Here is a 72089-nt window from a genome sequence, read left to right on the forward strand (position 1 = left end):
ACTTCCAAAAGAAGAGACTTGGAATAGAAGATCTGATCTGCTTTTGTTAAAACTGTATCTCCCCCATATGATTCAAGGAGTTGTTCACAGTGGGAAATGCTGTTTTCAGCTTAACTGACCATTTAGGAATAATCACTTAAAAAGTGATTATTCCTTGAATAATCATAATTATCATTATCACTTGAAAAGTGATTATGATAAGATCTTAAGGAAGGAAATGGAATCTGAAGTTTGGAGCCTGTAATTGCATAAAAATTGAAGTCACATTTAGCCACATATGACTTCTATATTTAAGGAAAAGACAAAAGAAAAATAACTTCAAAAAAAAAAACAACAATAAAAACCAAGCTAAAGCTTTAGAAATCTATAGTTATGGTATTTTCAGCCAACAGAATGTTCTCAAAGCAAGAAATCGCCTTAGGGTAAAGATCAAATCCAGGGCATTCTAGTAGAATGTGGCCTCAGGGCAAAACTTAGATCAAATATGTGTGCCAAAATTCTTTGATAAGGTATTGGAAAGATCATAAACATTTAAGTTGACACCTCTATCTCATGAAACTCTCACATATGAGGTAAAAAGAGGTCTAAAATGTTAAGTTCTGATTACAAACTAATGCATCAACAATTATTAAAAGAGAGAAAGTTACCTAAAAAAACTAAATGGGTATCAAGGAATTCCCTGGAATTCTTATTTTAAGCAACATAGAATATTATTAGTAGTAAGTATGTGGAGGAGATGGATAGTTCTTTGTTTTTGAACTTCCACAAATCCTTAAAAAGGCAGAGTGAAAGAGAAGCTATGGATAACATTTTCAACTAAATTAGGCAATAAGCACCCCAGTTGGGGATTATTTGAGGATCTGTCAACTAAAAAGCCAAGTTATCTACCTCCACGTTCACCCAAAATAGATGGGTGAAGCAGACAACAGGAAAGCAAAGAGTCACTGTTCCATAGAAATTCTTGAATCTGCCTAGGCACAGGCACATTTCACAAGTTCCTTGATAAGAATCACTTCTGCTCTTGAGAATTGATTTTCCTTTTATTTTAACTCTGATTAGCCATCTTCTTGATAAAAAATGGTTCATATTTACAGCTGATTAGCTTTCTTAATCTGCCTCTTGACACTTGAAGGTTGGGAGCCCTGGAGACTTTCATTTTGAACTGTCTCTGCATATTTTAGATCAAGCCAATGGTGCTTTTGCTGACCCAATTCTCTTAAAAGCTTTGTGATGGTCCTGTGAATCTTTTTTTTTTTTAGGATTTTTTTTATTAATTAGAGACAGAGAGAGAGAGCACAAAGCCCAAGAGAGAGGGGCAGAGGAAGAAGGAGAGAGAATCTCAAGCAGAATCCACGATGAACGCAAAGCCCATTGTGGGGCACAATCTCACAACCCCGAGATCATGATCTGAGCAGACACCAAGAGTCAGATGTCCAACTGACTGTGCCACCCAGGTATGCCGGTTCTATTAATCTTATTAGTGTTTTTACCATTCAACCAAACTCATACCCACAAATTACTTCAAGACACACTGTTCTCAGAGATGTGAGTCTGTCTCAATGAGACCTGGAAGCTGAGTACTTGTTTGAAATTGTTGTTACACGACAGCCTAATGATTCTTAGAAGCCATCTGGCTTAGCAGATAAAGTCTAGAAAGCATGCTCTTAAGATATTTATTTTGTCTATCTAAGAGATGTAACCTTATATCTCTCCAATGTCTTTAAAGAATTTTTGAGCAACATCCTTAATTTAAACTTCCTGGGAGGACACATTGTACTGGAAGTGCCCTGACCTTGATCTTTACCCTGAGACCATTTCCTATTTTGAGAACACTTTGGCTAGCAGGATATACAGGCTACCCTGTATTTCTTATAAATGCTGCTCAAAAATTGAATGTTCTCTTTTTAAAAAAAATTTTTTTTAGATTTTATTTATTTATTTGACAGAGAGAGAGAGAGCACAAAAAGGGGGAGTGGCCGGCAGAAGGAGAAACAGGCTCCCACTGAGTTAGAAGTCCCGCTTCGGGCTTCTATCATCCCAGGACCCTGGGATCACGACCTGAGCCAAAGGCAGACACTAAACCGACTGAGCCACCCCAGGCTTCCCAGTTCCTTCTTTAATTCATCTCTCTATATATGTTTCTTGTCAAATACAGCTAAAAAACATCAGTTGGAATTTTTAACATTCTTCCTGGAAGCATCTTTAGCCAAATTTACCAGTTCATTAAATACTTTCTATAAATGTTTTCTGTTTTCCAGTTATAACTTGTGACAGTTTTACTATACTTTCAAATGCTCCTTAACACAGGCTGCTTTACATCCAGACACTGGTAATAATCTCCTCGGTGTTTTTCTAGCTTCTTCATGAGTTTCCTCAAGGTCTTCCTGGCCACTTCCTGCTACCCAGTTCCAAAACCAATGCCACATGTTGTAGATTTCCGTTTGGCAACACCTTTGTTTCTAACAAGTTTCATTCTGCTATCTATGATACTGTTATAAACCACTAAAAAGCTTCTTGGCTTAGAAAAATATATATATTAGCCTGTGGTTCTGTAGCTTTACTGGGCTCAGTTTCATTGGATCTCACATGCAGTGGTAATCATATAGCAATGGACACTACAGTCAATTGAGGCTAGACTGGGCTAGGTATGCAAGATGATTCCTTCATTTACATGTCTAGCTCCTCTATACTTCCATGTCATCAGCCTCTCTCTCTCTCTCCCTCTCTTTCTCTTCACCCCACCTTCACAGGTCACAAGATCACCAGAGTAGGCTAGGCTTATTTGTTCTCCATGTCCAATTTGTCCTTTTCCATGATCAAGAAGACACAATTCCATGTTACCTAATTTTGGTCTCAGTTGTCTTTGAGCTACTGTACAACTCTGTAAGTTGTAGTAACTGATAGCAATGTAAGGTAATTCTTGTTTATAAAGACCCTTAGAGCTGACATCCTGACACGAGATCATTTTTGCCACTACTCTATCAGACAAAGCAGGCTCAGGGCAGGTCTACATACCAAGCAATGAAGAAATAAACTCCTTTTCTTGATGGGATGTTCCAGGTCACATTTCAAAAGAGCATATGAAATGGAAGATAACTTTGTAGTCACCTTTGAAAAATACAATCTGTACAATGTATTTAAACAATCCCTTGGCTCAGACACTATTTATTATTATTTCATTGGTCCTGTGGTACAAAATTTATTATATTTTTAAGGTAGTCATATAAATTAATTCATTTTCTGATGGTGACTTTCATGGAGTATTTAAAGCCTAGAATGGGGGAGGGGGATGCCTGGGTTGTTCAGTTGGTTAAACGTCTGCCTTTGGCTCAGGTCATGATCTCTGGGACCTGGGACTGAGCCCCATATCTGGCTCTGTGCTTAGCAGGAAGTCTGCTGTTTCCCTCTGCGCCTTCCTCGTGCTTGTGCTCGCTCTCTCTCTCTCTAATAAAATCTTTTAAAAATTAAAAAAAAATAAAGCCCAGAATATTTTTATTTTATTTAAACTGTGCATTGTAATCAGAAGCAGTATCCTACTATTTTAGTATGTTTCGGCTGCTATAATAAAATACCATAGAGTGGATGGTTTATAAACAATGTAATTATTTCTCACAGTTCTGGAGGCTCTAAAGTACTAGATCATGATGCCATTAGATTCAGTGTTCAGTAAGAACCCACTTCCTAAAAGGCTGTCTGTCTTTTCCCTGTAACTTCACATGGTAGAAGGGTCGAGGGGCCTCTTATCAAGGCACTAATCCCATTCATGAGGGCTCCAATAACCAGACCTAATTATCTCCCAAAGGGCTCACCTCTTTCAACCATCACCTTGCAGGTTAGGATTTCAATATATGAATTCTGAGGAAACAAACATATTCAATCTATGTATCCACTTCAAAGTCTCTGTATTTCTCATTCCAGTTATTATGGCAGGTAAATGCCCCACAAGTTCAACTTTAGAAAAATTTTGGCCTAATAGGTTAAGAATTGCTAGTATAATTTGATTTATGATGATTTGGGGTTCAGTCATCATTAATTTTAACCATCATCATGCCAGATAACCAATCCTAGATTAATTTATTTAAGGGACTCTTGTATAAAACACTCTATTAATCAGGGATGAGTACAAAGAATAAAGTACTCTAGGAAGCTTAATTAAAAATAATAAATATGTAAAAAAATAGGTATGAGCAAAATAAATGAAAATGTTATAAAAGATTCTCAACCAAAATTATTCATCTGGGTCCAAAATCATGAAGAATTGAAACAATGCGGAAGCAACTACTATTGAGACCAGAATTAAAATGATGCGAAATTGATTAACCCAGTGGTGTCCACATTGTTACTGTTGCTGAGACTGCTGCCATCCTTGCAACCAAACCCAAAGCTTTGTTTTAGAGATTAGGAAATCAAATCATGATACTGTGCTATTGGAGCTGCTACCACCATATATGGGAAATCTCAGGAGTGTCCTCAAAGCCCCCGTAGCTTTGGAGTTGTTGAAATAACATTTTTAGTACTTCAACCTCTCCAAAAAGAGCTGTATAGAATGTATCTAGAACGATTCATATTCAATATCTAATATAAGTATGTATATCTTCTACATTTTAATGCTCATATATTAGTAACACTGAGATGTACTGTAAAAAATAAAAGTTTAAAGATGGTAAATAAAAAAAATTAAACTGCCAATAATCACAAATGATAGTAAATGTAGATGTGGAAATTATTGTATGGGTGGAAAATCTAAAAATATATAAAATTATTAGAATCAGTAATTATTTTCACTGATGGATACTAGATAAAAACTTAATATAAAATATAATTTGTACATCCACATACTACTGAAACTCAGAAAGAGTTAAATATATAATAAAAGGAACAAATCTAACAAAAGATATATAAAACCTATATAATTAATGTTTTAAAATAATGGTTAATAGAAATTTGGAAAATATTTTTAAAATGAAGGTAAATTCTTATCCTTTCATTTTTTGGGATAAACAACATTGGAAAAATGCCAGTTCTCCTAACTTGATTAAAAGATTCAGTGCAGTCTCATTCAAAGTCCCAGGAGGACTCTGTGAAAACTGACAAGCTGATTTAAAACACTAACATGAAATCTGAAGGAATTAAAATAATCAAAATAATCTTAAAATAGAAAAAAAAACATGCTGGAAGACTTATAGTATCAGATATCAAGACTTTTTACAAAGCTCTGGTAATAAAGACAGTATGGTACTGGTGAAATGCTATACAAATAAACCCTTGGTACTGAATACAGAACCGATGAACTCACCATTACATGTATATGGTCACCCGATATATGACAAATATGTCATTGAAATTTAGTGGAAGAAAATGTTTTATTATTTATAAATCTTTCAAATTTATAAATTCATTCCTCCACTCATACTCTGGAATGTCAAAGCACTTTTGATATTTTTACCTGGTAATAGTTATTATATGATTAGTCCACATATAATCCCATGGAATATCAGAAACATTGTACATATGACTTAATTGTGAATCCATTTCTTTGATAACCATTTTAGTTTACACTTCACTTAATTCAAGTAGTTCATTTTTAAAATTTTATTCCATAAAATAATACTCCCAAATCTGAAGGCAAATTTAGCAAATGTTATGTATCAATTATTATCTCTCAAAGGAATAGTTTTTTGTTTTTTTATTTGTGTTTTATGTAAAAGTGGATTTTTTTTGCGAATTCTTTTGACATACGTGAAACATGACAGGACTGATACTAAAATTACCATGATTATTTTTTATGTGCACAGAGTTAAGAATTTTCATGGCAGCATTCCCTTTATATACATACTTCAGGAGTTTGGGACTGCTACCAAATATTTTAATTTGCTTGAATCTTAACCTTTCTATAGAATTTTAACTCAGAAAGGTGTACGAAGACATTTCTTACTGGAAAAAAAACTGACGAGATGAGGAAACGTAGATTTTAACTAAATTTGGATGGATTCCAGAGAAGGGACAGTTTAAAAGTACTTTCACACTCCTGTTCATTCATGTTGTCTATGCAGACTTGTATAAAAAGCAAATGTAGAGAGAAGACTGAAAGCTGAAGGACCACGTGGGACCAGGCCTATTACCAAAGCGGTGTGATCACCATAATCGATTTCAAAACATTTGGAAAACAGCACCGTAAATGGGGAAATCTAATAAAATTGTAAGGCCAGAACACCCCAGAAACATTCATGAGTTGCTTGATATTTCTGTTAATTTACATCTCTTATACTCTTGCTCCATATTGTATGCTTAGCAAATGGGGAACAGAGAAAGTGCGGGATAAATGAACAAGAGAATAGCAAAGGAAAACTATGCTGGTCTCCTGGATAATATGGAGTTACTTGGGATGACTGACCCCTCCAATGAAAACAAGTGAGGAAAACTAGATCATATGCAAATAACTTATGAATGAAAGCATTGGTGTGCCTCTATGAAAGCTAGGGCCTCAGGATTTAGCCTGTGGGTTAAGATCCCAGAGAAAAGGAAGTGTAAGAGACGGGAGCCATTGTTTTCCTGAAGGCATTAGTCTATTAGAGGTGTGGTGGCTAAGACTCAGAATCCAAGTAAGGACTCATGATTAAGAAGCAGACAGGCCAAGGCCAGCTTTAGATTGCTCTAGTCACAAAATGAAGTTCAGAGCTGCCAAAGCTCTGAAGAGAGGGTCCAATATTCCAGAGGTAGGAGGAGCAAACACTGAGAAATGAGAGAGTCTGGTTTCCCACTGAACGATGAACTCATTTCTTAAAACTGTTTGTTTCAATTGCACAATCAAATTATCATAAAGTCACTGAAAAGCAAAACAGCATTTTGGCAATCTTGCAGTGCTAAGTAGACAAAAATGGGAGTCTAGTAACCACGCTTAAAAAGAATGGACCCAGGGGCGCCTGGGTGGCTCAGTCGTTAGTAAGCGTCTGCCTTCGGCTCAGGTCATGATCCCAGGGTCCTGGGATCGAGCCCCGCATCGGGCTCCCTGCTCGGCGGGAAGCCTGCTTCTCCCTCTCCCACTCCCCCTGCTTGTGTTCCCTCTCTCGCTGTCTCTCTCTCTGTCAAATAAAAAAAAAAAAAAAAAAAAAAGAATGGACCCAAGTATAGCTCAAGTGATTTAACTGAAATCCACTGGCTCAAAGAGAGAACTTGAAGCTATCAAACATTGTACAGGTCTTATAGTCAGATAAGACGACTTACTGGACTGAGTGCCTAACTGATGCCCCTATGTAAGCATCATTTGTTCAATGTCAAGGAATTTGCATGAAATACTCAGCTTTTTATTTAAAAAAGAAGAATGTGAGGGTGTCAATATTTTGAAAAGAATTTGGTTGGTAGATTTACATGTCATTGGGGTTACAAAATATATATTTTCAGAAGATCAATTATTAACTAAAACCTAGTTTCAGTTCTTCATCAGAGGTAGAATTGAAAAATATATCCTAATCTAGTATTTTCTTTCAGTCAAATTAGGTGATCCTTTTGAAATCTGGTGAATCATTAGTGGTAGAATCAGAGTAAAGATCATATTTGGAAAACCCTAGGTTGTATAGACATTCAATTTGATTTTTACCTAGATTTAGGCACACTTTCAGTACAGGTGGTTAAAAATGCCATGTTGCTACTAATTTATCTTTTCAATTTATTCTTTTTATGACTATGTTCCTTACCTAGTACTACTGTTACTATTACTGTTATTTCTATTATCCTAAGATAATAAAACTTTAAAAACCAAAGCCAAGAAGGCTCACCAATTTATCTAAGTAACACAAGAAAAAAATGGAAAAACATGAATCCAATCTCAGAGTTACTCCAAGACAAGTGCTTTTGAAAACTCCAACACGTAAATATTAAATACTTAAGTGCTGACTAATATCTTTTATTTTTTATTTTTTATTTTTTTATTTGACAGAGACACAGCGAGAGAGGGAACACAAGCAGGGGGAGTGCGAGAGGGAGAAGCAGGCTTCCCGCTGAGCAGGGAGCCCGATGCAGGGCTCCATCCCAGGACCCTGGGATCATGACCTGAGCTGAAAGCAGACGCTTAACGACTGAGCCACCCAGGTGCCCCAGTGCTGACTAATATCTAAAAATCAGAGAACCATCACCTTTGACAGAAAAACAGTTGCTATAGCATCTGAAATCTCTGAGTTGGTAGATCATAAAAAATGATTAATTCAGGTTCCAGAGAACCAATGTAGAGTCAAAACATTGAGGCAGGGAAAAATCACTGTTCACATATGGGTTCAGGTTCAGAAATTAACTGAACAGTATGGAATTCGTGTCACCAGATCTTCAATTTAAAGAATCAAGTATATTAGGAATCACAGAGGTAGTTATGTGTACATATATCAGGTAGATTCACCTTCTGGAAGTCAAGATGTGTTATCACAACCAACACAATGAGGCATTCACTGATAAAGATACTCCAACTTGAACCTCCTAGATTTCTAGTAAGAAATATTCTACACATTCTAAGAGATACTTCTAAATAAGACCAACCTCAGGAAATGGGTCAAATTTTTCTATATCTATGAGTCAAGAAGGGCACACCAGAAGTGAAGGCATATGCACCTCTTACTGAGAATTCTGAACTTAATAGAAAGTATGGTTCTTGTTTACATGGACCAAGACAGACCTGATCTTAAAGCCAATCACAAGTAATATGGTAAGTCTTCTATGTGGAAGAAGCAAAAATTAAACTGGCAAAGAGGGTCTAAGAAAGGAGTGATGTTAACAAAAAGTACACTCATTTTTTTTCCTTAGACTGTCTTTGATTTGCACTAAGCTATAGGAAAAAATTTTCAACTGAAATGCACAGAATCTAATTTAACATGTTAAATATATAAGCTGTGGTGTGCTGGGAGAACATGGGTGTTTTTTTCCAGCACATCCCTGATCATAGGACCCTTAACTGAACACCTTGAGCAAAGTTAGTAACTCTTATTTGACTTAGAATTTCAGAATTATTCTGCATTTATTTGAGGATATTAGTTTTATTCTGAAGCTAATCTTGCAAAGCAGACATGCACGCACACTCACGCACACACACACCAGTACAGACTCTGGATCCACAAAATGAGTTTAATTTTCACTTCGAGTTAATCATTATATATCTCTGGTCCTTACCTTTTTCATGAGGTCTAAATCCAACCAGGATCTTACACAAGATTAAAAATTTATTTTTTTAAGGTTAATTTATTTATTTAAGAGAGAGAGCATGAGTGAGCATGGCGGGGAGAGGCAGAGGGAGAGAATTTCAAGCAGACTCCCCACTGAGCACAGACGCCAGCATGGGGCTCAGTCTTGCTACCCTGAGATCATGACCTGAGCTGAAACCAAGAGTCACAATCTCAACCAACTGAGCCACCCAGGCACCCCGTGAGATTAAAAATTTCAAAATCAATTTAGATTCCATCTTGTATAGGAATTTATTGTTTCCTCTTTTTCTAAATTTGTTAAAGAATAATTTTTCCTAAATAAGTAAATAGCACTATAAGCCCAATTGTTCAAACCAGAAAACTGCAAATATTATCACCTGTATTTTGACTAACCTCTTATTAAATATATCTCTAATTTTAATTTTTAAAATACTCTTTAATATGTCCCCTTTCTTCCTTCCTAGCCATCATCCCATTAGATCGGCTATTATCAACTCCCATCTGGACTATTACAACTGTTTCCTAAATGGTTCCACACCACTCACCATCCATATGTTTCTATATGATATAAACATATACAACTCCATATGTTTGTATCAAATACAAACCTATAAAATGATACTTTAACTAATGATACATTAGTTGTCATTTTGCCTAGAACATGTCAACATCTTTCCATTACTCTTAAAACTAAAACACAATTCCTGTGCTTTACAAGTCCCTGAATGATTTTAACACAACTATGATTCCTTCTTTCATCTTGCATCAACCATGACTCCTTACACCACCAAATCTGAATTAGGGTGATGGGAATATAATTAAAGAAAAGTACATTGGGGCACCTGGGTAGTTCAGTTGGTTAAGTGTCTAACTTTGGCTCAGGTCATGATCCCAGGAAACTTGGGATCGAGCCCCATGTCTGGCTCTTTGTTCAATGGGGAGCCTGCTTCTGCCTGCTGCTCTGCCTGCCTGCACTTTGCTCTCTCTCTCTCTGTTAAATAAAATCTTGAAAGAAAGAAAGAAAGAAAGAAAGAAAGAAAGAAAGAAAGAAAGAAAGAAAAGAAGAAAGAAAGAAAGAAAAGGAAGAACAGAAAGAAAAGGAAGAAAAGAAAAAAAAGAAAAGAAAGAAAAGAAAGGAAGGAAGGAAGGAAGGAACAGAACCAGTGAGAGTATATGGGTAAGATATCCAGGATCCACCAGCTGAATGATAACTGTGTATGTGGTTAAAATGCAATAGCATAAATACCACTACATGTTCATGCTCTAGTGAGCTCAATAAAAGTTAGCGAATATTGTCAATGGTACTGATGACTATGATGTTGACAAGAACAGATTTGAAAAATGTTCAATATGATAGTTTGCTAAGATCTATTTTTAAAAGATTGACTTCTAAGAGACCAAATGGATTGGGAACATCGACAAGATAATAATATCCTTGAGGACAGGACCCATGTCTTAAGAATCCTTATATCCACTAAAATTTAGCCCTGACTGTAACTCATAAAATATAGAAGTCGATGTAATTTTGTAAGTATGAGCTTCAACTAGTCTTAAAATACTCTCTGAAAATGCTGCTTTAGCTAATAAGAAAAAATACCTGTTTAAATAGCATTTAACATACAAAATCAGTAAAACATAGCAGGAAGTTGTTCATTCATTCCTTAATGAATAGAGGGACGTTAAGTGACAGGGACAACTGCTGAGAAGGTATTCATCAGCAACAAGAAAAAATGGATTAAACAAGATTTTTAAACACAGGCTAGCTGATTAAATTAAAAAAAAATAAATTCAGCAGTGGCCTGTCTACAAGTCATATAATTTAATTCCAAGAACATAGAAATATTGAAGACAAAATCATTGGAAAACATTTTTTAAAAACGTAATTGGTATACCTATATTAATGGCTATATAATGATAAACTTAAGTTCACCTGAAAGATAAATATCATAAACACTAAAAATTATAATCACAACAAGTAAAATTGGGAAAAACAAGAGAAAGTACCATATCTACCAAAATAGTAGTGGAGGATTTTCACAGTATCTCTGAATTATGGAGGAGAAGCCGCAGAAAAAGACAGAAGCAGAAAGGGAGAGCAGGGGAAGGACAAGTAAAAAGAAAAACCAAGGTGAAAATTTGAACAGAGTTCATAAGCTTAACATGGCAATTTAGAGCACACATGGAAATTTTATATAAATTGATTGTATTTTCTTAGCAAATCTGAAATTCAAATGAGTAGCATTATACAGACCATATCCTCCAGGGACCATAAAATTAAATTAGGAGTTTATGACAAAATTTAACATAAAATGTATTTTTGGAAATAAAAATACCTTATTTATAATGGGATTTAAAATTATCTGTTAATGACTTATAAAAGCATTATATAAAAATTTGTGTAATAATGAAAGATGATTTAAATTATAGCCCTTAATGTTTACACTATGAAAGTCTAGTGGGTGAAAAACAACACACTGGGTTTCCAACTTAAAAAATTAACAATAGAATAAATTGAAAAAAACAAAGGAAATGAAAAAATAAAGGAAGGATCGGCAATCAAAAGAAAATAAAGATTAATGAAACCAAAATTATTTATGAAAAGGAGAGATATACCTTTAACAAAATTCACAAAGACAAATAAGAGAAGACCCAGACAGTTTGACTCAAAAATCAGCACAACTACAAAATCAGGGAATGAAAAGAAAGTACTGAGTACCTTAAAACCAGAAACATATGAAAAATTTTGTTGAATATAGGTGAATAGTTGCAAAATATCAAGTTCCAGAAGACTATTTCCAATATTTTTATATTGGAAATCCATTATCTTTATAAATTTTATATCTATATCTACATATCTTTAGAAATTCAAAACAAAAGAAGCTACAACATGTTTGTAGTTCTATATAAAACATTTACATGCATTTATATATGGCATATATATCATAAATGTTTATGATATATACAAATATATGCACATATGATAAAGCACCTGATATACACAAATATATGTGCATATGATAAAGGACATTTATACCAATTTATACATCAATAACATGCTATATCATACCTATTTTCATTATATATTTATATGTGATATATGAATCATATATAATATACCTTAGTATATATTATACATGACAAAACACATATTTATACATCATATATAGTAAACACACATTTACTTGTATATTTTATATTATATATTTTATATAATTTATTCAAAGTAGGGAATGATAATCAGAAAATTCAACATAGTGCTTTTAGAGGAGTTACTCGGTAAAAGTTGAGGAGAAGCCAATAGACGGTAGTTTTGGGTACAAATTTTAATTAATAGCTCAGATGACAGGTAAAATAACTGTGGACATGCACCTTATATTCTTCAGTATCTTTTAATAATTCAGTAAAATAAGAAAAACATTACATATGCACTAAATATACTAGAAAGTTGTTTACAAAAGATTATGACCAAACTACTTCTGAGCTCTTAAAGTCAACAGAAATAACACTATTAATGCATTCCATTTGGCAAAGGTCTTTCAAACACATTATTTGTGCCTGTGTGAGCTGCCGTTCAGAAATGGCCTGTAAATAGACTTAAGATCTTAAAAGTGAATGTGAATTACTGGGTGAATCTGTGACTGGCAAAGCTCATTAGTTTGTCTATAATTTATGAGAAGTATGAGAGTGCATTAAGCAATTCTTAATATTTCAAATAGCTGTAACACTTGAGTCCTTACATACTACAGTCTTCTTTACTGGTAAAATCCTTTGAGAGCATTGTGGGTCCTTAGTAAAGTGAGGCTTAGTGTGTATTCAGGTCCATTTTAAGAAATGTAGCCTTTCGCTGTAGAGATGTATTTTACCTAAGTTTTAAACAACAAAGGCATATTCTTTACTCAAATAAGCCAACTTATTTTGTTGTTGTTTTTTTTTTTTAAAGATTTTATTTATTTATTTGAGAGAGAGAGAATGAGAGACAGAGAGCACGAGAGGGAAGAGGCTCAGAGGGAGAAACAGACTCCCTGCTGAGCAGGGAGCCCGATGTGGGACTCGATCCCGGGATTCCAGGATCATGACCCGAGCCGAAGGCAGTCGCTTAACCAACTGAGCCACCCAGGCGCCCTTTTGTTGTTGTTGTTAAAATCAAAGTTAATGCTGTAGCGAGGTTATCTAAAAGAAAAATGCTTATAATTTGCATCTAAAGATCTGAATGGATCTAGTACCAATGTCCAGTATGGGGAAAAATTTTAAAAAGAAACATGATGAGTTATGTATAATTTTAATTTTAGACACACAAGACATTTTGAAAGCTTGGGCCAATAATTACCTGTTTTCACATATTGATCTTCTGTTTTATTAAATACTATACTACGGAGTCATTCATTTAATAAACAGTTTACTTAGCTAAGGATCTATCAGTGTTCACAAAAGGTTTATTCATTTTGACTGAAGTAACTATTTTTGTTTGTAAAGCAGTGGTTACTCATGTTTTATATAAAAGAGTGTAAGTTTAAGAAACTCAGTTTTTCTGCCTACTTCTATAGCACAATTATTTTTTTGCCCTGTTCTTCTTGAGGTACCGTGATCATTAGTCTTACTATTGTCTTCTACTAAAGGACTATTGGTGGAAAATATCCACTACTGGGAAGAATCAGATACTGTGGTGACAAGCTGTATAAATTGTTTTTGTTAGATGCACTTGGGTGGTTCAATGGGTTTAGTTCGGACCCTTGATTTCAGCTCAGGTAATGTGAGATCGAGCCCGGTGTTGGGTTCTGTGTTCAGCAGGGAGTCTGCATGGGACTCTCTTCCCCTCTGCCTCTCCCACTCACTCATTCTCTCTCACATATTTTAAAAATTGCTTATATTACAGCAAGTTTTTTTTAATTTATTACAAAAACTATATTACAGAAATGAACACTAGAGATAAAGAAATGATTTAAGCACTTAAAGGATTCAATTACTTAGTGAACACTCCAGTTGCCAGCTCACATATTTCCCTAAAAGGGGTAGTTACATAGCTGTTCATCGCCATTATAGGGTTGAGGTTCCTCGGACATCTCAGCTAGCAAGGATCAAAATGCGAGCGGGATACATTCTCTGTCTTCAAAATCTGAGTAGTATTTTGTTTTGTAAGCCCCAAGTCAGAACACAAAGCAAACCAACCTGTGTCAACAAGCCAAATAGTGAAGAAGTCTTTCCATGATGGGAACTGTCACCCTAAGACCTATCTATACTGGAATGAGGAACCCTGAGGAGTTCTGCAACTGCTGATTTATACTGTCAAAATCTCATAAGGGGATTCTTAGGGTTCAGATTCCCGTTTTAACATTATCCAAAAAAGTGTGTTTGCCTTTTGCAAAAGTCCTTTTGCCTAAATACTAAACATGATCCATTTAGTCTCTCAAGTCGAGTATGCACCTTTTCAACCTCACACACATTTCTCTCTATATTCATTCATTTTATTCGGTTTTCTAAAAGGGAAGAGGGATCCATCTGCCACTGTGTTCTCCTGTCACACTGCCTGGTTCTTGCTAACAAATGTTGAAGAGTGTTGATTTGTTAAAAGCAAACTGTCAATATATTTACCCACTTACTTACATTACCCTATGCCATTCTGCTATTTACAGGGAAATGTGCTGCTTTTCATGTTTAATGATTATTGCTGCCTTTTTTTTTCTGTGTCTAGGGGCAAGTTTAGAGATGACAAAATGAATTGTTTGACAAGTTCTAAGTCAAAAGTGCAATGTTAATTGAGGCTAAGTCATCTTTGACAGCATTAGAGGTAAGAAAGGATTGATATGAGCAGTGTTATTTTTTAAGCAAAACCTCTTAATTTTTTTCAAGTACAGTCATGTAAAATATTCAAATGCATTTGGATGCTTTTTTACTTTTTAAGTCATTTTAAAGAGAAACGTAGTAAAGAATATGAGAAACATTTTTTTAAATCTAATTACTATGGAAGCTCTATAATTTGTTAAACATGTATTTCTCTTAATATCTTATAAATTTAATTGCAAGGCAAAAAAATGAAGAATAATTTATTTTTCCTCTACAGGGTATGACAGACACTATCATTTACAAATGACTAAATCTCGTTTCTACTGAAATGCCTGGAATTGATATTGAAAATGTATATAGTCATTCAACAAATACTTTTTATTTATAAGATATGAAGTATATCCCAGAGGAGGCAAATGACACATAGACTTGCAAAAGATTTTAAAAATACACACACATGTGTGTGTGAAATGGTAGGATAAATTTAAATGTTTGCATTTAAACCTAAATATGTATTGAGATCCTGGTATTCACAGCAGATAGACCAATTATCTGCTATGTAATATGCCAGATTCAATCAAAAGGTAGCTCAAAACAGAATGCAAAATCATTTTTTAAGTTTGTACTGTGGGATAGGAAAGAAGGAATCCTTTCTAGAAATCTGGCCTCAAGAGTATATATTTGCTATTCTGTCAAAAATACTTTTTTTTAACAGAAAAACTTGCTCATCACTTATTTTAATAAAAAATAATACAACAAAAATCCACATTCCATTGTGTGCTTTGCTTTGTGATGTCTGCCCAGGACAATAGCTTATTTATTAGAATACTTGTATTTGTGTTTAAATTTTGAAGAAATTTTGGCACCTAATGAATTAACTATATAAAAATCCTTGGCCTTTATGTTCAGTCTCAAAAAGAAACACAAATACCTCTTTCTCTAAATAGGATAAAGGAAGTATGAATGAAGCCAGTTATCGAGTTTGTTAGTTTGAATTACTGAAGAGGGACGGTTATGCTAAGGTCAAGGTGAAACATTTTCCAAGAGGAACAGGGGGAGAAGGGAAAGCAGATTAAGTCATTGAGAATGGAAAGGGTATGAATTGGCTTTTATGGATTAAGGCACATGAAATCAAGGAAGAAAAAGATAAAGATGTTTTAGCTTATTCCTATTCTATTTTCTTCCAAACTGTATTCTCAACAACCACCCCCATGCCCCACCCCACCTTTAATTTGACAGCTAAGACAGATATTTGGTTCCCACTGTTCATATCTCAGAGAAGTTTGTGTGCCGTGTAAACAAATGTTCCTGGCACATGGGGCCATAGACCAAAAGAAGATTCATGCTTTAGAGAGCACCTGAGCTCAAATAGCTTTCAGAAAGGAGATGGATTAAAAAAAAAAAAAAAAAAAAGGCAAACTTCATACCAAACAAAGTGGTCACTGTACAAGGCAAAGTAAGTGATGAAATGCTGGGGATGCTTCCTCTTATCAGAATTTGCAAAAGCAGCATCTAATCTCATTGTTTTAGGATTTCAACATACGGTTCTAAATTGGATAGTTCACAAACACTAACTTTACCAAATAATTTATACTCTCTTCCTTCCATTAGCAGGCTATACATCTGGCTGTAATACTAGAAGCCAATGGAGACTCCCATGTCCCCAGATTACTGATAGCCTTGCCCTGCTTACAGTTAAATAAAATATATCAACAACCAGTTGATCATGTAAAGGTAAATTTTAACGTATCCTGTTGTTCCTTTTAATCACATGTAATTTAGAAAACATATATAGATTATCATTCTGATGACTAAATCAATCCACTGAAAAATAAGTACTATTTAATCGTAGTGGGTTTTTCTCCACTTTCACTATGATTCTGTAAGATTTTATGAATTCTAAGCTTTTATGAATTCTAATGAAGATTTTATGAATCCTGTAAGATTTTATGAATTCCAATTCTAATGAATTCCAGTGGGTTTTTTTCTCCACTTTTATTATGATCCTGTAAGATTTTATGAATTCTAATGTCTTTTTTTTAAATATCTGCCTAACTTTCATAGTCAAGCAACATTTTGCTTATAAGCTAGTCTATTTTCCTAGATGGAAATCAAATTCACACCACACAATGATCAAATAAATGACTTATTATACACAAAAACTTATTTAAACATGGGAGAACACAGCCACGTACAGGTGTAAGAAGGGTCCTAGAAAAGCTTGATTTTTATTCACACTTCATGGAAGTTTGTACTTGTCAGACTGAGCCCCTATAAGAGCTAAATATATAGGAAGCTACAAATTATAGGTTAAGGAATGGTTTAGAGTTAGATTTATAGACTGAAATCCCCTTGAAAATGTTCTTGCTGCAACAAGAGCTCTTCCACTGTGTGTGTTTAAATACAAAGAAGTAGCACTTTATATTTAAAATCTGATATTCTTCAGGAGACTATCAAAGGAAAAAGTTATGACTTTTCACTACATGTAAACATTTCAGATAAATATGGGGACTTCTGAAAGAGCACCTAAGGAAGAAATTCCTGTATACAAAGGGAAAATGAGGTTCTTATAGTAATATATTTTACATTTGGATAAAATATTAAAAAATAATTAAGATAAGTTAAAAAATCTTCATGAAACTATAAATGTCTCCTTACAAGGTTTCAAGGGCATTATTTTTCAAAAGTGAAAAAAAGCAAAGGATTTCATATTCATTTACAAAGCCTCCTTATTTAATAGATACGATTCCATTATCCTGTTTTGGTTAAAATAATTCTAATTGTCCTAAGGACAGAAATTTCTATAAAATACAAAGGAGAAGGAAGAGGGATAGAAAAGATAGAAAAAAAGAAAAAACAAGAAATACACACGTAAACTTAGCAAAAAGGCGTAAAACCTACCTAGAAACACTATACAATGCTCCTAAGAGACGAAGATAGAGTTGATTAAATGGAAATAAATCCAATACTCATGGATGGGAAAAGTCAACAACTTAAAGATGTCAATTCTTACTAAGATAGTAATCTCAATAAAAAGGCCACTATTTGTGTGTTTGCCCTTTCTCTGTAGTTGGTCAAAATGATGAAGTATTGTATTTGAAAAAGAAAAAAAAAACAAAAAATAAACAAAAATAGCTAGGAAAAAACAAAAGAGAGAAGTTGGCAGGAGGTATGAAGAGAGCTCTTGCATTCATAGAAGTCTGGCATTATCTAAATAGTCAGATAAATTATTGTAAAAGAATATCAAAACTGAAATTGGAAAAATATGGATATTTAATACATGAAAAGTGTATCTCAAGTAAGTTGGAAAATATGTTGACTTTTTAATAAAATTTTGGAAGGACCAGTGATGGAAAAAAATCGAGAAAATTGTCCTATGAAACACTGTTTAGTAAACAATTAAGAGTCCAAATGTATGAGAAATTTAAATGTTAAAAAAATGTACATACATAAGTACCAGTAAAACATATGGATAAGTAACTCCATAACTAGAACTGACAAAAACTTTAAGAATCCAGAAACAACAAAGGAAAAATTGACAAATTACTTAAAAACATGAAAAAAAACAAAATATTTTAAATAAACAACACAATTTAAAAAAACGACTAATGGGAAAATATTTAATTAGTATTTAAATGTGTTCTAAAATTTGAAAATAAATGGGCCAATAACTATTAGAAAATTAGCTAGAAAGTTCAAGAAAATGGCTAACAGGAAAAACTGCAAATAGCTCTTAATCACATAAAATATTATCAATTTTCTTAGACAGTAAGATGAAAAATTATCAATGTTAAAATATCAAATTGTTGGGCGCCTGGGTGGCTCAGATGGTTAAGCGTCTGCCTTCGGCTCAGGTCATGATCCCAGGGTCCTGGGATCAAGTCCCGCATCGGGCTCCTTGCTCCTTGGGAGCCTGCTTCTCCCTCTGCCTGCCTCTCTCTCTCTCTCTCTCTCTCTCTCTCTGTCTTTCATGAATAAATAAATAAAATCTTTAAAAAAAAAAATCAAATTGTTCCTATTAAAATGGTAGAATCCAAAATTTTGATAACATACTCTGTTGTCACAGTTGTGGAATGTCAGACAATACAGTCCTTTAGAGAGAAATTTACCAGTATTTAGCAGAGGTGCTTATGCATTTACCACTTCCAACCAGTAATAATATGTCCAGTAATTTTTACTAACTGAAAAATACCAAAAAAAAATATATATATATGCATAAGACTATTCACTAAACATTTTTTAATGACAATATATCAGAAACATGAAATGTCTCTTCACGGGACTGGTTAAATTAAAGTATCTCTTATCCACATAATGGAAGTTATTCAGCCATAAAAAATAGTAAGGACCACTTCTATGTATTATTATGAGTAGATCACAAGGATATTCATTAAATCAGGAAGATGGAAAAAAGGTATATATTATGCTATTTTTCATATTATAGTATATATTATAAAATATATTTTATTTTTATATTACACATGTCAACCATAAAGTTGACAGGGATACTATACAGGTTTATACACATTGAATTTCATTAGATTAACAGTGGAAAACAAAAGCACAATTTAAAAATTATTATAAGGCTTAGTAGGAAATAGATGAAAGTGACATATAAAAAAAGCTAAAATTTTATGTTACCTTTGAGGATGACTTTATTTTCATGTAAATATTTTATATAATTATAAAACAAATTAAATTTAAAAAGCAATCTGTAAAAACCAATAGTTAAATAAAACAAACAAACCTGACTGTATTTCAGTGGTGGGTTTACCATACAGAAAATAACTATTCCAAGTGGATATAAACACAGACATCTGTCTATACCCCTATTGGCATATACAACAATAAACAGTAACAATAGCAAAAGTTTTCTCTGAAACTGTTTTCAGTCACCATATTATTGATGGCCTGCTTTCTTTTCTTGTAAATGAAAGTTGGGTTTGTTAAAGACTACTGCTTCTGGCTCATTCTGTCAAGTGGCACACAGGTTGCATTTCTAGCCAAAACAAAGTTATGCAAAAAGGGAAGGGAAGTTCATGCTCACAGCTGACAAAAAGCAAACAGAGCAGGATGCTAAAATGCAAAGAACAATGGTATAGTTGTCAGGAGTTCTAAGTTATTTGCCTAGTTCAGCCACTTACTAATAAATAGTAAGACCTTAAGCTTCATACCTAAGTGTTCCTGAAGCCTCTTTCTACTCATTTTAATGTGGTGAAAGCTAAGACTAGTCAACCTACGTAGGTTGTTGTGAAAAACAGTATGAGAAAATGTTCTTTGAAAATGGTCTTGCTTTTAGCAAATTTATCTTTACCAATGATATGGATAACAAAACCTAAAGTGGATTAAAAAAACTTATGCATATATATATAATTATATATATATATATATGAATTACTTGGGGCAATTATTTTTTTTCTCAGATGGGGAAGCACATGTGGCATTTTTTTCCTGGAAATTTTTTTTTGGAGTTGAATCACAAAATTTAGCTCCCATATAAATTGGAATATGAAACAGTATTGTAGAATACTGTTAATACAATAGCAAATTTGCAGTGCCTTAAGACTCTTCCTGATAAACCAGGGGTTCTATGGTACATATAAAATTTTGATAGTGACAGCCATTTTAAGGAGGTCTCTATAGTTCCCATCTCTAGTAAAGTGCCTTATTTTGGCATGTGTTTTGCATATGAAATGGTTCACATAAAGTACTGGCTTGTTTCAATGCATATATAAAGACTTACATGTGTCTATCTCATCATATTACATGAGATTACATTTGAGTTGTCATGTTCTGAAGAGGTTCTTTTCTTCTTTTTTCGTTTGCAAGGTTTTCAACAACTGACTAAGCTTTGAAGCTTTTTGTTGTGCTCTTAAAGAAGGCATATGTGTTTCTCCACCAATTACTTCTCCATTGATTTCCGTTTAAGTATCACAGCTCCTATATCGGCTTGCTCTAAGCATAGTGAAATATTCATTTAAATGATTTTCCTTTACAATTTATTTTTATTCTAAGTGATTCTAACAAGGCAGCCAAGAATTTAAATCCTGTAGTTAGAGTACTGATTTTGAACCCTACGAAAGCATACAGTTTTGCCCTAACTCTGAAGAACTTTTATCCTTTATATATATGGGCTACCAGCATCATTTACCTATAAAGTTGAGTCATCTGCTTTCCATAGAGTTCAGACTTTATTTCTGACAGTTTTAATTCCTTCTCAGAAATTTATCAATACCTCACTACAGTTTTTATATTTTTTAAAAGATTTATTTATTTTTAAGAGAGGGAGAGAGAAAAAGAGAGAGCACATGAGTTGGAAGAAGGGCAGAGGGAGAGAGAGAGAGAATCCTCAGGCAGACTCCCTGCTGAGTGTGGAGCCCTATGTGGGGCTCCATCCCAGGACCCTGAGATTATGACTTGAGCTGAAATCAAGAGTCAGATGCTCAAGTGGCTGAGCCACCCAGGTGCCACTCACTGTAGTTTTGAAATTGCATTTAAAAAAAGTTTTATTTCCTTAATATTTGTCACTTGTTGGTGTCCAAAAGTGACTTCTCTACATCTGACTATGTTCTTTTTTTTTTTAAAGATTTTATTTATTTATTCATGAGAGACAGAGAGAGAGAGAGAGAGGCAGACGGAGAAGTAGGCTCCCAAGGAGCAGGGAGCCCGATGCAGGACTCGATCCCAGGACCCTGGGATCATGACCTGAGCCGAAGGCAGACACTTAACCATCTGAGCCACCCAGGTGCCCTACATCTGACTATGTTCTTATTGTAAACTAAATATGCCCAAAGTATCACTTTTCTGTTCAAAATTTGCATCACATGTTTTGACAGATCAAATATTCTCAGTGTTGGGAGACTCATATAAAGTGAAGATTGTATTTTGATAAAGAATGTTTTTAGTTTACAACCATGGGAATTATCTTAGATATATGCATATAATGGACCATCTCTATAACATCTGTGCTTAGATGACCTTCCCAGAGGAGCTGATAATTTTACAATCAGCATCAACACTCTCACTATAAATAGTACACATATTCAATAAATCATAAGTGCATAGCTATTTTCTTAGTTTATCTAAATTTACGTAACTGTCACCTTAATTATTCTCAACAGAAAACATTCAATTTTGAAAGATTCAGCATTGTTCTTACATACAGTATGAAACGCTTTATGTCTAGCTGAAGATAAATGGAAAATTATCTGATGAGATAATGAATTTATTTGCCCACGTACATCAAACATACATAAATTAGGATGAAGATTAATTTTTTAAATTTAAGTTTGGATTTATAAGTGAGTTATAAATGTAATTAGGTTCCTCTAATGTTATCATCTTATATAAGCATGGTAGATTTATCAATGCTAATAAATTAACATTAGTGTCATACTGTTAACTAAATTACAGATTCTATTCAGATTTCCCCAGTGTTCCCATTCCTTTCTTCTGTTCTAGTATTCAGTACAGGATACCATATCACATTCAGCCAGTATAAATTTGACATGAATTTTAAGGAAAAGGAATATGACTCTCTGTATCAATTTATTTGTATAGATGCTGTTTTTTTTTTTATTTTAACTTTGTTTTCATTGTTTAATTTTCACCTTTGGATAGTGATTTTTCTATATGGTAAATGGAAGATAAACTATGTGCATTTTGATCCATCTCACTTAGATTAATAATTTTTAAGTCACATTATAGGAAAAATACTTCAGCATTGAAATTTTATGTAAACAGGTATTACTATTTTTTTTCAGTTATTGTATCTCATTAGAATGATCTCTTTTTATTTAATGTATCTCACTGTTTGCTCAAGCAGGCTAACTGGTAGGGATAAATTCTGTCAGCATAATTTCCCAAAATATATGACAATATAAGCTCTTGAAACTGACAGGAAATTCAAAACACCTTTTTCATATAGAATAATAAATTATTTTCTGTTGCATCACATCTTAGATTTTCATTTGAAATCTAAAAAATATTGAATCAGGAATAACTATCCATATGCACAATGAAAATATAAAATTGTCTTATATTAGCCTACAATGTGGTAATACATTGCGATTATTATTAACATTTAAGCCATTCTCTTCCTATCAACTCTGGTATCACACAGAGAAATGCACTTAGAGCCAGAAGACAAGGGCTACAAGGTATTCTTCCATTTAGTAGTTAACTTTAGATATGAGACTCAAGTCTCTGAGGTGGGAAGTCCTGATACATGAAAAAGGGACCACAGAAAAATTATGAAATTAACCATTCTATACAAACCTTATATAAAATAATAGAAAACTTAAATTGGTTGATACACTTATTTATGTACATACCTGAGCAATCACTGGGCCTCAGCAATATGCACCTATTAAAAAATTTGTTTCATAACATATAAGGCAAAGGACTCATTCAAATTGGATTTATTGGTATTAATATCACCCAAAGCAGCTGGTCTGATAGAATGATGGAATGATCTCTTGAGGATTTAATAACTGTGCCAGTGGGGAGACAACACTTTACAAAGGTGGCTGCTCTCCTGCATAATGTTTTATATACTTTGATCCAGTGGTTGATACAAAATTTTTTCATTTATAGCTGGAATGTAAGTCCAGATGATACCTGAGTGGTAGAAAAAAATCTAAAGTCCTAAGTGCAGTATTTTGACTTCTATATTCTTTACTTAAAGGCTCTGCTTATTCAGAAAAACACTTCCTCCCGCAAATATAACAATGGTTAGATTGAAGTGAAAATCAACACTACCACTTCACTACCCCAGTGGTATAAGATCAAAGAAATCCACAGGAACCCATTAGATGAAAAATACTAAAAGCTGAGACCCCAAATAATCTTTATTTCATGGATAAAGGCTACAGATGGAATTAAGGTTACTAATCAGCTGACTTTAAGATGGGGACAATACCCTAGATTATCCAAGTGGGCTCAACATAATCACAAGCGTTCTTGAAAGTGGAAAGATGAGTATAAAGAAAGTCAAGAGAGATCTAAAGATGCTATGCTGTTACCTTTGAAGATGGAGGAAGTGGTCATGAGTCAAAGAATGCAGATGGCCTTTGAAAGCTGGAAAAGGCAAGGAAATGGATTCCTCTCTAGAACTTCTAGAAGGAAAGCAGCCCTGTTGACATTTTGCTTTTAGCCAATGAGACCCATTTCAGATTTCTGACCTCAAAAACCATAATAAATTTGTTTTAAACCATTAAAATTTGTGATAATTTGTTTACAGCAATAATGAAAAACTAATACATGCATAAAATTGTTGCTTTTCAGGGCGCCTGGGTGGTTCAGTCAGTTAAACATCCAACTCTTGATTTTGGCTCAGGTCATGATCTCATGGGTTGTGGGATTGAGCCCCACAGCAGACTCTGCTCAATGTGAAGTCGGCTTGAAGATTCTCTCCCTCTGCCCCTCCCCCAACTCTCGCTCTCACTCTGTCTAAAATAATCTCTAAAAAATTTGTTTTCAGCCAAAAATCATTGATATAAGCAGTTCATATGGTTCAAACTATATATATGACAACTGTTTTTTTTTTTAAAGATTTTAAGTAATCTCTACACCCAACATGGAGCTCTAACTCACAACCCCAAGATCAAGAGTTGCATTCGCTACTGACTGAGCCAGCCAGGCATCCCAACAACTGACTTTTTAATCCATTAACAGATTCCCCCATTGTTACTTGTGCATTTGTTGCCATTTTGCCTTTGTATATTTAATTTGCCTTTCTTATTTGTAATGTAAATTAGATGGTAATTCAGGGCAACTGTATGATTTCTTGATGCTTGATATTTGGGAGGGAGTCTGGATCAAAAACCCAGAGTTAATTAACAAATATTGCTAAGGAAGATATATGATACAGGGGCAGGTTAATTTTCTCAAATATATTTGCCCCGATTATTTTAAATGATAAGAGGTTTATGGTATTGGGTAGAAGATCAAAATATAATTGCAATATGAATGAAATCTTGCCTTTTTTCCTCCTGAAAGCCCAGTTCATTATGTCCACTAGGGAGCTACGATTGGGGATATACATTGCCTTAACTCTCATTAGACATCATGATATCAAAGGAATTTTATAAATGCCTGAATACTCTTCTAAATTTTCTAAATGCCAAGAGAATCTTCTAAAATCTCCCTGCCAGATGTTTTCTGACTTCTTTCAAGGTACTCCCATAATCTCCAAGGGCCACAGATTCTGAAATGTATGTCCAGAAGCACAGAGCTAAATTTTAATAAGGCTTTTGATGTGTTTATATGCAGTTAGTAATTTATGTTATTTGAGCCAAACTCTACTCACTCATAAAAAGTCGTAAGGATTTTGGAAGAACAGTTATAATATTTCTGTATTACTATTTTAATTAACCAACTTATACCATGACAAAGGAAATCTCCAAATATTTTTTAAAGTTACATGGGCATATGACTTTTGCATTTTTCTAAATTTTCAGAGAGATTCATCTAATGATAAACAGACTTCTAAGACATACATATGGAAAGAAAAACAGCAGAAGGGAAGAATATTTTAAGTATTCTTAGAATAATTCTGGCCATTCTGCTAGGAAATTTTAATTTTCTAAGTATGTAAAAACAATTTTTCTGTCAGCTCTTGAAGATGGTACGGTATGACACATATGGGAATAATACTTCACCAAAAAAATTTTAGATAATCACAACACATGATTCAAGATGTATTTATTTGCATGCTCTCTCCAAGAAAAAAGGCTCTGTGTGAGTTAAAATAACTTGTTTATAAGTGTATTACTGTTTAGTATTTTAAATGTTTTAGGCCATGAAAATTTGTCTTTATGAATGAGAAAGTTGATTAACTTATTTTCTTAAAGAAATAAGTTCCACTGAAAGAGAAGCTATGTAATGTTTATTCTTGATTAGAAATAGCTCCTTGATATATTTGACCTCATGTGATAATCATGGCAGCAAAGCTTGAATTTCCATCTGTTTTCCACAACATTGGTCAAAAAATATACTGTAAATAAATGAAATATATTTATCATGTATATGCTTTATTACCCCAGGATATCCTAGCACTTTCTGAGTTTCCACAACTACATATGGATTCTATGGATGTCCTGGTAAACAGAAGCACAGAATAATCAGTGAGATATCCCTTTGATGAAATAATGTCCTAAAACACTCTCCTATTTCCCTTGTTTCTCTACTTTTCCTTACCCTGTGAACCATCTCTTTCCAAATTGGAAGTTTAATTTAGTAATTGCTAATACTCAAAATCAATTTCACAATCAAATATTTTCTCTCAAGTCAGTAACATCTGTGATCCTGAGATTTTATATGTAAATGAGCAATTTATATTTAAGTTTAGAACATTACAAGTTAAAACCCAATTGCAAATTGCAATTGAAATATGACACAGTGTAGAATGAAATGCTTACCTGCACTTTTTCTTAGGTTTGTAGTAACATGTAAAAATCACCACTACATCCTTTTAAAAGTCTCTCATCAGTATCAAGCACAAGAATTTATTCTTCAAATGCTTTATTTTTAACAGGTTTCCAGGGATTAAGAGGCTCAAGGAAAATTTTATTACAGTAAAGCAAAATTTTTTGAAGTTATACAACTATTTTGTATCTTGATTACAGCATTTGTCCAAAATCATAAAATTGTATGTGAAAAAATAAATTTGTTGTGTATAAATTTTAAAATGTTTTAAAAAGTGGATGACAACTGTAATATTTCTTTAAAAACTAAGATCTCTGGATGACAATGGGATATTGCACACAGTTATCTCTCTGAAGTCCTGTTCTCAGAAAAATTATAACCTGCATATAGGTTATATATAAATATGTATAGGGCATATGTATAAAATATGAATAACACATTTGCTCTTAATACCCTTATGTTCTTCCTAGCCTACAGAAAAATAAAACAGTTAAGACATTTGGTGATGAATACATTATTATCAAATATTGGAATTGTTGAGGAGATTCATGACATTTAGAAGACTAAAAAATTATGAAAGCAATTATGAATAACTAGATATTTTACATTAGTCAATATCATCTTTCATACACTTTATATGATACTTTTTTCTCCTATCCATTCTTGTATCAACACATATATCTTTAAATATGGAAGGAAGAATAAAAAAAAGCAGAGAAGATTTTTAGACAAATTATGTGAAATTGAGAAACAATCAACAAAACTAAAAGGCAACCTACTGAATGGGAGAAGATATTTGCCAATGACTTATCTTATGAAGGGTTAGTATCAAAATACATAAAGAATTTACACAACTCAACACCAAAAAACAAATAATCCAATTAAGAAATGAGCAGAAGACATGAAGAAACATTACTCCAAAGAAGACACAGAGATGGCCAAGAGACACATGTAAAGATGCTCAATATCACTCATCATGAGGAAATGCAAATCAAAACCACAATGAGATATCACCTCATACCTATCAGAACGGTTAAAATCAAAAACACAAGAAACAGCAGGTATTGGCGAGACTATGAAGAAAAAGGAACACTCATGAACTGTTGGTAGAAATGCAAACTGGTGCAGCCACTCTGGAAAACAGTATGGAGGTTCTTCAAAAAGTTAAAAATAGAACTACCCTAGGTTCTAGCAATGGCGCTACTGGGTGCTTACTCCAAAAATAGAAAAACACTAGTTCAAAGGGATACATGCACCCCTATGTTTATAGGAGCATTATTTACAATAGCCAAATTGTGGAAGCAGCCCAACAGTCCATTGACAGATGAATGGTAAAGATGAGTGGTGTGTGTGTGTGTGTGTGTGTGTGTGTGTGTGTGTGTGTATACTATGAACATTACTCAACCATAAAAATGAAAGATATCTTGCCATTCACAATGACATCAAGGGAGCTAGAAAGCTAAGGGAAAGGAGTCATTTAGAAAAAGACAAATGCCTTATGATTTGGTCATATGTGGAATTTAAGAAATAAACAAGCAAAGAAAAAAACAATGAGACAAATCAAGAAACAGACTCTTAATTATTGAGAACAAACTGATGGTTACCAGATGGGAGGATGGTGGAGGGATGGGTGAAATAGGGGTTGGAGATTAAGGGATGAAATTCTGGTGGTGAGCACTGGGTGATGCATGGAATTGTTGAATCACTATATTGTACACCTGAAACTAATATAACACTGTATGTTAACTATACTGGAATTAAAATTAAATTTAAAAAATTAGATGGTATTAACAAGTATGAATAGCAAACAAAAATAAAGGCAATGACCACATTTCTTATCCTAATAATGATTATCCTAATAAAAGACTTAGTGAAAGGGCTATTGATTAATCTCTTTAAAACTTAGCATTTAGAAGTTCTAACTTACCTTGTGTCTTTTTTACTTACCTATTTTTTTCCCCAGAGATAAATTTAATAAACCATTTTTGATGTCTGTCCTAAAACGAAGACTGAGTTTGGTGTGATTTAGTCCCAACTTGCTTGAAAACTCCAAGCAAGAAAAGAGATGGAAACCATTAGAAGGGTTCATTGTTGGGTCACAAAATCCATAGAAAAATGTCTAATAAATTTCTCTACCTCCGCTTATTTGACTCCTTCTAGATCCCTCACAATAATAATTTTCCTAAACATAAGTTTTTTAGAGCACCAAAATGAGTTATTTGGAAAGGAAAAAAACAGACGGGAAGGATATGGGATGTTGACTCAGACGCCATGACTGCCAGTCATGGATGTGCTCTTAATTATCTGTCTGATAAAGGGAGCAAGTATTTACAACTTCAGTCTCTTCATTTAAAACATAAGCAAATTGGAGTGAATCCTCCGAAGAGTTCATTACACTTTGGAATTTCATATTAGACTATAATGAATTTTGAAATAAGTTAAAGATTATTTTTCAAATAGTACAAGACTTCCATTTCAGATTTCCTTTCCTAGAATTTCCTTTTCTGAATTTTTTTAGTCACATGAACTTAAGTTTTCTTAAGTAAAAAAATATATTTTTCTTAAGTAAAAAAAAATATTTAGAACTTGATCATTTTTAGTATATTAAAAGTAAATATATATAATAGTCTCATGTTTCAGAACAAAAGTATTGCTCTCACACACACTTGTAGATATTAACTTTTATCTCTCTTTAAGTTTTATTTCCCCCTTTTTCTTGAATGTACTAGGTTTGATAAGTTGATTACTGTGTTATGATAATACCTTCGGTATTTTCAAACATTTTAAAAACTGTTTAAATTCACATAAATACAGTTGTTCTTTCTTTGTTAGAATCATACTCAACTTCAGCAGTTTCTTTTCCATGGGGAAAAATTTTATCAAAGCAGAAAATTATCTTATCAAAGCAGAAAATCTTATCAAAGCAGAAAATTATCCTTCTTATAATAATTTTGGGTTCAACATCTGTGGCAAGTTCCATACAAGCAAATACAAATGAAATGCTCAAAATATAATTCTCATTATGACCGCTGTTTTAGGAGGTGTTCTTCAATATAAAATATTTTTTAAAGGTGACCTAACCTTAGCTTAGTATTAAATCCTTCAATCCACAAACTTCTAAGTATCTAGTGCATCACAGAAGTGAATACGTTATGTTCTCTAATGGCTAATACTATGTGTCAATTTGACAGTGCTAAGGGATGCTCAAACTATATAGAAGTCAATTATATAGCAAACAGATTCAGTATACATTTACACTGTAAATCATTCTGAATGAAGAGGACCCCATGAACCCACATTCCTTTTATGTCCAATCATTTTTTGCCCCAAAGTATTTGAGTTTGCAGTTTCACTTATTTTTGTTAAGAAAACTTAAGTTGCCCAAAAATCCCTTTCTTTCCATATTGCTTAGTATTTCATATACTCCTGGCTTAGAGCAAAACTCAGGGTATTTTCTTCAAACTCAGTGTAGGATAAAGAATGGATTAATGCTAGAGGTGCTATTAATTATCTTACTGGCCACTGGATATCCCCCACTTCAAAAGTTATCCAGTCCTGAATGACAATATTGTGCAGAGTGAGAAAACTTGACCTAAATGCAACCCTTTATTCAGAAGTTAGCCTGCATTTTATTTTTATTATTTTGTTTCCCATCTAGAATTGTCCCATTTCGAACTTAAATTATTTATATGTGCTTTTAATTTTATACTAATTGGTGTATTTAAGAACATCATTATTCTATTTAATGATTAATGTTAAAACCTAAACAATTTGGAGATTTTGTATACCCCACATAATCACCAAGTATCAAATCAACACTGTAGCAGTATTGGTGCCCCTGCCCAGATTCCCATCCACACTCACATTTTACAATGAAGACTGTCTCTACAGAACATATCAACTTTCTATCTGAGGGTTGTTTTACAATTTTTTTTTTTCTTGCTGGAGGAGCACATTTATTTTCAATCAGGACAAGCCAAAAGTGTCAGACTTACTGACTCAAGTAAGACTTGACTAATGACTAACGGGAGAGAGTGTATAAGCCTCTGAGTTTCCTGTGCCTTAACTGATATAACTCTAAGATGCTTTTACTACATCCCAGAGTTCCCCAGCTGGATGAACTTCAATTGCCCCTCTGTGTTGGCTTTTTTCTTGCTTGCTATTATTCCCCACTACCTTACTGATGTTTTTCTAGAATCACTTCTCAAAAAAAAAAAAAAAAAAAGTTGTCTTAAGTCAAACTCTACCTCAAGGCCTGCATCTGGGTAGCCTGAACTATTATTCATTGAAAGAATAAAGAGGAATAAATGAATAACAAACTGAAATGAAGCACTGTACTACAGAGAGATACCGAAAACCTCAGGACACAGAGTAGTCTTCGGGAGACCAATGGGATAGGGTACAAGGGTCTAAGTGGAAAAGGAACATAAAAGAACAATGAAAACCTTCATGATAGCTATTTCCTCACCATCTCTTTCACAGACGTAGTACTGGGATAGATTAAAAATAGAGCCAGATTATCTTACTATGATAAAGGCATTGCTATAGACTTTCAAAATATGGTCAGTGGATGAATAATCAAACTCATTCTATTGATCAAGAAGTCCTATGTAATTCTAAACTTAGTATGAAGTGACCTGGCCATTCACTTGCACATTAGCGAACACATGCAGAAAACCAGCTGTGCTTGATGCCCAGTAACTATGCTACGCCATGTTACACCATACCTCTTGCCAAGCACCACGGGCTTTGTAGTTTTCAGAGGACAGGGAGCATAGACAGCATATTTTTATTGTCCCACTTTGACTGGAACAGAGGGAGGACTGACTGCACATCCCCTTAAATCCCTTCTAAGAAATATCTTTTGCATTTGATGACAAACTATGACTATAACTCAAATTATTGCTCTTAAGGTATGAAAGCATCCTATAATGTAGGAGATAAATGGTTTTCTAATAAGCAATAAAAGCCTTTCCACTTAGTATCTAATAGGGGTATATACTTCTAAGTATTAAAATAATGCAATTACTTGACTACACTTTGAACACACTTTGTTGCTGATACACAATCTTTAATATCAAGATAGAAATATTTTAAACAATAATTACTGTATTAAGATACAAAGCAAAACAAATTACATGTTTAAAAGCCATGCTGCAAGAAGGTCTGACTTTGCTGATAGGCATTTTAAGGTACTAAAATTGATTCATGGAAGAAACATGAACTTGGAAACAGAGATAGATTTAATTGAATGGTAAAGACATACCAGGCAAATTGTGCAGGATAAACAAAGGCTTTGTAATGGAAAATCTTGAACAGATTGAATCGACTGAGGCTTACAAAGAAGAGGAACGGATGGCCTCTTTCCTCATTACTAGTAGAATGAGGCAGGATTTTCACAGTATGAACAAACCATAGAGTGAAGTCTGGGAAGAGGGAGAACTAGTTAACTCTAATTGAGAACTGTGACATTCAAATTATCCCCTGGGATCCTAAGATACACTGACTCCACCTACCTAATCTTTTGAAATGAATTTCATATTCTGAATTTTGGGTATCTAAGGTAACTAAGGTTCCTATAAGTAAGCTCACTTGTTCTGGGTAACTCTCTTAGCCCACAGCAGAATCAGGATTCTAAATTAGAATTATACAATGACACAAGCACCTTCATTAACTTAAACTTCCATTTAATAGAAAAGCGTCCAATAATAGAGACAAAGGAATTAATTCCAAATACTAGCCAGTGAAAATTTCTATGGAGAAGTGCAAGGAAATGGAAAAGACACTGTCCACAGAAGTCGTACATTTAATAATAATCTGATACATAATCCAAACTTTCAGAATCAGCAAAATTGATCAGTTTACTCTTAAGACTTTTCTATTTTCTTACAGAGTAACTATCAGCCCAGAAATGATCCCTCCTTGTCCTAGAGTCTATGTGATTTTTTTTTTTAAGATTTTAATTATTTATTTGAGAGAAAGAGGGAGAGAGATTGCACAAGCAGGGAGAGAGTCAGGCAGAGGGAGAAGCAGGTTCCCAGATGAGCAAGAAGCCCACCGGATGCAGACTGGATCCCAGGACCCTAGGATCATGACCCGAGGCCAAGGCAGAAGCTTAAAATACTGAGCCACCCAGGCGCTACTATGTGATTCTTAAGAATTCTTTTTTTGCACTTTTATTCATTGGATTTTGAAATCTGCATGAATTGATTTTAAAAAGTGCGGAGGAAAAAAATCACAAAAAAAGGTTATAATAAGAACACATGATGAAAGGAAATCCCATCACACATAAAAAAATTAAAATGGAAAGCTGGTGAAAAATGGTATTTGCCATGTAAAGCCTAATGATATTGTTCAAATATTTTCACAGGTGTTGGAAATACCATATGGAAGATATGGAGGCCTTTGCTTCATCTTACTCTGTTTAATTACTGTCTACCTCAGTAAAATTGATTCACCTCCTTAGCTACGGTGCACACACACTGTGCAAGTGGTGATGAAAAGGGAATGATGGTTGTGAATTATCTACATAAATGTCTTTAAGAAACTAGCACACAGCAACAGTTTTCGTTAAAAAAGTAACGGGATAAATTATCATTGCAAAACAGTTAATAATTAAAACTACAAAATACACCTACCGCCAAAAACCCTAAAGAATCACAAAAAAATGAATTAAAATGAAAAAAACATTTTACTACTACTGAGTCTACAAGAAACATTTATTAAAATAAGGCATTTTGACACATATAACCCACATAATTATATACCGGATATACTTTCATGAGTCACAAAATTATTATATACAAAGAAAGCTATGAACTTTTCATTGATTTTGTAAAACTAAATATTTTTCACTTATTTCGAATCTGAAGTCATAAAAGCAAATTCAAAGGGCCAAGTAAAATTTTCACTTAGATATGGTATAAAATTTTTTCTCAGTTACTATTAAAATAGATCCAAACATACAGCTGATATTATTTAGTAACGGCATTTAGAGATTATATATATATATATATATATATATATATATATATATAAACTCAAGCATATTAGCAGTGGTGTTAAATAAATTTCTTCCCAATAATTTCATGTGGTCTTCATTAAATTTCCAAAGATGCTACAAATCTACTTTTATATTTTCCTTTATCTTCCTGGAAATTTAATTAGAAGGATTAGGAGACAAGTACATAACAAATATTGCTGTTTTCCTACCCATGAATGGATTAACCCCTATCTTCTTTATTGGCCATAAAGTACTTGTGCTATCATTGCATTTTTAAAACAGTACTTAGTTCTTCTATTGTTTTCATTATTCTGAATAAAATTGACATCCTTTAAAACATGTATTCAATTAAAAGGAATAAATTGGCATACTGCAAAGGTTAATACACTTCAGCAGCTCATTAAATCAAAAGGTAAATACCTTTATCTTGGGTTAATATGATAACACTATAGAAAGGGTGTGTTGCTCTAAATTATTTACAGTGAGTACTAATTAAGCACTATGAGTGACTTACTGGTACAACTCACTCTTCCTGAATTTCTACTAGCTCTAGAGAAACTTTTATTTAAGAGAGCAAGAGGATGGACTTAGCGCATGTTAGATACTCTGTTTCCAAGAAAGTAAGACTCACTCATCTTCTTTATCCATTATGCTTTCTCTTTCTCTAACAGTATTTTTTTCTTTACATACAAATATTGACACAACTATTACAGTCTTCTGATTTCAGTTAGAAATTTGTGCAAAGATGAAAAGAGGGTCTTTCCCACTGAGAAAATGTCAAGATAATACCTCCCTTTAAAGAAGCAATCTGATGTCACAGGGCAACCAAATAAACTGAAATCTGGGAAAGAGACAAGACACTGCTCAGAGCAACCATCTAAATGCAAAGCATTGGATTACTGGAGGCAAATGATACCAGATAGCATATAAGGTAATGATGTACAGAGACCAGATATACTCTCCTTTCTGAAACAGCCAAAAAATAGACAAAATACATGATGCAACATTAAGCAAGATACTGTACATCAGGCAACAAAAGGGATCCATTAGAGATGGGAGCAAATCGAATGAACACTACAATCTTGACTCAGTATATGGAGTTTCCAGGTACGGTGCAGAGAGCAGGAGCCCAGCTGGAACCTAGTGGGCCAGAAGGACGGAGCTGAACATCCGGGGACACTACGGGGGCCAGAGCTCTTGGACAGAGAGTGTTGGAGACAAAAGTGCCATGCAGGGAATGAACCACAGACATTTGCAGAGTCTCATTTGAGAATTTGCAGTGACCACTGCATTCCTGTGAGGAAACCACCACAAGCCAGGGAAAGAAGCATCCAAAAGGACAAGAGGTAACAGTACCCAATGCTCACCCGGGGCCAGAAAGAGTGCCTTTTGCACCAGCCAGACTGAAAAAATCTCAAAATATATAGAGCACTGAGTAAAGTAAAATATTTACATCATAATTCCCTTGGTAATGGGGAATAATTAGTCATAGACTTGTCCCATGTGGCCAATCTCAAAAGCAAGACCTGAAAGATTTAACTATTTTCAAGTAAAAGGCTTCCCAGAACATAGCTTCAGTGTATGTGTAGGAATACAAACACATTCAGTAGTCAGCAAGATAAAAATCAGGAAGCAGGACAATCTGACCTTTCTGGGAAGAATCTCTCTCTCTGTTATTTTGTCCCATAAATTCTAAATGCCTTAGATTTCTCAAACGCCAAGTTATTTCCTAAATACATTTGCACTGTATCCTGGAAGTAAATTGGGGCAATCACAGGAATCAGCTAATTTATCTCTTTTTTCCCCCTCAGATGCCACTGCCCTGTGCTATTTCCAATGTGTGAAAACTGCTCATTTGTATATTGTGTCCAATTCTCCCTGGTTAGCAAATGAAAATAAACCTGCTCCCTGTTCCTTCATTTTCAACATAATTTTGACTTTTAAACCAATACCTGAAAACTAGAGAAGAAAGCAAAAAAAATCATAAATTTGAATATAATAGAGACAAACAGGATTCTAGAGGGGAGGGGGTTGAGGGGATGAGTTAGCCTGGTGATGGGTATTAAGGAGGGTATGTACGGAATGGAGCACTGGGTGTTATACGCAAACAATGAATCATGTAACACTACATCAAAAACTAATGTATGGTGATTAACACAATAAAAAAAGTTAAAAAAACAATTAAATTTTATTTAAAAAAATTAACATAAACACATTGAAAGGAAGAAAGAAAGTGATCCAACTAACATTTGAATGAAAAGTTTTAGATGTAAATCCTTAAAAGAAATCTGTAAGCAAATACTGAGTTCTATTTTGGAAAGTTTATTTGCAGTGGTTTTTGTTTGTTTTAATGTATTCTGAATATAATGAAGTTTCTCACAGTCAAAGAAAGTTACATATGTGAAAAAGTGGAAAGCCAGAATGAACCCTGTGATGTTGAATTGGATTTGGAGGTATCTTTGTGAATTCCCAATTTATTAGATAGGCAGGTAGATGGATATGTACATAGAGATATACACACATATGAGGACAGACATATACATTCACACGTTTATGTGTCTATATATTTGCTTATGTTTTTCCCTTCGCTATGTCTGCTGAGGTTTAGGAACAATGAAACCTTAGTGGCTATGAGTACACCTAAGGCCAGTATCTTGGTTTCTACTCAGTACACCATGGAAAGAAAACCGGGCTCCTTTAGGAAGACTATTTCCCAGGAATGGGACAGAGAAAAGGAAGAGATGAGGCTGCATGAGCTTCTGCCAAAAATAAAGTAATAGTCATATATTAAACTAAAGAGGAAATGCTCAAATGATGAGATGGGTATGTCAGAAGGACACATGAGAGTCGGAGGAGCTTTCACTGACCAAATCCGATATGATTTTAGTATTGAATAACATAACCTATTGAATACAATAGGAATCCTTGATTCTGTAGTAATATTAATTAATAAGAGAAAGGAAAAACTCTTTTTTTACAATAGAATACTGAGTAGAGAAGATAGGAGATGTTTTTCAATCACTATATTGCAAACTTACTAGTAATGCTTAGTTCAAGCAGGTATCATCAAGAAATACTAAAATGAATGGGTAAAAGTTTGACAAGAAACAGTTTATCTATGCAGTCTCAAAATATCTCCCTCTGATACAAAGGGAAACAATAGTAAACTATAGTTCAAACAACCTGGCACACAAACTTTAGCTGAATTAACCTCACCGTATTGGCAATATTCAAAACTGTGAGTCGCTAAATGTAATTTGCCAAGAGAAACACAGAAATGCTTTTGTGGTATCCTTGTGAAATGTATCACATAAATCAGATAATGAGGAAACATCAGAGAAACCCTAGTTAAGGGACATTCTTCTAAATAGCTGCCCTGGTCTCAAGACAACTGACTGCTGTGTATCATTGATCACTGTCGTGTTTATGCATAAAATGTCCTTTTAATAGGAAGTATGCACTGAAGTATTAAAGGGTAAAAGGCATTATGTCTGCCACTTACTCCCAAATGGGTCATAATGTTATACACACATGCACAAACACACACACACACACAGAATATATACAGTAATAGGTTAACATTCAGGCAAGCTGGGTCAAGAGTAAATGGATTTTTTTGGTACTATTCTTGTAACTCTTCTGTAATTTTGAGATTATTCCTAAAAAGTAAAGATCCAAATATATAATTAAAAGTAAAAATAAGAAATAAAACCTTAACAGAGTTTTCAAATATTTATTTCCTTTAATAATGCTATCACAGAACAAATTTTATCCTTTTCACACACAAAAAAATTCTTACAAGTATGTTTGTGGTGTAAAGAAGTTTAAAAACAGCATAATCTGTTCTAAATCAGATCAAAGATAGCTTGTTAAAGAATGACCAAAGTATTTTGATTGAAGTCAGCTACCTCATAAATAAAGGTTACAGGAAGAATAAAAGGATATTGGATATTTTTTTAATGTGGAAACAGATTAAAAATCTCATCTAGACTTCTAGATATTTTTTCAGTGGTATACATTCAATTCAGAGATTTATGTATAATTTTTATAAGGAAACATATCCTAACATTCCAAGTTAGATTTTTTTCAGAACTTATTTTCTGCATGTGTTTAGAGCTTTAAACTTAAATTGAGATAATGGTACTAGCAAGAAATATTTGTTAAGAATATTTGTTACGCATTAATGGTCCACTTTTAACCAAATCTTGTACTATTCTCCTCAAGCCACCTTCAGCACTAACAACCTACTGAGTGGTTTTGTATTTTACCAAGTGTATCATAGTTCTGGGTCCCTGAACTTGCTCTCGTCTTTCTGGGAATCTTTCCTTCCCAACATTTAAAAGACTTTCTTCTGGCTTCCTGTTTCATCAACTCTCTGCCCAAATGCCATGTTTTTAGTCAAGTATTCACAGACTACTCTCTGTAAAATATGGTCCTTTTTGCATCATTCTCCATAAATCAGCCTTATTGCCCTTGGTATCATATGAAGCCCATTATATATTTACCATTATCCTTTCAAGGACACATGGTGTGCAGGAGAGTTAGAAACAAGTGAACCAAATGTTCAAAATTAATCCCAAATCCAGTAGCGTTGCTATGGACTTCACCAAGATACCTTTTAAAAATCATTCCCCTGGGAGCACCTGAGTGGCTCAGTCGGTTAAGCATCTACCTTTGGCTCAGGTCATGATCCCAGGATCCTGGGATCGAGCCCCACGTCGGGTTCCCTGCTCCCCGGGAAGCCTGCTTCTCCCTCTGCCCCTCCCCCTGCTTATACTCTCTTTGCGACAAATAAATAAAAAAATCTCTTTAAAAAAAATCATTCTCCTGAATGTTGTGCTAACAATTATTCAGGCATTGGTTTTATGTTTTATTATTTCCCAGGATGCCAATAATGAAATACAACAAAGCTAATAATACTTTTTCTGATTCTATGTCAATGTTTGTTTTTTATAAAATGCTCTTCTGAACCATGAGACAATGGTCAACCTTCAAATTTTTGGCAACAAGGCAAGGAAGTGAGTGATAAAGAAATCAATGTATAGGCCACCAACCAGAACCAGTGCTCTGGGCCACTCAAATTTAGTTTGAAGATTCTCTTGTGCTACGTACGTCAGGTGATAGGGGTTGCATTAAATCTGTAGGTTGCTTTGGGAAGTACAGACATTTTAACAGTATTTGTTCTTCTAATCCTTGAGCATGGAATGCCTTTCCATTTCTTTGTGTCATCTTCAATTTCTTTCATTAATGTTTTATGGTTTTCTGAGCACAGGTCTTTCACCTCCTTGGTTAGGTTTATTCCTAGGTATCTTATTATTTTGGGTGCAATTGTAAATGGGATTGATTCCCTAATTTCCCATTCTGCTGCTTCATTGTTAGTGTATAAAAATGCAACAAATTTCTTCATATTAATTTTGTATCCTACGACTTTACTGAATTCATTTATCAGTTCTAGTTTTTTTTTTTTTTTTGGTGGAGTCTTTAGTGTTTTCCATAAAAAGCCCTGAACTGCCAAAGCAATTTTGGAAAAGAAAAGCAAAGCTGGAGATATCCCAATTCCAGCCTTCAAGTTATATTACAAAGGAATCAAAACAATATAGTAGTGGCACAAAAGTAGACACATAGATCACTGGAACAGAATACAAAACCCAGAAATAAACTCATAATCATATGGTCAATTAATCTTCGATAAAGCAGGAAAGAATATTCAGTAGGAAAAAGGCTCTTCAACAAATGGTGTCTGGACAACTGGATGGCAACATGCAAAAGAATGAAACTGGACTAATTTCTTACACCATACACAGAAATAAATTCAAAATGGATTAAAATCATAAAAATCCTAGAAGAGAACATAGACAGTAATGTCTCTGTCATCAGCTGTATCAACATTTTTCTAGCTATATCTCCTGAGACAAGGGAAGTAAAAGAAAATAAACTATTAGAACATTAAAATAAAAAGCTTCTGCACTGCAAAGGAAACAGGTTTCCTTTTTTAGGTTTTAGGTTGCCTAAAAGGCAACCTCCTTAATAGGAGAAAATATTTGCAAATGATGTGTCTGATAAAATGTTAATATCCGAAATATATAAAGAACTTATAAAACTCAACACCCAAAAAACATATATTCTTTAAAAAAATGGGCAGAAGACATACAGAAACATTTCTCTTAAGAAGACATTGAGAGGCACCTGGGTGGCTAAGTGGTTAGGCATCTGCCTTTGGCTCAGTTCATGATCCCAGGGTCCTGGAATCCAGTTCCGTAGCAGGTTGCCTGCTCATAGGGTATCTGTTCCCTCTGACCCTCTCCCTCCCCTGCTTATGCTTCTGTGTTGTCTCCTCTTTCTCTCTGAAATAAATAAAATTAAATAAAAAGACATCCAAATGGCCAACAGACACATATAAAGATGCTCAGTACCCCTCATCATCAGGGAAATGCAAATCAAAACTACAATGAGGTATCATCTCATACTTGTCACATGCCTAAAATCAAAAATGTAAGAAACAAGAAGTATTGTCAAGTTTGTGGAGAAAAAGAACCCTCTTGCACTGTTGGTGGGAATGCAAGCTGGTGCAGCCACTGTGGAAAGCAGTATGGAGGTTCCTCAACAAGTTAAAAATGGAATTACCCTATGATCCACTAATGGAGCCACTGGGTATTTATCCCCAAAATACAAAAACACTAATTCAAATGATACATGTACCTCTATGTTTATAGGGGTATTATTTAAAAATTAAGGAAATAGCTTGTGTCCATTCATAGATGAATGGCTCAAGAAGAGTGGTGTATATATATACAATGGAGTATTATTCAGCCATAAACAAGAATGGAGTCTTGCCATTTGCCATGACACAGTGCTGGAAAGTAAAATGAATTGAAATTTTATAAAAAATTTAAAAAATACATCCAACCTTTTTTTTTTTTTAAGGTTTTATTTATTTGAGAGAGAGAGAGAGAGAGAATGTGCATGAGTTGGCGGCGGGGAGGAGGGCAAAGGGAAAGGGAGAAGCAAACTCCCCACTGAGTGGGGAGCCCGATACAGGGCTTGATCCCAGGACCCAAAGATCGTGACCTGAGCCAAAAGGCAGACGCTTAACCCACTGAGCCACCCAGGCGTCCCTATCTAACCTTTTTTATTTAAATGATAGAAAAAATCAGGATTGTAATTGTGTTCAAATACCAACTTTTAAAGATGTATACACATGCTAAGGTTAACTTTGGAAAAAAAAAGTTTTATTATGCCTACAGAGAGAAACCCTGAAAAAGTTACAAAAACTCACGCACACATACACACACTGATTCGCAAAGGAACTTAAGTCTTTCAACAAATATTCTATAATAATTATTTGTGAAGTAAAAGAGAATTTGGGAAATGAAGTACTTGTTACACATGGTTTAGAACTGTTATTAGAAGCTAGAATTTTGACAACCTAAGTGATTTTATAAAATTGTCCCTGGCTGGCTTTAATTTGAACTTCTGCCTTGCATGCTTTTGCCGAATTTCAAATTGATCTTAGAATGTCTAATTTATTTGTCTTGGATACTTTGAAATGTATTTTAACCAAATAGGGAATTAAAATAAAATTTAAAATGATTTGGCCCTCTTGCTTTCTACCACCTTCTCTCAAAGATTCAGCTCAGCTCTACCTAATTTGCTGATGGTATTGGAATCGTGTTTTGTTCTGTTTTTATTGAATTAAAATAGGAAGAAATAATGCACTCTATTCACCAGCTCTGGGCTTTGCTTAAAATAGGACCACCTCAGTGGGAGCTCTGTCATATCGGGCTGCTTTTTCTCACTTATGCTTGTCTACGAATTGGCTCTGTAACGTATTTCTGCTTATCCATCTTGTTTTGCTTGGTTGTTCAATGAATAAGCATCTGACTCTCTTTATTTTATTGAAAAATCCTGCAACACTTCTTTGGTTTTGCCAGCCAGGGGAGTAAAAGAACATATTCTAAGCAAAATCTGGGAGCACATTTGATAGTTTTAGTGAATAACTAGTGAGGTTTTATTTTAAATGATTCATGCAAGCTTTGAAAAAACTCCTAATAGTCAATGTGTATTTAGTCAGACTGTATGGTTATGAGTTTCCCTACATTTAAATATGTGGGAAATGTACATATTGGTCTAATCAAATCATTACTTTCAAGATAAGAAGATGAGTTACAATAGTATAAACCCATTACCTAATGTCTTGATTATTTTGCCCAATTTTAAGGGTAGTCTACTGTAACTAAAGATTTTTGAATGACATGATGGCCATTGATCATATGACAATGGTTGGAAGAGATTTCTTTTAAAAGTAGTAGTACTGGTGCATCTTAAAAGTAGTACTGGTGCATCTCCTTCCTTTTATGACAACTGAGGCTAGAACATGGAGCTGTCTTGTTTTTAACTTCATGTGTGAGATGCTCAACCAGTAATTGAGGACCTACATCAGATAAATATAAATTTTTCTCAAGTTTTTTTTGTTCCCTTCAGCTATACTCTTCTAGGTCCTTTTATGTATTTTCTAAGTACCTCTAGGCCCTTCTCTTTTCTAACTCTGTACTCAATACATGAAGGCTCTGGGTCCTTTTAAGTCTTTTCCAAGGCCCTTGTGTCTCCAGCGTTAGAAAAGGATATCCTCAGCTTAAAGGCACAGAAGTTATTTTAGTATAAAGAAACTATTACCCGAAAGTTTATGAAAATATTTTGGTATCAGTGTCAGGATTCCCCTTTTTTTCAGTGAGTGGGTTTCTGACATCCTAAGGAATCTTAAAGAAAAACAAATATCAATCGGGTTTGTAGCACCTTAGGAAGTTTTGACCACGTTAGGCCACCAAGTGGTCACATATAGGAGATGGAAATATGTTCCACCACAAGCTATGTTCAAAAGTATATACTGTTGTCGCTGGTTTTTATCTCTTTCAAGAAGAACCTTGGGTGCCTGGGTGGCTCAGTTGGTTAAGCGACTGCCTTTGGCTCAGGTCATGATCCTGGAGTCCTGGGATTGAGTCCCACATCGGGATCCCCGCTTAGCAGGGAGTCTGCTTCTCCCTCTGACCCTCCCCCCTCTTGTGCTCTCTCTCAAATAAATAAAATCTTTAAAAAGAAGAAGAAGAAGAAGAAGAAGAAGAACCTTACTTCCATGCAGCTTTTAAAAATCTCATTGCATTTCTGGCTTCTTCCTAAACAATAATGGAAGTGGCCAATCAGGAGACTGGATAAATCAATTTGAAAATAAACAAATCTTGTTTTGGGAAATCCCTTCTTAATCTCTTTGTGGATATTCGACACTTGATGTGTCATCCATAATCCCGGGCAGAACCGACCTTCTTGAAATGTCATGGAACTGTGTCACTCTGACATCCAGATGCATGTAGTCTATATTCACCAAGTGGAAATGGTGAAAAGCACATGATAATACAAGTTATTATGCAGTGAGCCTTTTCAAAGACATATAAAGGGAAAAATCTGTAATATTACCTTAAAATGGCAAAAGCAAATGAAACTGTGGTAGCCAGAGTATTTAAATGATCCTACTGACCCTTGCCCTTCTATAATCTCCTCCCCTTAGCATGGGTGAAATCTGTAATTATGATAAGGTATTACATACTAAGTGGCAAAAAATTTTATAGAAGTAATTATGGATACTAATTGGTTGACTTTAGGTTAATCAAAAGAGATTATCTAGGTAGGCTGACCTAATCACAGGAGCCCTTTAAATCTAGGACTAGAGGTAAGAGACAAGGAAAGTCTCAACTCTACAACAATCTGTAACCTTACAAAATCTGTGCTGGGAAAGGCAGTCTTGTGCACACAGTCTTTCAACCTCCCCATCATAGCCTAACAGATCTCTCATCATAAGCCAATCCTTTCTCCTATTTGGAATAGCTACATTTTCTTCCCTAAGACCAAGTATCTTATAGTCCAATGTTTTAAGAAACTAGCTTTGTAACTATTGCTATTGAAAGTGTTAGAGTGTTTTTTCAACTTCTTTCTTCTCCTTGAGGACTTTTTACAACTGCTCTTCACTAGACAAAGAAAGTTGAAATGATCCAAGCACACAGTATGGAATTTTACTAAAGGGACTGGTCAGTAATCAGATTGTTCCTTGATCTTCACCCTTGAGTTGAATCCAATAGTACAAATGATACATAATGTGATTAGACTTGGTGAATAAGTAGTAGAAACAGGAGTAAGACAAATATATATCAGATAAATCCTGTGAAATTTCAAGTGCCTATCCCATCAGTGACTTTCCCACACACCTGTGTTCTGGGTATTGTCAGAATTCCTCCTTTAAATTGAAGATTAGATTTTTGCATTGATTGTTGGATCTCTTGGGATTTATACATTTTGTTCTGGTCCATATGCCAGGGAACCAACCCATAATATTTTTAGTTATGAGAGGGACCCAGAAAAAGGGGAGGCTATTACTTCAAGGTAATTCTAAGCTTTTATACAAATTTCAAAACAATTTTTAGGAACCTGTGTATCTAATGATGCTTAAAATGGCTGTGGTCAATGTATGTATTTGCAAATTCCAAGAGAGAATTATTTCAAAGATCTCTAGGGCTTCAAGGTAAAGCATGTCTTCAGCTGTTAACCAGCACTTTATAGCCCTAGTAGAAAATTAATGCTTGACCAAGATATACCCAATGTGAACTGAACCTTTCATGAGAATAATTTGCTGCTATATGACATATCAAGACATAATACTGTGTTTATAAAAAATCTTGAATATAATAGAAGCATTTCATAAAATATCAGACTCAAGCCAGTTTAGAAGGTATAAAGAAATTGCAGAAGCCTGAGACCTGGCACACAGCTGAGACACTCAGTTTCCTAGGCTCCCAGCTCAGCTGGCTTCAAGCTTTGCTGGCAATTGGAAACACTGGCAAGATACTGGAAGATAGAATTAAGGAGAAGGTACAGTGTCTGTCCCCTCTCTCAATTATGGCTTTTTCTCTAGCCAGACAGGCTGTTGCATTTTCAGCTTCCACGGATTCAGTAAATGCTGCCTCCCTTTGTTCCTGCAGCAACTTATTATTTCTTGGGGTGGTGTAGGGTCCATTGTTTGGCTTCTTAACAACCTTATTATCTGTGCAATTAATGCCCAGATCTATACTATCTATACCATATTCCTACACTACCGTCCTTTGATTTAAATCCTTATTGTCATTTCTATTTTCTTGGTTAGATTCTGAATAATATGTAGATGAAATTTGCTTACAAATTGTAGGAGACTTTAACCAACGAAGTTATATAAATATTCATAATGAGATAATGATATTACCAATAAAGTGGGTGATAACAATATCAGCTAGCTGAATGGATCAAAGATTTCATCTGTTTGAAAGAATCCAATATAGAGCAGAATGACACTTGGGAAGCCAAAAAGTGACTGTCAATATAAACACTTTTAGTATTTTAGTCTGAATAATATCTATGCATCTCTATTTTCTTTTGTCATTCCATATGTCTTTATCTATCAATTATTGTAATTTATCATCCTTAGAACAGTGTTTTATCTCAGTTATTTTCGACTAAAACATTAATAACTAGGTTCAATGCTTATATTTTAAGAGACTGGATACATCTTTAATACTGATAACAATAAATTACAATAAGTGACTCCAGGCAAAATTTATTTTAATTGTAATAAAAGCAATAGGCTTTCTATCTGGCTATGAATGAAACTCGTATAAATCCCAGGAGTTACACATGGAATAAAGTAGACTATTTTGATAATTCTCTATTTTCATGTACACCATTTCTTTGATGACTTAAATGTTAGGTCATTTCCTTTCTCTTCATTTATATGAATTAAAAAAATAAAGAGCATATTGCAAAATATCCACATGTAAAAATATCCAGTAATCCAGTATCACTGTTTGAACTTTTCTCTCTCTCAGGGAAACAAATTCGTCTAGACCAGAATTTTGCCATTATTGCTGTCAGAAATTTGCAGAGTGGTTTTTGCATCAGAACAGATGGTGGTTAGTGGTAGAAGTTTCCATGCTTCCATTTTACTGAGGCTTTATAACAAGAACACTTACGCAAAAACGTTTAATTCTATTAAAAAATGTTTAGACATTTTGAATGAAACTAAACCAGAACATTTGAAAATATAATAAGTCAGGATTCTAAGAGCTTGGTCTAAGCAATCGAAGGATGCAATTTGATAAGCATTTTGTAAGCATTTTTATCCTTACTTTCCTTTATTCAAAATGTCACCCTTTCCAGTTCAGTTGACATTTGGGATGAAAAGAAATCACTTTTTTTTTCCCCAAGTGTGCACAAGGTTGATTATTTCTTTCAATGAACTATCAATTTATCTAAGCAACAGTAACATCGTAAAATACCCTTTTTTTCCCATTGACCTACATCTCTGTTCCAGATTATTAAGTGTAAAAACAGCAATTCAATCATTTTTTAATCCTTGATAACATGGTCTTATCTAATATTTGCCTTGTGGATATAATTTGAAAGAGAATTTCATTAACATTTAAGCTCAGCGAATACATAAGGAAATGCAATTTGTTTTTGATAAATATTCTAATTTCAGTAAATGCCCTATCTTATTTTCTCTGTAGATTTCTATCTATGGAAACATATATTACTGCTTATGTTACAAAATAAAACCACTGTGATACAAATAGTTTTAGGTAGTCCAAATGCAACATTCCTTTTTAGTATTTGCTAATGCAGTTAATCAAGTTTAAATTCCACTGATATCTTATGGCTAGACAGAGATATAAAATATTCTAGCATTTCCTAAAATTTTTGAGATGCAGGGATAGTTTTTTAAACAAGGCAAAAATGTCTAACCTATATTCAAAAGTCAGAGTCAGAGAGAGACTAGAGCAAGCATCCAAATATTTTTTTAATTTAATGAAAATATTTAACTTGAAGTACCTTTAAAATGGTTTCACCTCTAAAGGTGTAGCATAGCTATGTGTCCTTACTATAGAAGCAACCATGTCCATGTCAATGATTTTCAAATTACATGCAGCGTCCATCTCACTTATTTTGCCAAAATGAGCAAAAAAAAAAAAAAAAAAAAAAAATTAAAAGACGATACTTGAATAACATTAGGAAATGACCCTTCATTTAAAAAGCTGAATTATTGGGCGCCTGGGTGGCTCAGTTGGTTAAGCGACTGCCTTCGGCTCAGGTCATGATCCTGGAGTCCCGGGATCGAGTCCCGCATCGGGCTCCCTGCTCAGCAGGGGGTCTGCTTCTCCCTCTGACCCTCTTCCCTCTCATGCTCTCTCTATCTCATTCTCTCTCTCAAATAAATAAATAAAATCTTTAAAAAAATAAAAAAAAATAAAAAGCTGAATTATTTGCGTATAACACCCAGTGCTCCATTCAGTGAATCATGGAACACTACATCAAAAACTAATGATGTAATGTATGGTAATTAACATAACATAATAAAATAAAAAAAATAAATAAAATAAAAAGCTGAATTACTAAAACCAAAAAAGGAATAAACACTCATAAAGAACAATGGAGAAGCAAAAGACAAAAGGGAATGAAAGGGGTCACGTAATATGTGAAAAGATGTGAAACTCAATAGTAATCACTGAAACACAAATTAAAATAATAAAACATGATTATTCTCTTTTGGATATCCTATTACAATCCTTGGTTCTGGTCACATATTTATAACTTGTCCATTAATGGCATATTCTTAGTTACTAAATATATTTGACAATGAAAATTCATAATACAAAATCAAAGCTACATCTGAAAATAACTCATATCTACTGTCTGGCCATTGGGTACCCTGTGCCACCATCCCATCACATAACCTGACCATTTCTCTACAAAAAGAAATCTGTTCAGAAATCCTGTATTCAGCTAGCTCTTACTAATATTAAAATGCATTCCATTAGTATATCTGTGTTACTGCTTTTTAAGTTTATAAAAAGGGCAGGATGCTTCATGTAATAGTGTTTTGGTTTGTTTCATACTGCCATGATTCACCTATATGGTCACATTTGTGTAAGTCCACCTTGTGCATTTGAGACAGAATACTCGTACACTGTGTCAAATATCATAGTTCATTCTTTTACTCCCCAGTGTTATGTTTGGGCTATTTTGAAAGAGAAAAAAAAAGCTTCATCTCACAAAACAGCAGTCTAAGTGGGCTAACAATACCCAAGTAGGAGACACAAATTTACTCATACTATTTTGGCACAAGTGTAAATTAATAAAGGGAAAAAAGCCTGGTGATAGATATTTTAAAATAAATACACATTAAACTATTGAAAATATACAAAACTATTGTATTGAAAATTCCAGGCATCTTTTAGTGTATCATTTTTAAAATGAAGCTGGGTTTTGTTTTGTTTTTTCATTTTCCCATACATTTATTCCACTGATTTGTTTTTTTTGTTTGTTTTCCTTTTGTTTCTCTAAGTCTGCAAATTATAAGTGTGTTTTTGTGTGTGATTTTATAAATACAAAATACTTGTTTCATTTCATAAATACCTTCTGCAAGAAAAGAACCCCTGAAGCCCTGTCACCCAGAGGAGATAACGTACATTCGGGTGATCATTTTTCCCACATTTCTCTTCAAAATACAAGTGCACACTCAAACACCAACAATTCTATATATACTTTATCATATGTAATATTCTGAATTGTGACTATCTTTCTGTTACTCTATCAAAATTATCTGCAATGCCTATTTAAACAAATGCAAGGAACAATTTGCCTGATCAATGGGAATGTCTTTATTTTAAGAAAACGACAAGTGTGCAAGATATGCACCACAGGTATCAACCTCACTTCAAGGCTCCTAATGTGGGAAGGCTGAAATCAGCCTCCGTACACAAAAATAGGCATGTGTTTAATGTGTTCACTTAAAATACTGTGCATCAAATAAACGGAAATGATATGTAGCTATTAGAGATGACTTTGCTATTCTATACATTTTAAGAGTTTTGGCCATGATTCATCATGAACTGGTTAAAGCAGTGTAATCACACACCAATGTGGATTTTTATCCTAATGCTCCATTTTGTATCATATTATGTTTAAGAAAAGGTCTGGAAATATATATATATATATATATATATATACACATATATAGAGATATATACACGTGTATATAGATAAATAGATATCTACACACATATACATGCATAAATAAAATTAAAATTTATATATAACTTCATTATATTTAACTCATATTTAACTTAACTCTTAACTTATATTTAACTCTTCATTATATTTAACTCTTCATTATATTTAACTCTTCATTATATTTAACTCTCTTATATTTAACTCTCATATTTAACTCTCTTATATTTAACTCATATCAATTCTTCATAATACTTAAAAATTATTAGGAATTGGATGTACATAGATTTTATGTGCTTTTTTCTATATCCTTTATATTTATATCCTTCATATTTATGTATTATCTGGACTTCTACAAGTATTTATATTATTTATAAATTTATAATCAGAATACTGGTTCAATTTTCCTTTTTGTAACATGTATAAAACAGTCTCTGCTATTTCAATGCTTGGGGCATTTCTTCCTGCTGTTGAATGTGCTTATCACCTTTAAATTTATTAACTTTCAATGAACTAAGTACATAGTGATGTTTTTCTTTTTAAAAACAGTGCAATTTTCAGATTTGCCCATTTTACCTTTTATTTTTATAGGTTTAGTTTTGAATTCTATTTTGTTATTTTAAACTCCTGAATTATCTTGCAAATACAAGATGAACAAATTTGTGGAGGGCTGTCCAAAGGCTTGTATGTAAATATAACAGAAATTGAAATGTCTTTCAACTCTGATTAGAAGAGGTTCTTAAACATTCTGAAAAAGATATCCTCTATATTTAACAGAACTGTGCAAGAAGTTTAAACCTATGGATTTGAAGTTATCTTTCATTGAACTGCAGCAGAATTCCATGCAAAAACTATTCTTAAGCATTTGGGCTAGTTTGAAATCTAGGAGCAGGAACCTCATCTATGATATACCAGGTATGTAAGAACATAAGCAGATCTAGTGCTCAAATATTTTTTATATTTTTATTTTTTTATGATTATTTTTTTGAGAGTGAAAAAGAGAGAGAGAGAGAGAGAACACAGGCTCTAGGGGAAGAGGGAGAAGGAGAAAGATTTGGGCTCAAGCTCACAACCCTGAGATCATGACCTGAACAGAAATCAAGAGTCTGACGCTTAACTACCTGAGCCACCCAGGCATGCTTCTAAATAATTTTTAATACAATTATTGTGATTTCCATATCTGACATATTAAATTTTATATTTTAAGAGGTTAAATAATTGTTCCATAGTCACATTGCAAGCATTAGAGCTGGGATTTTTAGAAAGTATTTGTGTGTTTGTGCGAGATAATGGATTCCTTCAGGTGAAGTATCAGAATAGAGCTGGGTGAATATTTTTAAAACAAACCATTTTCTATATTTCAAAATATATGCTCTAGTAGTTGCATAAATCAACCATTGATTCATATGGAATAAACTGTAGATAAGCAATACTTATATATACTACACAGAAGACACTTCTATGTAATCATTTTCCATGTTATTCCAGAAAATAATCAGATGGCCTGAACTTTTATCTAAGTTTCTTTAAACAAAAGCCCATCAAAGAAACTTAAACTACAGAAACACTCTTATGATAACCAATATGTAGAAAAACCAACTGAATCCCATATCTTTCACCATATCTAGCTTTGGGGGAGTTTCCCATTGCTAACATATTCTACATCTTTGTATTGGATAGGCCAGATTGTGCTCACCTGAAACTTTAATGGAGTGCATTTCTTCAATGACTTTTATAAAGAACACATGTGTGCTGGGTCTCAGCGCAGATTTCCTGCCGATTCTGATTTAGTAACCCTCAGATAGAACCCAGATATCTAAATTTCAACAAGCAAACCAGTATTTTTGATCATTAGGAAATTTGGGGAAACGCTATATTAATGTAAGACAGTGAAGGAAATAAAATATGTACTAAGTACTAGGCACTTTTTAAATTATATTTTAACCTTCAAGAAAATACTGCAATTTAGGTCACTCCATACCACTCCAAACCACATAAAATGTGGTTTAGAATAATTGAATATCTTGTTCATGTTTACATACAAAATAAATAGGGGATCATTTTGCCTATAAAGCACACACACATTTTTTTTTTACTTTATTATTATTTGTATCCTATAAGTTTTGGGAACTAAATTAGGTATCTGTTAATCATTACCATAACTTTAGTACCTAAGGAAATGATAATTTAATTCACCAACATTTCAACCTTAAGTCGCAGGGATCTGGGGAAAATGCTTCACTACAGATGATTTCTTCAGGGATACTAGTTTGGACCAAACTTGAACACACCTTTCAAATTCACAACCCAATCATGAGGAAGGCCCCCCACTTTTGTAAGTCTCACTCCTAGAATTCTACCAGATTCTCATAGTGATTATTGAATAAAAATTCCCTTGTGCTTTAGGTATGGCAGGTAGAGAGAACCATTTTGATATACACCAGAACATTTGTTCTTAATAAGGCCTGCCCTCAGGAGAAACCATTTAACCAAAATCTAAACTCTAGGGGTTTGTCAGAGTCTAATTGACATGGAGGAGGGGAAATATCCAACCAGCTGTTTCTAGCCTTGCATGTGGAGGAAGGGACTGAGCCAGCCCAATTCATTCTAACTTTCCAGGGGAGAAGGGGAAATACCCAACCCAGCTGGTTCTAGCCCTCCACAGAGAAAAGGGTAAATACTCAACCCAGCTGGTCATAGCCTTCCACATGGAGGAAGGGGAATTCCCACTGTTATGCTGCAAATTGGCCAATGATGAAAGATCCAGCAAAGCCCCAGATAATCCACTATGAGACCCTTATAAAAGCAAAGTCTAGGGTCCTCCTCACCCTTTCTTCCTTTTCCCACAGTCTCACTGTGTGCCTTCTTCATTCCCTCACTTGAGCACGCCGTGCACCCTGCATAACCTCTGAATAATAATTCTTGTTCCTCAAAGTTCCCTGATGTTTTTGCTGAAGTGCATTCTCTGATTATAAGAGGAGCCAGAAGAGCAGATTCATCCACAATGTTGGCTCCAGCGGGGGCATGTCTGTGCAGTTCCCTATGAATAATATGGTTGCAGGCAGGCAAGTGTGTCAAGCTAGCTGAGAACATCACCATCAATAAATTGGAACCAACCCAATACACAGATAACAGTTTGTTAAAAAATAACAATAGCAACATTATTACTATAACATTTGATACATCAAAGTATCAACTTTTGATATGTAACCTTTTGCATGCTTGTGTATCAGTGAAATGTATGATAAGTATAATAAAAAAAAAGAAGGAATGAGGATTCTTTAGTTATTATAAGGTACTTAAACTACCCATGAAGCAGTACAGTGCTACTTGAAAGTGGAATTGAATCAGTTGCAAATGTGTATTACAAACTGTAGGGCCAGGAATAAAAAAATATTTAAAGTATAAGAAAGGAGACAAAATGGAATAATATAAAATGCTTAATTAAAACCACAAAAGGAAGAAAAAGAGTGGAAGACAAAATAGGAATAAAGAACAAGGACAATAAATAGGAAACAGTAACGGCAGCTATTAAGCCAACTATGTAAATAATAACTTTTAATGCCAATGGTCTAAATGCACCAATTAGGAAAGGGATTGACTGAATGGATCAAAGAACAGACCCAGCTATATGTTGTCTACGAGAGACCTACTGTCTTTTTTTTAAGATTTTATTTATTTCTTTGTCAGAGCATGCTTGAGCGTGCGAAAGAGAGAGAGAGAGAGCGCGCACACAAGCAGGGGGAGTGGTGGGCAGAGGGAGAAGTAGGTTCCTGCTGAGCAAGGAACCTGACGCAGGACTCGATCCCAGGACCCTGGGATCATGACCCGAGCCAAAGGCAGACGCTTAACCAACTGAGCCACCCAGGCGTCCCAACAAGAGACCCACTTTAAATATAAAGACAAATATAGATTAAAAATAAGTGGATAGAGGAAAACATATTGTGATAACACTAATCAAAAGAAAGTGAGTAGCTATATTAATTTCAAACAAAGCAGAATGTAAAATAAGGAAAGTTATCAGGGGCATACCTGGGAGGCATACCTAATGATAAAGGGGGAAATTCTCAAGAAGACAGAACAATCCTTAATGCATATACACCTAACAACAGAGCATCAGCGGAATGACTAATTTATAAAAAGGGACTGTCATACTTTCGTATGCATTTGGGCTGCATTCTTTGAGGGCCCCTTCACTGAACAATGTACTATAATTTTCTGCAGAGACAATAGGATAATTCTGTTTTTCTTCTAGGGGATTGATTCAAATTTGTTGTTGTTGTCATTGTTTTTACATTACTGATAGTTTAGAAAATTTTCTTTTAGGTTCAAAATCATTATAGTAAATGACACAAATCCTTAAGGAAAAGCCTCTATCAATTTTCTTTCACATATGAACTATAAGATTTTTAAGAATTTTCCATAGACAAGCTTCTGGCCTGGTATGTCTTGTTTCTTCTCCATTAACTGCTTCCCTCTTAGTGTCAGCTCTCATAGGACACGTTTGTTTTGCAATCAATCTCTGGCCCTGTACTTTGGGTCATGATACAGGATAAATCAAGCAGTTGCTAACAGGAGTATTTCTAGAAGCCTTTTATACACCAAGATGACTAGAAGTATCTTACCTAGAACATACCATGGCATTAAGATTCTTCTCTGGGTCTCAGGCCAATTGCAGTCTCTAAGCAATTAGATTTATCAGTTAAACTTCCTCTTAACTGTATTTTTCAAATCCCTGCTGCTGTGCCAACGCCACCCAACACAGAGGAAAGGAGTTGCAGGGCGAATTGGCATGGAAAGAAACACTGGTCTTAACCAATTGTGGTTAAAATATCTCACTTTTGCCATCTTCAAAAAAATACCTCATGACTGTATGAACAGCATCTCCTCATAAGGCTTTAGATAGGCCCATGCAAGTGAGGGGTCCCAAAGCCTTACTACTCTGATGCAACATCCGTATCTGAAGCCAAATACTATTTTTTGGGGGGGGGAGATTTTCTAAAGTTTTTATTTAAATTCCAGTCAGTTAACACATAGTGTAATATTAGTTTCAGGTGTACAATTTAGTGATTCAGGACTTCCATACAACACCCAGTGTTTATCACTAGTGCACTCCTTAATGCCCATCACCTATTTCACCCATTCCCTCACCCACCTTCCCTCTGGTAACCTTCAGTTTGCCAAATACTATATATATATATATATATAGAGAGAGAGAGAGAGAGAGACAGAGAGAGACAGAGAGAGACAGAGACAGAGAGAGACAGAGAGAGAATATATATATAGAATTATATTGAGATATAATTCACATATTATAATATTCACAATTTTAAAGCATACAATTCAGTAAATTTTAGTATATTTACACAGTTGTGCACCATTACTAATTCCAGAACATTTTCATCACTCCAAAAGGAATCCTTGTACATATCAGCACTCATTCATTTACCTCTCCCACCAGTCCCTGTCAACCACAGCATTAGTCAGGGTCCTCCAGAGAAACAGAACCGATGGATAGATAGATAGATAGATAGATAGATAGATAGATAGATAGATAGATAGATAGATAGTTAGATATGGAAAGAGAGCTACTATGAGAGATTGGCTCGTGTGATTATGGAGACTGAGAAATCCCATGATTCTATCTGTAAGCCAGAGGCTCAGGAAACCAGTGGTCTAATTCCAGTCTAAATCTGAAAGCCCAAGTTCTGGGGGACTGATGGTGTAAGTCTCATTCTGAGTGTGAAGGACCAAGAACCAGGAGTGTTGATGCCCAAGGACAGGAGAAGATGGATGTTTCAGCTCAAGCAGAGAGCAAATTCATCATTCCTCTACCTTTCTGTTCTATTCTGGTCCTCAATAGATTGGATGATACTCATTCATATTAGGGAGAGCAATCTTCTCTACACAGTCTACTGATTTAATGCTAATCTCTTCTAAAAACACCTTCCCAGACATAAAAAAAATAAGGAAGTTATCAAGGGCATTATGTAAAGAGGGACATACCTAATGATAAAGGGGAAAATTCTTAAGACAGAACAATCCTTAATGTGTATGCACCTAACAACAGAGCATAAGCCAAATGACTAATTTGGAAAAAGGGACTGTCAAAAAATACAGTGTTTACAAAACACTGAATAAATTAGAACACTGGGGATAGTTTATAGATTAAATAATTACATTTTTATATCTTATTAAATATATTTTAATATGAAATGTCTCCCCAAATAAATGTATAATACTTGGTAAAATAAAATAGTTATATCATGCATACATACCTAGTATTTTTATGCTTTACAGGGGTTAATCACTTATTCTGAGTGTACTACATAGCTGTAATGTTTCAGTATACACATATATTAAACATATACAAAATCATACATAGATAACACCATAAGTTACAAAAACCCAAATGTGAAATCTACAGAAACTCATATTTAGTATTTTTCTATCAAGTAGCACAAATTTTCATATCCACAAGTTGTTACACCCTCAAAGAATACATAGAGATATACCATAAATATATTAATGAAATGGTTGGTTTAAAAGTATTGATTTTCTCAAGGTCACACAGTTATTAATCTGCTTCTGGATTTGGACAAAAACTTATTGATTCCAATTCAGGTCATTTTTTTATTATATCAGACTTTCTTATGCACACTTAACAATACTGTGGTAACTATAGATATAAATTAAGGCACTGAATATAATTGCCATATATACTATGAGAGATTAGCACAAAGAGTTGATGGATTTGTAAAAGTAAACTTAAAATTAATTTCAGAATGTCTGATTTTCAAAGGCTCTTCTTTCTTAGGGTTGTTTGGGTATAATTTCATGAGATGAACACAACCCTACCAATTATTAGTTACCATAATCTCTTAGTGTAAATGTCATTTTCAGGACATCCCATCAAAACCATAAGGGAAAGAGATGTAGAGCATGAAACTTCACAATTCATTTAAGTTGCTTTAAGAGCTGAAACCATGCAGAAATAATTCTATGTAAAGAAAAGCTTTGCAACATAAATTCTACATACCTCAGAATACTAAAATTGTAGATGTTTTAAAATTAAATATAAAATCCCATATTCTTAATATTTATTGAATATTTTTATATGTCAACACTCTCCTCAGTTTTGGAGATTTCTTATCTCTGTTCCCATGAGGTCAAGTAGGAGGACTGAAATAGATCACTCCTTACACGATGAAGTAAGTGTAATGAGAAGTGTGCAAAAGGTCACTGCAGTGATGCAGTTTCTCCACATCCTTCCCACCATGTGGTTTTTACATTCTTTTTTATTTTAGTCATTCTGATAAGTGCATAGTAATATCTCATTGTGGTTTTAGTTCCTTATTTCCTTAATGTCTAATGGATGTTGAATGTTTTTTCAGGTACTTATATGCCATCGGTATATCCTCATCAGGGAAATGTCTATTCACATCATTCGCCCATTTTCTAGTTACACTTTTAAAATTACTCAATGTTATTACAGTTCTTCCTGTTGTCTATTTTAATTTGATTCCTTAATGGTCAGATAACACACTATACACTTTCAATTATTTTAAATTTGTTAAATTGTGTTTTATGATCCAAAATGTGGACGATTTTGGTGAAAATCTCATTTTAGAAAAATGCTTATTTTGCTGTTGTTAGTTGGAGTGTTCCATATGTGACAATTAGATTCTACTAGTTGACTATGTTGGTCCACTTGTCTATATTGTTGCTGAGTTCTGGCTAGTAGTTCTATCATTTGCTGAAAGGCAGGTCTTAAAGTCCCCAACTAAAATTACTGATGTTCTGTTTCTCCTTTCAGTGGTACCAGTTTTAGTTTCATGTATTTTGAGACAGTTGTTTGGTATGTACACATTTAAGATCATTACACACCTATCTTTTTGACTGATCCTTTAAAAAAATATTTAATGTATCTCTCTGTCTCTAGTAATTTTCCCTGCTGGGAACCTAATTAGCCAGATATTAATATAGTCACTCCTGCTTTTTTATTAAAATTTGCATTTATACCTCTTATGTCTTTTACTTTTAGCTTGCCTATATCACTGAAATTGAAGTGAGTTTCTTCTAAACAGCATACACTTGGGTTGTGTTTTATTATCTACTCTGTCAATCTCTTTCTTATGTTTGGTGAATTTAAACCATTTGTGTTGTGCAATTATTGATATGTTACCCAAAAACTGAGAATGAAGGGAATTCCATCAACCAGATAAAGAAATGTAAATCAAAATTACAATGAGATAGCATTTTACACCTACTAGGATGATTCAAATCTAAAGAAGGCTACAATCTTAAGGGCTAAAAGGCAGACAATAACAATGTTGACAAAGATTTGAGAAATTGGAATCTTCAAATACTGCCAGTGGAAATGTACAAGGTGCAGCCTTTTGGAAAACCATTGGCAGTTTCTGAAAAAGGACAAACCATATGACCCAGTAATATGTATATAGGTATATACCCAAGAAAAATGAAAATATATGTTCACATAAAACCTTATATATGAATGTTCATAGAAACTTTATTCCGAATAGCCAAAACATGAAAACATCTGACATGACCATCAGCTGTTCACCACTAGATAAAGTGTGGTATATCCGTATAATGGAATAGTATTTGTTAATACAAAGGAATAAATACATATATATACGACAACATGGATCAACCTTGTAAACATTATGCTAAGAGCAAGAAGCCAGTCACTAAGACCACATATGGTATGATTTCATTTATAGAATATATCCAGAAGAGGCAAACGTAGTATGGAGTCACAAAGTAGATTGTCTACTTCTTTGTCAGAGGTAGAAGATAACCAAAGACTCAATTTAAATTAGAATATTTTTTTTACTGAAGTTTGTTTTTATAAAGAGTTAGGATATGTAAAGCTTTGTGCACAAATTTGCTGCTTAGCACAGCTTTGGTTTTGGGTCTTATGGACATAGGAATCTTTATTTTTTTTAATTAACTAAAATGTAATTAGCATATAATATTATATTAATTTAAGGTGTATGGTACAATGATTCAACAATTCTATATATTACTCAGTGCTCATCATGATAAGTGTACTCTTTAATCTCCTTCACCTGTTTCACCCATTCCCCACCTCCCCTCTGGTAACCATCAGTTTGTTCTCTATTAAAATAGAATTCTTTAAAAGTCAGAATTGCATTTGGACTGTGTGAATGACTTAAATTGTCTCTAAATTGAAGATAAACTCTGAGAGAATTTAGAAAAAGAGTATGGGACCACTCATTATTTGATATCACTCTCAGAAATAGGATAATAACTGACTAATTTTGCTTTCTTCTGCTGTTTGATTCTTACATATTGTGTTGTCTTATACTTCAAATCTACTACATGACTACCTTCAAACAAATGACTGTTCTCTTAAATGAAATTCTTAAACTTATCCCTTCAGTGACTTAAGCTTCCATGCCTCCTTTTGTGAGAATTACAACATACCCAGATACCTCTACTTAAACATTACAAGTGAAAACGAGTTTCCCTCTGGCTAAACCTTTTCCCTTACTTAACATTCAATGGAGAAAAAAACTTCCTGCTGTATCCTCACAAACAACAATAAACCTTGAAAAGATACTAAACCACTACGATTTTGGAATTATTACCTAAATATATTTGCACATTTTGTAAAAAAAAATATATTATTTCTTTGCAATTTCCTGGTAAACAGTTTTTTGTCATAATACATTACAATCTGTCTCTTCCTATATTGAATATTACCTTGAAGTAATAGCAAAAGCAGGCAGTTTATAACTCACTGAATATTTCCCTCTGGCATTTAAGGGTTTAAGAAAATAGTCATTTAATTCTTCATATGCAGTGACTTGGACTTAGAAAGTACAGATTTACAAAATTATTAACTTAATATTTGCAACAATAAAGATCACAAAAAAGTCTGTAATATTAAATTAATTTTTAGTCATGGAAAATAACTAATTTAGAAAATAAGTCTATCCATTTGGACAGTTTAGAAATATACTGGAGAGAATAAACAAAATTAAAACTAATTGTCCAATTCAAATCTTAATATCAGAATCAGAGAGAACAGTATATAGAACCAAATATTAATGATATAATTTATTCATACCTTCAGGTTTCTCCTTCTAAATTTTCTTTAAGGGCTTGTCTCAGCTTCCCACTTTCCTCTGATGTGCTCTTTAATCTTTATCACTCTGTTAAGTACATAAGCTTACGACCTTCTCATGATTTACACACAGCCTTTTGGAAGATTAAAACCATTGAGATGATTGGTCGGTGTCTTAATCGAATTTATAATGCCAAACTACTCCATTCTTGCTGTTCCTAGGTCAGAGAAGCTATACTTCCCCTTAAGCTCTTGAATCAAAAGGGTTAATGCGATAGTAGAAAGACATATATCCCAAAACAAAAATAAATCAAACCAGAAATCTCCCCTAAGAAAAAGGAATACACTTACATTGAATAATCAAAGCAAATTATAAAAAAATAATGTGGTGTATCTATACAACAGAATATTACTTAGCTACAAAAAAAGAATGAAATCTTGACATTTGCGACAACATAGATGGACCTAGAAGATATTATACTAAGTGAAATAAGTCAGACAGAGAAAGATAAAAACTAAGTGACAACAAAACAGATGAACAAACAAAACAAAACAGAAACAGACTCATACAGAAGAAATAAATTGTTTGTTACCAGAGTGGGGAGAGATTAGAGGGCCAGGTAAAGAGAACAGGTGAAGTAAAGTAAGAGGTACAGACCTATCATTATAAAATAAATAAGTAATGGGGATGTAATGTACAGCATAGGGGATATAGTCAATAATATTGTATTAACTTTGTATGGAGACATATGGTATCTAGACTGTGAGGAACATTTCATAAATTATGAAAACGTCAAATCACTATGATGTATACATGAAACTAATAGGATATTGTATGTCAATTATACTTCAATAAAAAGTGTATCCTCTCTTTGTAAAAAAATAAAGAACATTTCTCTCAAGGAAGCACAATAGTTAATCCTATAATACTGTGCAAACATGTTTTTATGGTACATTACTAAGTCTATTCATAAAACTGTAGTACAAGTCAATCTTGATTAAATATAGAAATAATCTAACAAAAGCAGTGAATCAATTAAAATAAAAGCCAGTTAACAACAGAATAATTATGAATTGGTTTCATGCTTCAAAAGACAGCATACAGAACCCATCCAATTTGATTACATCTATAAAACTCTCATTTCCATCAAGGGAGTATGTTTTTGTGGAACCACTAAAATCCAACCATTTTGTACACACTACTACTTAGCATGACCATTTGTATAAATAGTAACATGGTGTTTTTCATGTTATTTACCTTCCTATAATAACTTTGTATATAACTACTTATTTTGATCAAAGGTTTCTGACTGCTAACTATGTTATAATAACCAGAATGCATGTGTTTACCTATCACCCCCATTAATTTAGACCTATTGGTTTGCTCTGATTTTTCTTTGGGGGTCATGATTCCTAATATCTGAGAATAACCAATTGGTCAGAAGGGATAGATCAATCTACCATGGATTGGTCGGCACCCACAGAAATACTCTCACTTAAAGGGCCATAATATTACTTTCAGGCAGTTGTGGCTTTTGAGTAACAACTGAGCAGGTATAGGTGTCACAAATAATACAAGGAGAGGAGCCTGAGTGGCTCAGTCAGTTAAGCATCTGCCTTCAGCTCAGACCGAGCCCGGAGCTGGTCTCCCTGCTCAGTGGGGAGCCTGCTTCTCCCTCTCCCTCTGCCCTTCCCACCTACTCTCTCTCTTTTTTTAAAGATTTTATTTATTTGAGAGAATGAGATAGAGCATGAGAGGGGGAGGGTCAGAGGGAGAAGCAGACCCCTCGCTGAGCAGGGAGTCCAATGCAGGACTCAATCCCAGGACTCCAGGATCATGACCTGAGTTGAAGGCAGTCACTTAACCAACTGAGCCACCCAGGTGCGCCCTTCCCCCTACTCTTGCTTGTGATCTCTCTCATGCATGCTCTCTGACGCTCTCTCTCAAGTAAATAAATAAAATCTTTAAAAAAAAATGACACACGGAGTTACTGATTATACAATGCTGCTTCAAAAGTTCTTGTACTATACTCTTCTATGTTTTGAATATATATTTTTCCCAAGTGAAAATAAACAGCACATTGGATTTATGTGATGTTACAGGAATTCTGTGAATGAACATTTTAGTAATAAAATTTCAAAAAAGGTGGGTTAAACAAAGTCATATAAGTAAATTTACCATAGAATTGTTCAGAGTCAATACATGAAGATAACCTTACAACTGTATTAGGGTTTTGCAGAGAGACAGAACCACATAAAATATGCTTTTCTTTTTTCATGATATACACACACATACACACACATCGCATACATACTATATATATATATATATATAGAGAGAGAGAGAGAGAGAGAGAGAGAGAAACTTATTTGTTGTAAGGAATTGGTTCACATGAGTACGGAGACTGGCAAACTCAAATCTGCAGTGTGGGCTGGCAGGCTTGAGACCCTCGAGAGCCAATGGTGCAGAAGAAATCTAAAGGCAATCAGCTGGAGAATTCCCTCTTACATGGGGAAGGGTCATTCTTTTTGTTCTATTCAGGCTTTCAGCTTACTGGATGAGGCCCAGTCACATTATGAAGGGCAATCTGCTTTATGTTACCAACTAAAACGTTAATTAATCCAAAAATACCCTTGCAGAAACTCCCAGAATAATGTTTGACCAAATATCTGCACACCCCTGGTCCAGTCAAGTAACAGATAAAATTAAACATCATAATCTACCAAAAAGAGATACAATATGCACTGTTACCATGACCTTTAGGCCAAAGAAATCTTTCTGTAAATAAGCGTATCATGATATATCTACCTCCCAAACATGGATATTTGTGTGATACATTTATCAGGTTTTGTCTGGCTGTAGAGAGGAAATATATGCCCCCAGGGCTATTGTAACCACCTTTTCACCCCAAACACCAGACATTTATTCTCTCACAGCTGTAGAGGCTAGAAGTCCAAATTCAAGGTGTCAGCAGATCTATACTCACCATGAGACTCTCACTCCTTGACTCTTTGGAGCTTTCTGTGGTAGCCATTCATTCTTGGCATTTCTTAGTTTGCAGCTGTATCACTCCAAATTCTGCTTCTATCACTGTGCGTTGTGGTGACATTCATCTGCAGGCAAAACAAACAAACAAAAAGCCAAAACAAACTCAAGTTGTGAGATATTTATAAAATATCTAGATATGTACATTGAAAGCATCTGAAAAACTGAGGGATTGGTCAGTTATTCAATATTCAAAATGAGTTATCTACTATGTAAAGCGACTATGCTATGTTTGTTTTGGGTTTTTTGTTTGATATGTGTTTTATTTATAATCATTAATTAGACCTATTGCTTCTTTTTAGGAGCTCTTATTCTAGTGAAGGAGATAGATCAAATAAAAAATATGTGGATAACATCATCATACAGTAAGATACAAATATCAGGGCGCCTGGGTGGCTCAGTCGTTAAGTGTCTGCCTTCGACTCAGGTCATGATCCCAGGCTCCTGGTATCGAGCCCCGCATCGGGTTCCCTGCTCCGTGGGGAGTCTGCTTCTCCCTCTCCCACTCCCCCTGCTTGTGTTCCCTCTCTCGCTGTCTCTCTCCCTCTGTCAAATAAATAAACAAAATCTTTAAAAATAAAGATACAAATATCAATGGTCTACAGATATATTGCACAGAGGAGATATTTGGCCTGAGCCATGAAGGAAGAACCACTAGTCTTGCGGTTGTGAGGGGAGGCAGGGGTGGGAGAAAGAAGTGTGTGTGTGTGTGTGTGTGTGTGTGTGTGTGTGTGTGGTGGTAGGGAAGGTATGGTAGTGGCAACAAGGATAGTGATACATAAAGGCAGTGTTGGTGTTTGTTTCCAATAGCATTCTGAAAACTAGTTTACAGAATTTGATTGGATCACTTTTAAAACCTGATAGCTTCTTACTTAAAGTTGTTCCCATCAGGAAGCAAAGGTCAATCTGTTCATGAAAATGAGAATTCAATCTACTGATTTTGTGTTATTGGATAAAAATAGATAAATGGGACATTAGAAAACAGTAAAAGAGGTAATGTGCATGTCACTACTTACATAAAATTTAAAAAATGACTTCAGTAAATTTGGGAAAGAATGAGTTAGTATAACCTCCACAGAACAGTGACATTTTCATATTCCTGCCAATTAAAGAAGAGCAAAACAGAGTTGCTACATGCCCAGTGGGCCTGATTACAAATAGCCACAAGTCACAGAGAGATTATATATACATATATATATATGTATATACATATGTACATATATATACATATATATATATATTCTGAAAAATCCTCATACCACAAATGAAATGTTACAAATTTAAATACTTTACAAAGCTTACAAAAACCACCAAGAATACTCAACACTTATAAAAATAAATGAATTAAATAAAACAAATGCAAATGAAAAATGGAACACAAAATAATTTATAAATATCAGAGTAATAATTTTAGATTCAGGGAATGTATACAAATGCCCACATCAGGGATTTTAAGCATTGGACACCCCAATGGCCAAAGAATGGGGCAAAGAGGATTCAACTTGGTAGGGAGTTCACGTGTACACTCTGACATGAAGCTGAGATCCTTGAGTTGAAATCATCAATGAAAAGGTGGTCTAGAGAAATCTCTTCTCCCAGCAAATGAAGCCTACAGATAAACATCTTTGTGTACTTTAGAGCTAGAGGAAAACCCCATTTAACAAAAACCCAATGTCTGCTATGGGATATACAATTTTTCTAAGTGTTTAAGATACATTACCGACCCTTCAAAAAAGACGAAGACTCTGTCATTGTGGTAACGAGGTTCTGGAAGATGGAGGAAAGACAGTAGATGGTATAATATACCTGCTTTCCTTCCCTTTGGGACCTAGGCCCTTTTTCTGCCATGACTGTTGCCTGCTGATTGCCAATGGTTTGAGCCTTGGGTGGGAACCTGGCAGGGAGGTATATATATCTCCTGCCCACATATAGGCATAGCATGTTTCCATCAATATCCCCCACCGGAGAAAATAGCAACTCTCCAAAATAAGTCTGAGTTCCATATATAGTGTGGTCTTTAGACTACTATAAATGTTGGAAGTCAAACCTATGATAAAAATTATAAGACATTTAATTTTTATAATGCACTCCTCCTAGTTTACCACTCATACTATCCAACAAGTTCAAAAACAAAGAACAAAAATTTCAACAAGTCCACTTCAGGTATTTTCCTTCAAACCGAAAGTGAAATATATAGCAACATTTGAAGAAAAACTCTCCTCATGGAATAGCACTGGATGGTACCATGCCCTTCTTTCTTGGAGATATAGACCCTTAAAATAATTGAGTTTTACCAAAGATGTCCAGAAGTTTCTCTAAATATACTAGAGTGGGATCATTCTGACACAATAACATATGCCACAAACTACCAAAGGCTGTAAAATGTGTCACCAGTATAAATTGTTTTAAAAATAGAATTGGGCAAGTATTTGGAGAAAAGAAATATTGAAGGGCAGACCTGCTAAATCAAAAGGAAGCGATGGGCAATAAATGCCAAGCTACTGAGTTCTTGTAAGATTTACTGCAAATTCTTACTGTGCAGTAGCCTCATTTCTTTTCCTGTGAAGAAAATGAAGTTATTATAAGGTATCATGCCAAATCTCATGAGATGTCATGATACAAAAAAATGGTCACTTTTTTGCATGGAATTCCTGAAAATGGTTTCGTAAATAGCTATAGCATGAAAACCCGCCGTGAATGACAGCTGTTTTTAGGAAAAACAAAAAACACAAAACACACACACACAAAAAACTTTGTTGATTCATTTCATTTCATTTCTTACTACACACATTTAATATTTTCTATTTTGAGATTAAGATATATTTGAAAGATTTCCTATAATGTGTCACTGCTTATGGGAACTAACCTGTTATTCTTTTAAAGATTTATTTATTTGAGAGAGAGAGATGGAGAGAGAACTTGAGTGGGGAGAGGGGCAGAAGGAGAGGGAGAGAAGCAGACTCCCTGACTCTTGGCTCAATCTCAGGAACTGAGATTATGACCTGAGCCGAAACCAAGAGTCAGATGCTCAATAACTGAGACACTCGGGCACCCTTAACCTGTTATTTTTTTCATGAGGAAGATGTTGATTCTTTCTCAAATAGGACATGTACTTAGCTTTGTTTTTCCAGTAAATGACATGCATTTCAGTTTTAGTCACTTTCCTTGACCCATGCATTACTAAATATATTTATTTATATTGGGTGACAGTTGAGATATACTTGGCAAAATTAAACTTACTGGCATATGCAGAGATGTGGCCGGTGGCAAAGGTGTTATAAATACTGTAACAGTTTTACCTAAAAATATTCAGTTGGATTCAATAGGGCTGCAACTGAATTCTCTAAGCCAGACACAATCTCCCATCAATACACTGTCCTTCTTTCTGCAAACCTCTTGTACTGAATCATTCCAGAATCCTCTTCTCAAACTGTAAAATTTAGAATCAACCTCAGATATTCTTCTCCCTTACACCTACTGTGATGGACTCGGAGATGATCCACCACTCCAATCTCCCTGCAAAGATGGTCTTATTTCCCGGGCCCTAGGAAAGCTGTCAACACTCCATCTTAAGCTGTTGGCTCCTTCAGGGCTTGCCTTGGCTTCAGCTGGATGGCCTCTGCCAAAGTCAGGCTGTTGGCAGCATGGGCCACATCCAATGACTAAATGTATAGACAGGATAGAAACTCATTTTAGCCCAATACAGGAATCCTGACCGGTTATTTCAACCTCAGGAACCCCTTTTGGTCTGTTGAAACTGTTTGGACTAAATCACAGCTGGATTTCTCCCTCTGCCCATCCTTATTTCCTATTTCCCCTTTCTAAAAGTATCTATACCATTGTGATCTTTAATAAACATCCAGAACAGTAAACCGGCTCAAAGTCTGCTTCTCAAAGAATCCTATTTGTAATACTCTTGTACAGTACTCCTTAAATATTTCAGCTATATCTCTAATTATATAAGAAATTCATCCAGTTTTATAGCCTCTATTGATCCTGCCTCATTACAGTCTTTGTCATTTCTACAGGAGATCAGAGAGACCTCCTAACTGAGATCACCTTTTCTAGTCCCTTACCCTTCAAGTAGATACCCTACAAAACTAGAAAGAGCTTTAATGCAAAAGAGATTGTCTCTTACTTTATTCCCTCAGTGACCACCCAACAACTACAGAAAACGGTTTAATCTTCTTAAAATTGCATGCCGAGTCTTCTCTTTGTAAGACATGGCCTACTTTTCCAGACTCAATAGCTTTTATTCAAACTTGCACACCCTGGAATTTAGGTTTGCTAACTGCTTCTTCTTCCCTAAACAACTGCTTCCTCTCACCTTTGTATATTCGCACTATTGTCTCTTCCTGAAACATTATTCTGTCTTGTTATTTTGTCTTCCAGATCCAGCTAAAGCCATAATTTCTCTATGATGCCTTTTTGGAATAAACCCTCTCTGACTCCCATACTTCACTGGGTGTCTTTTCTTCCCTGCTCCCACAACTCTGTGCATCTATATCAAAAGACATTGTCGTGTTGTTGTATAACTTTGCCTTATTAATCCATTAGGTTTATCAGAATGTGGTTTTCTGATAGGAGTGAATTCCTTTGCATCTCTATCAGGCCTCGGCACATAGGTGTTCTATAAGGTATGTAGGCCCTGAATGACTAATGAACACCTCAAGTAAGTATCTTAAACTACCCTTCTTTTTTCAGTTGAAAATAATTATGGTTAGTAGAGAAACAATACAATATTGATCTATGTGAAATTTCACTTGTCTTGTAAATGTTACATTCATCAGATAAACTCTACTTCTGAAAAGCCTGATTAAGTAGACAATTTTCTACAGGATTTTTATCTTTCAAATATTGACTAAAAGAGGGTTGATGAAGATAATATTTAGTCTGATATGATTTAAAATTGCTGCTTACAGTGTTTTCATAAAAATTTGGCACTAACACTGGAGAAAAGAAATTTTGTAAACCAAAAAAAAAAAAAAAATTGTTTCCTCTCCTTACTATAAACTAATTTAGCAAAAACTATATAAAACAGCATATATCATGTGCCCAACATGTGTGGGTTGGCTGAATTGAATATGCTGTTGCATGTTTACATTTATATTACATGTATACAACTTAAATCGATAAATCATTCTTATTTCAACAGTTTATATATTTAAATACATACATATAGATATTACTATAGTACAGTTCTAAATGCAGAAAGGACAAATAAAGGACAAACTACAATTTCTCCGGTTTATCCTATTTTTTCAAGTTCTTTCTTCTACCCATCTTATCTTTAAATTAACTTGTAGGGTCTAAATCAATATCTTTCCAGGGCTTTTGTTACCTTATCTTGATTTGGTGTTTCTGAACTAATGATGAAAATGTAGTTTTTGTTTAGATTTAGTTCTTCAAATTCAACCTACTGAAGGACAAATGTATTTCTTCAGACTACTGCTTGCTTTTTGTTTTAAAATAATCATTTTCTGTTTTAATAACATAGCAATATTGTTGTTGTCGTTCTTTCTTATTATTATTTAGAACTTTTAAGTAATTCTTTCCAGTGTTACTGCTGCTCTTTCCAGGAAATTTAAACATTCAAAAAAAAATCATTCTCCAAAAAATTGTTGAGGGATCTATAAATGTTAATCAGTGTAATTTTTCTGTGATTATTTGCATCAGACTCACTGAGAGTAGGTAGAATTCCTTCTCTTCGAAGTCACACAGTCTTTATAAAATAATATGTAATTGTCTATAATATGTGATTATATTCTTTATAAAATAATATAATTCTGCCTTCAGGAAAATAATAATTGTTATAATAATATATAATTTAATATTATTGTAATAATATTATATGATCATTATAATGAGTTTTTCACTAAAAGAATAGATATTTTGGATTTGAGAGGATTTCGTGTTCCATTTAACTACTTTTTAGACTCAATATTCATCTCTTTTTAGCTATTCTTCATACATGAATTAACCTAGAGCCTATCTATCTGGCTCACAGTCTCCATTCACAGTCATTCTCACCTAGGTTAATAGTGAAGGCAGCAGGGATAACTGAACACCAATGTCCCAGCAGTCTGATCGTGCAGAGTTGCAATGGGATAACCATAATTTAGGTTTATGCTAATACAGCCTAAAATCGCTTTAGCTTTTGAGAAAATTGTGCTGGAACATATGATTTGTCTGCCCTTCAGAACTTGTAGAAATGAAATCATTCATTTTCAAACACAGATATTTTCTGTCAGTATTCTTCACCCTTCTCTGGCTCCTGTGTTTCATCATTTCTTTGTAAGTCTCTTTCATGCTTCTCCCATAGTATTTGTACTTTTTTTTCTTTGTATTTGAAATTGTCTTTAAGATACATCGTCTTTATGATACGTGCTTTTAGGGATTTTTTTATTGTTGTTGTTTTTCTTTTGTTTTTACCAAAGAAAGTTTGTGAAAGATCTCACCTGGTCCATAATGTTTATCCACAAATACACACACAAACCCACACCTGATGCAATTAAATTGAGGACTGTTCTATTAATTGTTTTTGGCATTTAGATCAATGCTAGGCACATAATAGATGCTCAATTCAAATTTTGCTATAGTTGCTCACATTACAAAATTAAAATTAAAAAAAAAGATTGAAACATGACTTTATCAACTGCAAGCCAAATGTTAAAAGTTAAAAATTGAATGAAACATAAATATCCAAAATTTTCAGAATTGAAAGAGCAAAAAATTATAATACCCAACCCAATTAAACAAAAATATACAAACCACTTTAGTATCAGTTTTTAGATGATGTTATTAAGCTATGTAACAAAAAAATTCAAATCATACATTGCATTTGAAAAGAAAGATAAAAATGTGTTTTGAGGTAGATTAGAGCTACAAATATAGCAATTCAGATGAATAGTTTCAAATCTCATTAACTCATACCTTTGGGGTTCTTTTCAAAGCTATAGCTCCAAAAAAGAAACAATTTACAAACTTAGGAAGTTCTTGGACACCTCGAATGCTTTCAGAAAAAATACTTTGTATGAAATAAATGTTTCATTCGTCAAAATTTTAAGGAGTATGGATTAACTGAAGTAAATACACCAATATTTTAGAGCGTTGGTAACTGGTTGAGGAACTGATGAATATTTCCCAATGTTTTGCTGTAAGTCTAATCTAAACTTTATTTAATTAGGAGATAATGCTTTAAAAAACAAACAAAAATCCTCAGTAGCAACTTATTTGCAAGCATATGAAAAATTGTGCTTTAAAAATAAATCATAAAACATTTTTAAAATTAGTCCAATGATAGTTATGTATCAATTAACTTTAAGATACAGTAGTATAATAAATAGTCTTAATGAAAAATAAAGTGAATATCTTGCCATTTGCAACAATGTGGATGGACCTAGAGAATATTATGCTAAGTGAAATAAGTCATGCCAAGAAAAATACCTTATGATTTCACTTAGATGTGAACTCTAAGAAACAAAACAGATGATTACAAAAGCAAATAAAAAGCAGAAACAGACCCCACAAAAACAAACATGGTTGCTGGCGTGGGAGCGGGGGTAGATGAGCAAAACAAATGAAGGAGAGTGGGAGATACAGGCTTCCAGTTATGAAATGAGTAGTACTGAAAATGAAAGGTACATTAAAAGGAATATAGTTATTGATACTGTAGCAGCATCGGATGGTGACTGACCATAGCTACACTTGTCCTGAGCATAGCATAACGAATAGACTTGTCAAATCACTATATTGTACACCTGAAACTAATGTAACACTGCATGTCAACTCTACTTCCATATTTTTTTTTTAAAAGCACTCAGTGGCCATATGAGATAGTATAATACACTTACCAGAATGATGAAAATAAAGATTAACCATGTCAAGTAGAGTGATTAGAAAAACAATGCTATACTAGGGCAATGAAATTATGTACATTAATGAGAATGAATGAGTAAATTTTTTCACAATGAATGACACAAATGAATCTTACAAATACAAATTTAACTGAAACCAGTCAGACAGATGAATGATATAAAACTGGTGAGTGTAAACAATGGTGATAGAAGCCAGGCTACTGAGTCCTTTGGGGAAGAGCAGTGACTGGAATGGCACGAGAAGGAGATCTGGGCATATTCATCATCTATTTATTACCAAGCTTGTAGTTCCAGGGTACATTCCCTTTGAAAATCTATTGAGCTGAGTATTTGTGATCTGTGTATTTTTTCGCATGTATGTTATACTCCAGAATTTTATGTTTTAAAGAAGGGATTATGTTAGATAGAATAAGAAACTATTTTAATATTTTATAGGTTGGAAAAGGAACCACACCTGACACTTGGTTTAGGATGTAAGGATAGGTTCAGTTCCCAAACAATTCCTAGAAAAGCATCACGTTTGCTACACAGAGAAAAGACAGGGCATAAGGTAAAAAGTCACATGATGTGAAGGCTGGATTCAGGATTTTTTGTAATCGCATTTTAAATGCATACTTAACAATATATGCCTCATTTCTTTCCTCATCTCAGACATTGCCTAGATTCTGGGTAGAGGGAAATAGAACGGACAACAGGCCACCAAAGACAGAGTTTAATACTTCTGGTTAGTCGTGGGACTCACAGAAATGAACGCATTTGGGGTTTTGATATGGGGTTCTAATATGTCTTCTTATATAATCATGAATGCACAGAAAACAATGATCAGTTTCTAGTGAATGACAGTAGGCAGGAATTTCATGCTGTTGCTATGCAACTGACTTTTTCAAATAAATTTGAATTCATTTAATTCTGTTTTTCATATGTATGACTTTGGTACAATTGTCCACAGCTCATGAAAGGCCATAAGGTAATTATAAACTGTGACCATTAACAAAAATATTCGTGATAGAAAATGCTAGCAGTTACTAAAACACACACACACAATACTTGCTAATATAGAGAACATATATTATGTATAGTTATTTGTGATTTGGAAATATAGAATTACCCATATAATGAAATAATAATCTTCAGGGGCCTGATCATATATTTCTCTTGTCCTGCACTGTTCCCAGATTCTTGAAACATGCTCTCTACCCAGCTGAGACATTTGGCTTTTAAAGTACATTCACCTCTGTCCATTACCTCTAAACTCAGTCATGATGAGAGGCAAAATAAATTTTGAAGGAACACAATATAATTCATTACCAACAGCAATTGTTCCTGGTCTAGAAACCCAGTTGTGGTATTTGGTATTTCAACAAAAGCCACAGCACACCAGTGTGACAGAGACTCTGAACTCCATAGCTAAATAGCCAGATGTCAAAACCCCAGCTCCTCTGTCACCAGCTGTGTGACCCTGGGCAAGTCACTTAGTCCCTCCAGACCTCAGTTCTCCCATTGTAAAATACGGGTACTAATAATAATCCTACCTCATAGGGTTATATGAAAATGAAATGGATTCTCAGCTGTGAAGTGCATAGAATCAAATCTGGCACATTTCAGAGTATCTGATTCATAAGTTTAAGACATTAAAACATGACTCTAGTCCCTACTTTCTTCACTTCAATACATTCCAGGCCAAAAATCACTGCCCTGATGACTGCCTACTTTCTCAAGAGCAGCAATTATTTTCCTTTAACTCTAAATGGGGAGGCCAGGCTCCACTATGGTGCTCATGACATGCACAATTGCTCACTAAATGTTTCTTGGGTCTCTATTACACTCTGTCATCATGTTCTTCCTGTCTTTTAGGAATGCTATTACCCCTTTCTGAATCTCCCATATGTTTTCCGATTTGCATGATTTACTGATCTATTATGTATTTTATGCTGCCAAGTAAATCTATCGATCTATCTACAGTCATTTTTTCAGCACTCTCTCCATGACAACTACTATGCTAGGTGCTTTTCTTTCTTATTTAATCCTCAAGTAGCATTTAGGGGGTAGGCCCTGTCACTATCATTATCCCTGTTTTGTAACTGAGAGAGAAGTGAGACTCACGGAAGTTAAGAAAGGTGGCCAAAGTCAGCCACCACAGGTTAGGCAGGGCTCACATACCAACACATTTGGAGACTATGATATCAAGTGTTCCCTGGAAGAGGGAAAGGGGTAAGTTTGAAACAGAGGCTGGTATACCTTTGGGGTCTGTGAATCTCCTTATAGAAAAGCTGTCCTCTGCTTCTGTATGTATTAATTCCTCATTCTCCACCTCATTTCAGCATGGCTATCTCAGCAGTCTTAGGCTGGGGAAAACTAAGCTAGTGCTTCTCATTTTGTTACCATCAACTTAAGTTTCCTTATTCTGTAACTCTGCTGGAGGATGTTAGCAGATACACATGGTTAAATAATTGATTCACCCTCCATTAATATAACATATTATTGAACACCAGAAATTGTCTAAAATTGGGGGATATAGCAGTGAATAAAACAATAACAATAAAAAGTCCAATATCCTTATAATAAAAGAAATAGA

This window comes from Callorhinus ursinus, unplaced genomic scaffold (assembly GCF_003265705.2).
Source record: "Callorhinus ursinus isolate GAN/ISIS: 27379988/994484 unplaced genomic scaffold, GSC_fseal_2.0 scaffold3, whole genome shotgun sequence".
Lineage (NCBI taxonomy): Eukaryota > Metazoa > Chordata > Mammalia > Carnivora > Otariidae > Callorhinus > Callorhinus ursinus.